At 41.7% G+C, this 61,323-nt stretch overlaps 1 protein-coding gene, 1 non-coding gene and 1 pseudogene across 2 annotated transcripts; all 3 read right to left on the bottom strand.

Moving 5' to 3' along the window:
- Positions 1–2,726: 2,726 nt before the first annotated feature.
- LOC136515774 (tubulin-folding cofactor E-like) lies at positions 2,727–34,265 on the bottom strand (annotated as a pseudogene).
- On the bottom strand, positions 15,320–17,715 carry LOC136518235 (kinesin-like protein KIN-7F). The gene is made up of 9 exons (XM_066511877.1): positions 17,613–17,715; positions 16,939–16,961; positions 16,681–16,794; positions 16,484–16,565; positions 16,322–16,389; positions 16,147–16,212; positions 15,939–16,063; positions 15,512–15,819; positions 15,320–15,381 (listed from the first exon to the last, which is right to left on the bottom strand). The coding sequence occupies exons 1-9, from the start codon at positions 17,713–17,715 to the stop codon at positions 15,320–15,322; spliced, it is 951 nt and encodes a 316-aa protein (XP_066367974.1).
- A 7,113-nt stretch (positions 34,266–41,378) lies between the features above and the next one.
- Positions 41,379–41,487, bottom strand: LOC136519170 (small nucleolar RNA R71). Its single transcript, XR_010774731.1, has one exon. It is a non-coding gene; the product is annotated as a small nucleolar RNA R71 (small nucleolar RNA).
- Between the last annotated feature and the right edge of the window lie 19,836 nt (positions 41,488–61,323).

Consider the following 61,323-nt stretch of genomic DNA (forward strand, 5'->3'; position numbering starts at 1 on the left):
CATCCAGAAGACAATCTCCCATCTTATTTCTTAACTTTGTTTTCACAAAAACCATTGCAGAAAATACCCTTTCAACACTTGCCGTTGCCACAGGCAGAAGCAATATCAATTTGAGGAGCTCATAAACCATATCGTACACTTTATACCTCTTTGTTTCAACAAGCTTAACTAAGAGATCAACAATATTGTCTAGACCTTTGAAGCTATCTATCATGTACTCACCGCGTGTCCGCGTCTGTGTGACTCTGCCGTCAGGGTGTCCGGCGGCGCCGACGCCGTGACCGCGTCTCTGGCTCCGCTCGTCCGTCGCCTGCTATCGAGATTAGATTAGGGGAAGTTATGCGTCTCTGGCTCCGCCCGTCCGTGACATGATGCATTCCAACCTCAAGTGGAATCTGTTCTATTCTTCTAGCGCCTACCGTAGCAGCCAGCAGCCCAGCACGGTTTGCATGGATGCGTGGGCCACGTGGGGTGCCTCTGCCTCAAGTGGGCTTTCGTGGTCGAGTGATGCATTCCAGCCTTCTAGGTAAGTTTTTTTTCTTTTTTCTTTTACATAAATACAAATGCAAATACGTATATATAATAGTATATTCATCGGTGCCGCAGGGTATGCCAGTGCATACCTAGCATACCCTGTGCCTCCGCCACTGGATGTAGGCCCACAGCATCCAGACCCTGTCGTCATCCACCAACTCGCCGAGGCACACCGCGCGCGCACTCGCCGTGGGAGCGCGAACAACTCGGCGGCGGTGCCTGCGAGGAAACACGAAGGAAGATGCGGCACCCGTCAGATAAATTGTATTTGGCTTGATTAATAATTTGGTTTAGGTGATATAAATAATTGATTTTTCTACTTTTTACCTAAATGATGACAGAGGTGGGTAATTTTCTAGAAAATGAATTAGATCTAATGGTCCAAATCGTGAGAGCCTATCAATTTGATGGCAAGATGTTTCTAATTAATATGAGAATTTCTAGTATTTATCTTTTTTCCAGCGCGTCTGGTGGTAATAGTAAGATAAGATAGCATTATCATTTATATCTCCAAATAACTTAACTATGAAAATATATTATATAAGTAATCTAATGATATTTATTTTGTGTCATAAAATATTTGTACTTTCTTATATAAACACAGTCGAAGTTTAAACAGTTTGACTTCTCAAAAGCGAAAATTTATATATCTTTTTGTGGACGGAGGAGTAAGCAACAGTTATTCAGAAGACATCATTGGAACACGGAGACCGGACTTATTAGGATTACCTCGTTGTCGATAAATACATTGGTTAGAACAACGTCAGGGGTTTCCTATAATTAACTTGTTAAATTAATAAGTTCAGTGACTTAATAAAATAGGTAGCAACTTTAATTTTTTTCCTCTCTAATAGTTTTCTATATTAATTTTCTGAACGATTTTGTATGTGGAACCTTAAATTATAATTTACTCATGCATCCAAGTTACTCTGATTTTCCATGAAAAACACCGGGTGAGGAGCAGATACAGATAAATACATTGGTTAGAACAACTTCAGGTGTTTCCTATAATTAACTTGTTAAATTAATAAGTTTAGCGAGATAATAAATAAGTAGCAACTTTAATTTGTTTTCCTCTCAATAGTCCACTATATTAATTTTCTGAACGATTTTGCATCTAAAACCTTAAATTATAATTTACTCATGCATCCAAGTTACTTTGATTTTCTGAGAAAAACACCGGGTGGGGAGCGGATATGGAGTTCCTCTATTTAGCAACTTTTTTTAATTTTTGAGAAGCTCTTTTACCAAACAGTTGAAGGTAATTTTTTTACTTTTTGCCAAAAAAAAATAAAGAGTTTTTCTACAAAACTCCTTGAGATGCCCGCATTAAAACAGCAGTCGGGCCTTGCAAAGCTAAAGATTTGAAACTAAATGGCATGTTCCACTTTCATAACAAGGAAACCTTATAGATTGAGCATCTCAAAAAGCATAGGCTTACTCAATCCGCTTCAGTAGCAGTTTTCTTCGTGACTCTCATTAGGATCGATCCATTGATGATAGAGAGATGGCTAATGCCCAGTAAGCGCGTCTCCAGCAAGAGGCTACGTGAGTTTTTTTCGTAGGTTGTACTGAGAACATGAAAAGAGAGTAGCACACACAGGACACAGCTCGGGTGCTGTGCTCATGTACGTGTGCTAAGGCGCTGTTCGTTTAGCTGAAAAGCAAGCTAAAAAGTACTATTCACTGATTTGATGCGACAAGAAAACACTGTACCCTAGCTGATAGATAAAGAACTAATATATGAGCCCATAATAATTTTTGAACTGTCAATATATAGATTGTCAGAGAGAGATGATCTTTTAGCTGTCAAGGAGATGACACGTGGAGAGAATGAAGCTAGCATATTACTCTAACTGTTGGAAGCGCCCTAATGGAGCTAGCCAATTCTATTGTGGTGCATATGCTTTTGCATGGACTTCCTGGCCAAACCTTCAAATCTTTTTTTATATAAACTTTTTTTTATGCAGTTGCCTACATTGACGAAAACAAAAGAAAATTTAACTTGTCAAACACAAATAACCGTCTTCACAATGTTGTTACCATGCTGATCCATTTTGCAGCCCAAACCCACAACAATATTCATCAAATGCACATTTCCGCAGAAAGCAATATACAGGACAACGAAGAGCATCGTCAGCTCTCTTCTCTCTATTCAGAGACTAATAACAGCTGAAGTGTAGTTTGCGCCATATAGTTGCCTGACTTCTCTGAAGACGACTGGCTAACTCTCTTCGTCCACAACAATGGTCGCGCCCGAGCCAATTCCAAGCTCCATGAGAGAGGCCGTGTTCTCCTCAAGAAGTTGTGGTAGAGGGCATCCCTGTTCCAGTAAATACAATAATCAACATAGCCCTTGTTTAGTTCCAGGAATTTGGATTTTGAGGCTACTGTAGCACGTACGTTTTTATTTGGCAAATAGTGTTCAAACATGGACTAATTAGGCTCAAAACGTTCGTCTCGCAATTTCCCACCAAACTGTGCAATTAGTTTTTCTTTTCGTCTACATTTAATGCTCCATGCATGGGCTGCAAACATTCGATGTGACAGGTACTGTAGCAACTTTTTGAAAGTTGAGGTGGAACTAAACAAGGGCATACACGACTTTATGCATGAAAGGTACAGCTCCAGATCTTTTCGATAGGTATACGAGACAATAATCGTACACGATACAGTTACAATTCATAACCTCTTCTTCGACAAACAGTCTCACTTTTATGTCCTTCAGTTTAAGGAAGCTTTCGCACAAAGATTTTAACTTCCCGATCTGTACACATAGGAGTCTGAACATTATTTCATCTAGATACATGGAAGAACAAGCAAGGGTCATTGAATTACTAGGATCGCAACTTTTACTAGTTAGCAGTCAAATTAACATATCAATTGTTGCTAAGAAATAGCTCGAATAAAAATCAGGAAATCATGTCCCACGGTCATTGCACTGCAATATACAACTAAAACCTCCCATGTAGTACCAACAACCCGATAAATAACGATAGCTACGTAGTACCAACAAGTACTCACAGTTGCTGTAGCAGGCAGTTTCTTTGTCAGTGGTTGCTTTTCACCCATTGATGGCCCCACACATTTCAATGTAACACCTGCATGCAACGTAAAAAAATCCAGTTCTTTCAGCTGATCCATCAACTGTGTAAATCTTGTCAAGATTAAAGTTCAAGATCAGTACTTATAAGGCCTTGTTTAGTTGGTGAAATTTTTTGGAAAACGGTATTGTAGCACTTCATTGTTATTTGGCATTTAGTGTCTAATCATAGTCTAATTAGGCTTAAAAAATTCGTCTCGTGAATTTCGTCTAAACTGTGTAATTAATTTTATTTTTTATTTATATTTAATGCTTCATACATGCGTCCAAAGATTCGATGTGACGGAGAATCTTAAAAAATTTTGGGAACTAAACACTACCTAAGAACCAGAAGCCATCTTTTGTGGCCCCGATGTGCTTGAAGTTGGGTTCTCATCTTCAATACCATGAAAGGACTTCAGTTCAGCAAATCTGCATCAAATTTTTTTCTACCTCTATAAGTATGATTAACAATCTTACCCAGTGGTGTGTGGGGGTGGGGGGGGCTAGGGGGGCAGCAGCCCCCCCTGTGAGAGTGATTTTCCTTTGTATTTACTGTAGAAAAAACGTGATTTCACCGTTAATCTTCGACATTTGTTCTAAATCTCTATTGATTAGCCCCCCGAGGTGCTCATCTTGGCTCCGCTAATGATCTTACCACTAGTGATGCAACTATCAAGTACATGTCAGAAGTGAATAAAACTGATAGATGAAAGCTAGCCATAAAACCCTTAATTATTCTGCATTGCATATCCCATATATAGGCCCCGTTCGCTGGTCTGAACTTTGGCTGAAACTGGCTGAAAAACACTGTTCCGGCTGAATTGTTGTGAGAGAAAAACACTGTTCCGGCTGAAAAAACAAGCTGAACAAGCCAAATTTAAGACAAGCGAACGGGGCCTCTATTCATGCCAGCTGCAGCTCTCGTGGTTAGAGATAATCACTGAATTATCATGATACACAGCATCATTGATGTTGATTCCATTGAATTTTGAATGGATGTGTTATGTCGTGGCTAATGATGGCCTCCGGTGCAATAACTGAATTTGATCATTTAAGCAACAGATTAGTGGTAAAGCTTCTGCCCTGTGACCATGAGGTCACGGGTTCAAGTCCTGGAAACAGCCTCTTGCAGAAATGCAGGGAAAGGCTGTGTACAAAAGACCCAAGTGGTCGGACCCTTCTCCTGACCCTGCGCAAGCGGGAGCTACATGCACTGGGGCTGCCCTTTTAAGCAACAGATTAGTGGTGGCAAAAACACACCAAACACTGAAGCCAAACCAAACATATATCCTCAGTTTTCAGTTCAGCTGTAGTTTCTTGTAACATAAATGATGAAGAAAGCTAGGCCGATGCCACCTCGACATGAAGGCCAAGGCCCATTTGTTGCCCTCCGTGGTCTGATGGTGGCAACAAATGGCACCTATCTCTTGTAGCCGCCTCATTCATTCTTCTCTCGTTCTCCCTCTAGCAGAAATGCAAGTGGTGCCATGGATATTCACCGATGCAGTGAACACAAAAATCGATTCCCACATTCCAGAAGGTTTCTCCCTCCTTCTGTTCTTCTGTATTACTCTACCCCCCTCTCGCTTGTGTGCTGCTTAGTCTGATTCTGTCCCTCTCATATCTAATAGTCAGGCATCGGAGGTGTGGCAGGGGTCAGCTAGCTTAAGATCCACTGATCCACTGGAGACAGAGTTCAGGGTGTATGATTTGCCGGTGCTTCTGCTCTTCAGGAGCTTATCCTGAGGTCGCTTGCTCCAAGCCCTTAGTGGCCTAGTATGACAAGTTGATTATGGTCGGGTTTTTATTTTCTTTTTGCAGTGGCGTAGCGTGAGTGGGGTGTGTTGGGAAGTTTTTTTTCTAGCCATCCCGTTTTTGTGAGTTTTTCCTTTGTTAATGAAATGACATACAGCTCTCCTGCGTTGTTCAAGAAAGAAAAAATCAGTGGAAACCAAGAAGTCTCACTGAACTATTGTGCTTTTGTAAATTTCAGAAACCGAAATTTCTTTGCTTTGTTTTTCGAATGTCAGGGGCCAAAATTTCCAAAAACCAAAATAACAAAACCAAAAAAAACTGAATGCCCACCTGGTCACCCCTAAAAAGAGTTATTCCCTCCATCCAGCATTCACAGGCGTACTGGTGTCTGGAAAAGTTTCCAGCATTCACAGGTGCAGTAGCTGTTGCATGCTTCGTTTCCCGTCGCGTGCACTCACTCTTTCCACATGCAGTTACGGCGACTCATTTACGAGCCAGCACCGCGCGGACTAGTACTTGCTAGTTTGTTTCCAACTGCAAAGCTTTGCCCCACCCCGTTCCCTGGTCTGAAACTTGGCTGAAACTGACTGAAAAACACTGTTCCAGCTGAATTGTTATGAGAGAAAAACACTGTTTCGGCTGAAAAAAGAAGTCGAACAAGCCATTTTTAAGACAAGCGAACGGGATTATTACCACACATGCAATTGGATGGTGCGGCATGCAGGCCAGCAGCCAGTTTGCAAACCGAAGCATTTTTACGGCTGCGAGGAAAAGGATTAATGCGAGTTAATGATCTTGTTCTTGGTGAAAACTGTTTAAGCGCCTGTGAATACTGGATGGAGGGGGTATATTACAAAATCATGGATTGTTTCTTCTCTGGATCATATTGTGTCAGCATATACAATTTAAAAACATAAGAATGTGATAAATGCCACAAACTTACCTAGGGTGCAGCCGTTTGATCTCTTCTGGGTCATTTGATTCTATTTTTCCCATTACAAGGCGGACATATCTACAATGACAGTGCTTGTATCAGAATTGCAGTGTGACTTCAAGAAAGGCAATTGAAGGGTCTTTTTTTATTTTATTTTTTTAAAAAAACGAAAGACTGTAGTAGCATTTCCTCAGAGAACCAAAAGAAAACTCTGCAGTTCAGATAGAGGAAAAAAACATTTTAAAACTTCCATTAATACTGATCTGATATCCTGACTGACCATACCACAAAGAAACCTCATATGATCATAGTTGCAACAATTTACAGATACAAAGGATCAACTCACAGTATTTCAGATTCCCTCCGTTCACGTGGGCTTATCTAGACATGGCAAGAAGGATTAAGGATGCCATACATCTGTACAGCGTATTGTACATTCTAAAAAAACATCCAGTGAGTTGGCATAAACGTCACTGCCATTTAGTATTCCAACTTTTCCAACTCGAGCAACAAGCACAAAACGAGGAGCACCACTCTTGGCAGGATCAGCTATAGGATTATCAGAAAGCCTGACATCCTTCAAAAAAATAGAGATCAGTACGGTCATACCAATGTATTATAGATCAGCAACAAGATTCCAAACAACAAGAGTAGTTCACTGAAACCATCTCGCCCTTAAACTTGGGAACAGAAGTGAATCCACTGAAGAAAAGTCATCTATGTCATTAGATCCTGGTGAAGTTAAAAAAATCAATATTAGCACAGTGTATTCAGTTTTTCTCCCATTTGAAAAGCAGGAAGCACGAGTGCAGTACTAAAGTTAAACAGAATCATGCTCAAATCGTGGGTTCTTTATATGGCAAAGACAACAAAATCTACTCCCCCCCAACACACACACAGAGAGAAGGCATATACCTAACAAAAGAACTTGCAAATTTTCAAACGGCACAGCAGCTGCATCATCATCAAGAGGTCCATCTGGCAAAAGATTAGATGGATACTTGACATATGCTTTAACCTGTTTTCGTTCAAATGGAGTTGTTCCAAACTGGAGAAACAAGGGAGAGAGATGATAAATATTCACAGTACCCAAATCAAATGCAGAAGTATCAATCAAATCAAGGGTGGAAACATTACTATTTCCATTTTTACCTTCGTAAGAAAGTTTCACAATTTCATCCCATGAATCAATGTGATTATCTTCTAAATTTAGGAGCCGCAGTGTATTGAAAGCTTGTACAAATTTTCCATCTGGGGTCTAGATAAGAAAGCGAGATACAGTTAGATGTACAAAATATCATAATTTGTAATGTTGATGTACACCTTGCTGAAGCAAGAAAAACATGCGCTTGAAATGTTGGAAAGAATAATCCAAAAACACCTAGATGTGGTCTCTATTGTCATCGGATGCACATGGAACTATGGAAGCTGTGGTATAAGAGGAAACACTAACCATGATCATATTGAACCTGTTTGACATCAGGTGGAGTTCATTGATACATGAAAAGGAAACTTTAATCTTTTCAATCTGTTATAAAGAAGTTAAAATGAGCTTACAGTGTGATTGGCAATGACTAACAACAAAAGCTTCAAAGTGGCAGCAATTGGGTATACCAGTTCCCATGTTACACCACAGTTGTTGAGAACAAGAATTTGGATATTCTCGAGCATTGGAGTTTCTGCAACATCATTCTCCATGGTATTGTTTGTGTTGACACCAAAATTTGGTAAGTTTACCCTGGAAAGGAAGAGGTTGGCCGATCACTACGTAGAAAACGATTTTTAGCAATGGGAAGATTTTTTTTGTAGGGGCGGCTGGTAATGGAGCCGCCCCTACAGTGGCGTGCTCGGGAGCCCAGACACCAGCCGCCCCTACAAATGGAACAGCAGGGGCGGCTGGTGATATGAGCCGCCCCTACAAATGGGTCTGATTTGTAGGGGCCGCTCACTCACCAGCCGCCCCTGGCATTTCTATTTGTAGGGGTGGCTGGTGATTGAGCTGCCCCTACAAATGCCCTCGTATTAAATACCTCCGATTTGTAGGGGCGGCTCAATCACCAGCTGCCCCTATAAATGACCCACATATAGTACAACTGCAGCACCTTCTTTCTCCTCAGGCCACTCACTCCAACCCGTGAAAGAAAGGTGGGGAGGCCTTGGGCACCTCCCAAAAATTGCTCTACTAAGGAGGGAAGGTTTTGGTCTCAAATCCTTTGGTGGAGAGGTTGTAGAAGGTAAGAAAATACTATTCCACACTTTTTTTAAAGTTTTAATGGTTGGTTAGTGAGTAATTAAAATTTTGTTTTTCTCTCTCTTCTATGGTGCTTGAGCTACTTATGAAGCAAATTAGACCCAAGTTTTAAATGTACTAGGGTAAATTAGGGAGGAGAACAAGATCATACCCTTATTTGGTCCATGTTTCTTGATTTTAGTGAACAATTGTTAGTTTTATGCATGTTTCATGTACATGTAGATCTAGATCTAGGGTTTGGTTTTTTTATTAATTTTGTTTTTATAAATTTATGTTTGATAAAATTGGACTAGGGTTTGTATGAAAGATATTGGGTAAAGTATAATTGTTGTTAATTGTTGTCTTTGAAATTGTTTATTATAATCAATAAATATGTATTTTAATTATTTATGGATAAATGGGCCATTAATTAATTTTCCTCTACCATGGTGTGTTTGTATACTTCATGTAATTATATTAGATTTATATTCATATATATCTGAAGTATATACAATTATTCTTAAGTAATTATTAATTTGATTCATTTTTATATATATCTGAATAAGTAGTCCTTTAATATTTGTTTTGTTGTTATTGTAAAAGATGGAGTACAGGAACTCTTGGATGTATGGTTCGTTAAGGTTCAAGGTAGGTTTCTATGAAGAGGTGGATAAATTTATTGAAGCCACAAAGAAGCATACAACGACATTGAAAGAGAATAAGGATACAATTATTTGCCCCTGTAAAGATTGCAAGAACCGTATGGCATGGACAGATGTGACTATCATCAGATCACATTTGATTATGCAATGATTTGTTGAGGACTACACAGTGTGGATTCATCATGGTGAAATGGTTATGGTTAACGACGAGGATGAGGAGGAATACGATGATGAAACCATAGAATCCCTGTCCCAATATTCAGCATAGCTTGATGCACAAATGGATTTCGAGTTTGGCAATGAACAAGGTGGTGATGCTGGTGGTTGGGATGATAACGACGAAGGTGGTGCCAATAATGATGGTGGAGCACGTGTCGGGGATGAAGATGATTTGAAGGACATGATTCGAGCCCTGGACCAGAGATTTTACTAAATAGCCCGAAAGGTCTAGAAAATTTGGAAAGGGTGACAAAAGCATCGAAGGAGACTGTGTATGGTGTTGAAAAGGGTTGTCCGACACATTGGACATTGCTACGTTTTATGCTTGAGCTGCTCATCCTGAAGGCTAAGTACGGCTGGTCAGACTATAGTTTCAATGATCTATTGCATCTCCTATCATGAGTGCTGTCACAACCAAACTCAGTTCCCGCTAACCCATATCAAGCGAAGAAGGTCATAAGTCCATTGACAATGGAGGTTGAAAAAAATCCATGCATGCCCCAACCACTATATACTTTTTCGTGGCGAAACGTTCAAGTCACTGGATAAATGTCTTCGGTGTGGGGCCAGCCGATACAAGAACAATGACCTTTACGATGGGGACAAAGCCTCCACAGGGAAAAAGAGGAATAAGAAGGGTACAAAAAGGTGGTACAAGAATCTCAGCCCCTAGAGGACACTCCATTAGGCAACGATGCAAAGCAGAGAAGAATTCCTGCCTTGGTAATGTGGTACCTACCAGTGACCGACCGCTTGAGATGTATCTTCCTAAACCCTAAAGAAGCCGCACTCATGACATGGTGGGATGATGAGCGCAAGGTGGATGATGATAAGATTACACACCTGGCTGATTGTAGTTAGTGGCAAAGGTTTGATGAGAAGCATAAAGAATTCAGCGATGACCCAAAGAATATACGGTTTGGCTTGAGCAGCGATGGAATGAATCCCTTCAATGAGAGGATGAGCGACCACAGCACTTGGCCAGTGGTCTTACCATGTACAACATCCCAACATGGTTGTGTCAGAAGAGAAAGTACATTCTCCTCACTATTCTTATTTCTGGCCCTAAACAACCAGGCATTGATATAGACGTGTTCCTTGAGCCTTTGATGTAAGAGAGGCTATGGAGGCATGGGGAGCAGATGTACGATGCGTTTCGAAAGGAGGACTTCATATGTAGAGCAATAATATTTGTTACTACCAATGATTACCCCGCGCTGTTTGCTTTGTCTGGATAGATCAAAGAGAAGACAGGATGCTTGGTTTGCTTAGATGGTACTACATGGGTGTACCTGGATGCATCCAAGAAGATAGTTACCTAAGGAACTGACGCTTCTTAAAGACAAGTCACAAGTACCATAGTAAATTGTTCTTTAGATTTTATGACAACGCCCAAGAGATTGAACCCCCTCTGGAGAGACGTCATAACGGAGAACACGTGTACAGAATGGTGAAAAACATACGCATCATCTATGGAAAGAAGAATCTGGATGGGACTAATAGAGATAGAAGCACACCTCCTTTCAAAGGCGTACCTTTCAAGAAACAATCGATCTTCTTTCAGTATCTGCCTTATTAGCCAGACTTGGAGGTCCCCCATGCCATTGATGCTATGCACGTGCAGAAGAATGTCTTTGAGAGTCTCATTGCTACCTTGATGGATACAGGCAAGTCAAAGGATGGTCTGAAAGCACGGAAAGACATGGTGCAGCTAAACGTGATGCCACAACTTCACCCGGTACATGAGGCTAATGGAAAATACACTCTGCCCGTGGTGTGCTTCAACCTAACACCAGACGAGAAGAGAGCTATATGTACTTTCCTGAGGGGGTCAAAGTCCTGACTAGGTTTTCAGCAAATGTGAAGAAGCTAGTGTCAATGAAGGACTTGTCAATAACACACTGCAAGGCTCACGATTGCCATATGATGCTGATAGTGTTTGTACCTATTGCAATCAGGGCTATAAAGCCAGAGTTCTTGAAAATAGCCATCACCCGCATGTGCTACTTCTTTTTGAAGATCTCACAGAAGACGATTGGCAAGCAAGAGCTGAGTGACCTACATGAATTTGTGGTGGAGACATAAAACCAACTAGAGATGTGTTTACCTCCTGCTTTTTTTGATATAATGCCACATCTCATGATTCACATGGTTTATCAGATACAGGCCTTGGGCCCTTGCTACTTGCATGAAATATGGTCCTATGAGCGGTTCATGTCAGTTCTAAGTCGATACGTGCATAATCGAGCATACCCAGAGGGCTCCATGATAGAGGGTTACAGTACTGAAGAAGTCGTCGAGTGCTGTCAAGAGTACCTAAAAGTACATAAAGGGATAGATAAACCCGATTGTCGTCACAAGGATAGGCTGGCTAGGAAGGGCACCAGTGGTAGAAAAATATTCATCGACCATGATTACAAAGAGGTGAGTCGGATGCATTATAGTGTCTTGCAGAGTACACAACTGATGCAACCATACATTGATGAACACTTGGTTATCATTATGATGGAGAGAAATGGCCGTTCGAATGATTGGATCATGAAACAACACAAGCAACGACTAACTACATGGTTGAAGAACCAAAACATATCACCTGAAGAAACCATAGACTCTATTACCATTAGTAGGTTGGTGGAGGGGCCATCGAGACAAGTGACATCTTGGAATGCTTATGACATCAATGGGTATACGTACTATACCCATGCAAAGGATAGTAAATATGTGAACCAAAACAGCGGCATTCGAATAGAGGCTCTCGATGGATTGGGACGAAAGATCCAATACTTTGACATCATTGAAGAGATATGTGAACTTGATTATAAAAGGGATATAACGGTGGCCCTGTTTCGATGTCGCTGGATCAAACAACATCAATTGAACGAGATCGGATTGAGAGTCCTGGACCTCGAGAATCTAGGCTACCAAGATGACCTTTGGGTGCTCGCTTCACGTGTCGCATAAGTTTTCTATATGTCTGACCCACAAAGTAACCTCCCCCGAAAAAGAAGACAAAGCACGTGGTTGCCTCCGAAAAACAACACATTATTAGAGTTGATGGCGTGGACGATGTTGAAGCTTACAATAACTACGGTGAGATGCCGCTATTTACAGACTTTTCTAAGAAGATTAGTGTTGTGGAAAAGAACCTCTCCAAAGACATATTGCCATAGAAACAAAAAGTTGTCAAGGGGAAAGTCGTTACAGCGGGCTAGCTAGTTGTTGAACGTGGAGTGTTTGTGTAAGTGTGTGTTTGTAAGACTTTATTTATGCATACGTGTGAGACTATATATTTATATACGAGTGTAAGACTATATATTTTTATATGTGTGTGAGACTACATTTATGCATGTGTATGAGACTACCCTTTGTAACATCTAGATGACTCTATTTGAACATCCACTCTATTACTACTAAAACTTTATGAAATCACTTAACACTTTATGAAATAAAGAAATGACCAAAATAAAAGTAGGAGATCTTGACGAGTTATACAACTTTTATATTTATCACCTTTACAGCTGAAATCATTTAGTGTTTAAAAATCAGGTTTGAAGTTGTCATTTTCTGAAATTTAAAATTTGAATTGTTCAAAATTAGTGAAAAAGATAGATGACTAGACTAGAGCATGATTTTAGAAAATTTTAGAAAAAAACCCATCACATTTGGAGTTAGTATGAGGGAGAAAAACTAGTTACAAGTTTCAGCCACAGATTAAAAAGAGAAATCACACTTATTCATCATTGATCATCATGAACAGTTATGATTTTTTTTAATCTCTGAATAAAATTTGTAACTAGTCTTTCTCCCTCATACTAACTCCAAATGTGATGATTTTTTCCCTAAAATTTTCTAAAATCTTGCCCTATCAAGTTAGTGTATTGATTTGGTCATTCTTTTCATTTGACAAAGTTTGAGCACTTTAAATTTTCAAATTTTAAAAAAAATAACAAGTTCGAACGAGATTTTCAACTATTAAATAATTTCAGCTGAAAAAGTGATGAATACCAAAGTTGTATAACTCATCAAGATCTACAACTTTTATTTTGATCATTTCTTCATCTGACAAAGTGATAGTAAACATTGTTCACAAATCAACAAGTTTCTCGTATAGTTCATAAAACTATGAGTCATATGTGAATTTATGAACAATATTTACTAATACTTTGTCACATGTAGAAGTCACCAAAATAAAAGTTATAGATAGTGATGAGTTCAACAACTTTTATGTTCACGACTTTTATTGTTGAAATCATTTAAGGTTTCAAAATCTTGTTTGAAGTTGCCATTTATTGAAATTCAAGATTTCAAATGTTCAAATTTGATCAAATGAAAATGTGATCAAAATAAAAGTTGTAGATATTGATGAGTTCTACAACTTTGGTATTCATGAGTTTTTCATCTAAAATCATTTACTCTTTCAAAATATTGTTTCAAGTTGAAATTCTTTGAATTTTAAAATTTGAATCGTTCAAATAAAGTCACATGACAAGATGACCAAATAAAAGTTATACATGTTGATGAGTTATACAACTTTTATGTTTACAATATTTTCATTTTATTTCATTTAATGTCATAAAATTGTAGTCGAAGTTTTAAAATTTAAATTTTTAATTTTTGTTTTTTTGTTTTCTATATTGTTTTGACTACAATTGTTTATATATATATATATATATATATATATATATATATTTCTTCATATATAGAATAATACAAAATATTATATTTGTGCATATACACAATTATTTTTATATTACTTTGTGTTTTTATGATATAAAAATACAGAATTAATAATTTAAAAAATAGAAAATATTTGTAGGGGCGGTTGGATCAGAAACCGCCCCTACAAATGCATTTATAGGGGCGGCTGGATCAGGAACCGTCCCTACAAATGCATTTGTAGGGGCGTCTGGATCAGGAACCGCCTCTATAAATAGATTTTTAGGGGCGGCTGGATCAGAAACCGCCTCTAGAAATCGTCCTGAGTATAAATACACGGGCGCACGGGTGTTAGCCTGTTGGGCGCTCTCTTCTTCCTCCGACGCCGTCAGGCTGCCCCGCCGATGCCAGCTCCCGGACCTGTCCCGACGCCCGTGCCCCCTCCCCGCACCCACGCGCCCCATCTTCGCACCCGCGCCCCCTCCCCGCACCCGCGCGCCTGCTCCCCGCCTTAGGGTTTCTGACCGGCCGGCAGCGCGCTAGGGTTTCCGACCTAGGTGCCGTGGCGCACCCGGCTGGCAGCGCACCCGTGCGCCCCATCTTTGCACCCTCGCGCCCCCTCCCTGCACCTGCGCCCCCTCCACCGGCGTCCGCGCTCCTCCACCAGCGTCCACGCCCCTTCCACCCGCATCCGCGCCCTCTCCACCGGCGTCCGCGCCCCCTCCACCCGCACCCGCGCCCCCCTCCACCGGCGCCGCACTCCTTCCCGTGCTCTCCGGCGTCCGCGCACCTCCACCGGCATCCGCACATCTCCACCGGCATCCGCGCACCTCCACCGGCGTCGATCAGCAAACATCGGCTTTCCCGGTCAGTCTATCTGTCTTATCTCTGACAGTTACCATCAGGAAAGACCATCCGTGATGGTTTTGGGTACTTTCATTGACTACTTTGGCCGTCATGGAAAATTTTGGTTGACCATTGGTTCTAAAATTTATTTTTGTGTTCAATTCTTTGGGTTAAGGTTTTATGTACAGTGATTGCATGAAACTATGCCTGGGTATGCATATTGGGAAGTAATTGACCTCCCATGATTTTCCTGAAGCAATAAGTTGCTGAGTATTAAGCCATTTTCAGCTTGTTAGCATGCTGTAGCTTGTTAGCATGAATGTCCATTTGATTTTAGCTACCTCATTGGGAACTGACAAAACGCATAAATGTCCATTTGATTTTTTTAGTTACCTACCTCATTGAGAACTGGCAATGTGAATGATTTCAGGCCAAATTGACAATCTGCAGTAGTTATCATCTAAACAGCAAAAAGAACATGTCATGTGTTATGGTAAAATATGAGTAGAGAAATTGAAAGCACTGGTCTGCTATATAAGTTTGAACGTTTAGTTAGCCTTGTGACATAAGAATAGACCTATGGCATGCACATTTTTCAGTTTCAGCAAAAAGACCGGAATATGAAGTTGGGCATCTCAGTTCACTCTCCAACCTTGCAAGTTCTTTTTGTAAATGCTTAACTAGTGCTTTATCAGACATAACCACATTAACCTGGGCATTTGTCACCACTTCCTTTGCACAACTTGCAAACATCGAGGTATTTCTTGACTGTTCCATATGGCTTCGGGCTGGGCTCATTGTACAAATAGTAGCTGTCCTTGCATTGCCTCCTAGAGAAGGCTGTAATATGTGTGTGAGCTTTGAATCTCGGTATGGTATGTGTCCATTTCTTACCTTGCTGCAGAAATGAAAATAGGTAAACAATTAAATGCTCTGATGCCCCAAAAAAATAAAGAGTATTTTTATCGTATGAGGAGCATACTAAACTGGAACTGGAACACTGAGTTATGGTTGTACCTTAGTTTCCGAATCATAGTTCCGAGGGTAAGTAGACTTCTATTAATATGACAGCCTTCCTTCAGCCTAGCCCCAGCTGATAATGCCTGAGATGCACGTTCACTTCCAGCCGAATCAACAAAGTTCTGCATAGTACAGTCAAATGTGCTTATACTTGCTTACCCATTTTATGCCATGAAAGAAATACGAGTAAATAATTATTTCTCACCACACTAGCAACAAGTGTTGTTGACTTGTCCTTACCCAAGAACTCACGAGCAGAACTTTCGATAGTCTGAAAGAATCATTTATCAAATCATAAGTGATGGAATTAGGCAGCGGCTATTTTACATGAATCTACCAAGCCCTTTTCTTTTCTACATGCAACCGAGCAGTAGGCAAACCAGTTTAAGTATTTGGTGTGATCTGGAGTTGTTTTCATATAGGTATGTCTCTCCGGTCCTCCTTTGAGCTGGTACAAGAACACAAAGTACACTGAGATGATAATAATCACCAATTAGGTATTAAAGAAAGGAGTTCCTTAAACAAACTACTAAAGTACACACCTTCACACACAGAAATAAGTTCTTTCAGGTGGTCCGAATCCCTCAAGATCACCTCTGTAAGGTTTTCTACATATGTTCCCTTCTGTAGAAATAAACAGCATCAAAACCATAATCAGTGCATGGGGACAGTAGGATACCTTTTCTTCTCTCTTTCTTTTCTCTAAAAAATTAAAAATATAGCTATTTGTTGCTCTGACCTCTGCATCATCCCAAAGTCTAAGTGATGTGCTTTCTGCACTAAGAAGATCCCTTACAACTTCGTTATATATTTCAATTGCTGAAAATTTCAATACAAATGCTCTCTCCTCATGCTGCAAGAAAGAAATGGTCACGTGTATCAGCTGGCAAGTAGAAATGGTGCCATTTTGAAGACTTGTTTACCCAAATTGTGAAGAGAATAAGTCAGACCATAGCTAGCCTTATTGGTTTTGTTACTGCAGTTAATCGAGCTTTACATTTCTAATAACAAGGCTCTGCTCTGTGATCAGAAAAAGAAACAGATAATTAAGTAGTTCTAATTCTATTTTTATCTGGTTATTTGAATGCATACAAGTACCTAGTGTTAGTGTTTGTAGCTGTGCTTGGATGCCTTTCTTCCCCGGTGGTTGTAGCTGCTGCTGTTTGATATTTGTGTGCAACGACAACTTGCTGTCCTACTACTGCTCTACTACTCCATAGTCTCTACTCTCTACTACTATTCTCTCTTACTATGTGGTTGGTGGCTACTAATCTTCTCTGTACTGTACTTGCTGCCTGCTCCTAGTACTTGGTGGCTGCTGGCCAACTGCTCCTACTACTACTTGCTACTCCTACTACTCCTCTCTCTACTTACTACTATTGCTACTTATTATCTTCTGTCTTCTATCAACTCTTACTACTAGTGGCTGCTGGTTGGTCTCCTACAACTCCTATTACTACTACTTACTACTCCTACTACTACTTTACTACTATACTGTCCTCCTGCTCTTCTCCTACTACTCTACCACTCCTCTTCTACTACTACTCTCCTCTACTCCACTCTACTCCTCTCCTCTCCTAAGCAGCTGTTGCTTTTTTTTTGCTACTTCTACTACTTCCCTACTACTACTGTTTACTACTTCTACTTCTGTCTTCTATCAACTACTTATACTTCTGTCAACTAATTCTACTACTTCCCTACTACTACTGTCTACTACTTCTGATTGTCCGATCTGCCTATCAGGTTCAGAAGATATTAAGCATATGATGTTCATGTGTAATCGAGCAAAGTCAGTATGACAGCTGTTGCTTTTTTTGGGAAGCAGCACCTGTTTTTTTTTGCCAAATCTCCCCTTTCCTCTATTTTTGCCACCTTTTCTATCCTCTATGTTTGAGAAGCAGCAGCTACTTTTTTACACCTTTTCCTCTCTATGTTTGTTAAGCAGTTGTTGCTTTTTTGCCAAATCTCCCCTCTCCTCTCCTCTCCTTTGTTTTGCCGATGATGAAATTATCCAAGTCCATATATTATATGGAATATGAGCTGATGATCAAGAACTTGTGAGGAACTTGGCATCATTAGCAGCCGCCCCTACATTACGGGGCCGTTTGGATTACAAGATTTCCATAGGAAATTTAAAGGAAACCAAAACAAAGGAAAGGAAACGAGTATTGTTGTTTGGAACACAGGAAAGCACCCCTTCCTTTCCTATGGAATCCTGTAGCCTCTTCACAATTTCACAGGAATGGAAACATCCACCCCATGCGCTAGTTTTCTCCGCTTCGCGGAAGTCCGAGGCACGCTGCCGCTAATACAGTTGGAGAACGAGTGATTAGCCAGGACAAAATGCAATGCGAGCTTGTTCCTATTCCTATGTTTTTTATTCCTTTATTCCAAACAGGCTCTAGATATAGTAATTAGTACCCATATTTGTCTAACATGTTACAATTCCTATGTTATAAATTCCTGTGTTCCAAACAGTCTAAATTTTATGTTCCTGTGTTTTGAAATCCCGTAGTTTTTCACTTTTCATCATACCTTATTCCTGCGTTTTTTCTTATTCCTACGTTTTGGATTCCTTCGTTCCAAACAGGCCCTACCTTCTTCTCTCTTCTCTGTTATGATGCCTTGATGCTCCAAGTTCATGATCAAATAATGATTGACATGTTTCTGAGGCCTCTACTACTGCTACTATTCGTTTTTTTATATATTGTTGTTTTATAGGACTACTTTAGTTTATAGACCTTTTTTATTTCTTATACCTTCTCGCGTACCTAAAGCACACTTTCTTGCATCTATTAGAACAAAGCACGAAATAATGTCGCGGACACCAGACAGTGTAGCTCGATGCCCCGAGCATGATGAGCAGCCAACCTATGAGGAGCAAGCACTAGAGGACCAGCTAACTCAGGAGCAGTTCGATAACGAGTTAGAAAAGGATCTAGAAGTGATGCTTACTCAGGAGCAGTGTGACAAGGAGGAAGGGGGAGAAGAAGGAAGAGCAGGAGAGGTTGCTGAAGGCGAAGAAGAAAAGGATGATGGTGATGATGACTCAAAAGAGGGATATGAAAGTCTCAAGGATCATTTCCTATGTGAAGCCAGAAGGAGGCCAACGGAGGAAGATTTGGACAAGGATTTTGACCCGAACGAGGAGGTAGGGAAAAAGCCTTAGCTTGTAAATTTTGCTAAAGCTTTGGCTATGTTACCTCAGCTAACACTTTGACATGTCATATATGCAGGTCCCTCCTGAAACTTGGAAAAGACGATATCGACGTCCGCGACATCTCGCTGTACAAGACAAAGTAGAGGAAAGGAGAGCAGAGGCAATAGCCACAAAGATGGATCACGATGCCTCTGCTCCACAACCTTAAGACACAACCACGACTACCAAGCCTAAAAGGAAACGAGAGGATAGAAAAGGAAATCTATATCCAGACAAGACATGCTATCTGATAACGGAGGTTGGGCTAGCAGGAGAGATCCTTGAGCCAAAGGAATTAAGAGGATGATTCTGTAATGCTATCGGGGCCCTAGTAAGAGATAAATTGAACCCAGCAATCCCTAACTAGAAAGAGGTACTAGAGAATAAAAAGAATGAACTATGGGATAGGCAGCTGAAGCTTAATTTTAGATTTCTGAAGGGTAAGCATGAACTGATAAAAAATGCTTTCAGGATGATGGGAGAGTCATTCCGATGTTGGAGGTCGGAGCTCAATACAAAGTATATCCAAAAGGGGTTAACTCCCTTCAACGAGTTCGGCAAAATAACTTCTAGTCAATGGGAGGAGCTCGTGGCTCAGAAGACTTCACCGGAGGCATTGGAGCTCAGTGCCCATAACACCGAGTTGGCGAAGAGGAGCAAACACCACCATCATCTAGGCCCTGGTGGCTACTATGCTAAGGAAGAGCAGTTTAGAAAAATGGACGAAGAGACCGTAGCTGCTGGGAATATCGATGTGACGAATTTGAAGGTACGCTCAAGGAATTAGATATATGCGAGGAGTACAGAATCATCCAGCGGTAATCTTAAGTTTGATAAACCAGAGACCCAAGAGGTAGTATCAAGGATACTAAAATATGCTGAAGATAAGGAGTAGGGCTCATTCAATCCTTCCAGAGAGACGGACGAGCTTAGCCTTGGCTTGGAAAACATGGAGCACACAGGCCGCACCAGGGGGCTAGGGAAAAGGATGACCTGGAAGTAAGGATTCGAAGAGGACAGGCACATGTACAAGAAACATGGCAGAGACTGGGAGACTAGTCTTGAGCTCCAAGTAAAGGCTCTAGTTGCGAAGGCGCTAGAGGAGCAAGGACTATCTATGGAGCCACGGATATTAGTGACATCGCCGGGAGAACTGGCATTAGTTGGCAGCCCTCCGAAAGTTTCTAGCAGCCAAGGTTCCACTACAGCCACAACCCCCGTCGATCGCTTACGGGAACCAACTAGTTGCACCTTGGTGTTTCTCAGCGGCTGGCAGAACATTATGATGGAGGTGGCAACGAGTGTGGCACATCCTCCCCGTGGCTTACACCACAATAATAGATACCGTCAGATACACTAGGGTCGAGGTGCATACAGTAAAGCCCAAGTTCATTGCAGTGGAGGATAGACTACGCAACTCCCTAGGGGCTGGTGTTACTTGGAGACGTTATGGGGCAGTTCATCCTCTGGCACAAACGGGACATTATATTGACTGCTTCTTTGCTGCCTCCCCCTCTCCCAAATTTGGAATGAGTTGTTGAGGTCAGGGAGATATTTTCACCGTCTCGTGACCACCACATTCCTGAGATGTCACATTCTTCCCCGCCTCCTAGCGAGCATGTGCTTGATGAGATTGCCACAACCTTCTCCAGCTCGTACCGAGCAAGTGCATGATGAGATGCCACAGTCTTCTCAACAACCACAGCCAATACATGAAAAATGAGTGCCTGCTAAAGAAGGTGATGCATAAGAAGATGAGGACATGCCTGAATGGGAACTTCGAAAGAAGCATCCAATCACCATAAGGCCAGTTTATGTTCCGATGAAAGACGTCTTGTCGGTGTCCAAGTGGTTTTCCCATGACTAGTTCAAGCCTAAGAACCAAGTTAAAAATGTCCCATCACGGGGTTCTGAGGAGGCCATCACTAGTAAACTCCACCAAATTGCAAAGCAGTATCCAAATGTTGATGCCATCAAATGGTCAAAGGATTGCCCAAAAACATATGAAAGAGGCCAGACCTTCCTACCAAACCGGGACATCCAGCGCCTACCACTTGGAATGAAAAGGTTCCATGATTGGTACTTGCGTGTTCTCCCAACGAGCATAGATCTCATACAAGCATGCTTCCCCACCAGTACATTTGGAAGCCCAGCCGGGAAAATTGTCTTTGACTTCAATGACATGCACACATGCTTTCACCTGGGAGAAATGGAGATGAATCTAATTCGCACGTGGTGCCTATAAGTCCTTGTCCTTCCGATATGATATGAATGTAATCTTTGAATTTTGTTGTAATTAACCCACGTCGTGATTTGTAGAATGCAAGTGCACATTGTCAAACAAATGCCAAGTGTGAAAGCCAGGTATCTAGACCCTCAAGCTATACCCCAAACAAATTTTAATTACCCTAAACGGTGGACACTAGATGCCAAAGAGCTAGCTGCTGCAAAGACTCTTCAGGAGAAAGAGCGCATCCGTACGGTGAAACTAAGGAAAGAGTCCCTTAAGGTTGTGGCATAATTGCCCTGGCTTTCAAAACTCTCCAACAACACTCTACTATATGGCTACCAGACAACTTCGAGTAAGTTCAACTCTATACTTAAAGCTTTGTTCGATACATTTTATTCGATGCAAAAGAGCTTATCTAGTTCTATGATTAAATCCATGCAGCAACCACTGGATTTGTATAGCCGTCGATGTCAGGAGGAGCATGGCATGGGTCTTTGATTCAATAGATAGGGACCCGGTGACATACAAAGACTTCATATCGATTCTCAAGACGTATACATATCGATAATCCTCATTAGCTTATATGTTTGTATACGTACTTGTAACGTTCACTTTTGGATTCTAACAAGTTATATTTGCTAAAATAATTCAAACAGGGCATTTAGGTTCTATGTCACTAATCATCATGGAAGGCATGATCCAACAAGGAAGGAAAAGCTAGCTATAAAAACACTATGTGCGGTAAGTGTAACTTACTTCTTCAGTACTCCGTTACATGGCTGTCAAAAGCATTACTTAACATTTTCATATGCAAAACACACAGTGCCCTAAGCAGAAGCCTAGGAGTGTACATTGTGGATACTATATATGTTCTATGATGAGTAACACCGGTGCCTAAGTTTGAACCTCTTCACCCGTAGTATAAAAACTTTGTACATGGTATGAAATACTAAACCGAAACTTGTTCTCTTGTAGTGGAGAGAAGAGAAAGGAATGAAAAGAGACCCATACAAGGATGACCAACTCTTAGAGCTTGTCGGCGACCTTTGCAACTTTATATTGGACCAGATTGTACACGTCAAAGGCGCCTACCATGACCGAGAGTCTGAGTTAGGTACAAATCCTTAGTACCAATACCTTTGCGAGACTGAAAGGCTAGCTCTAGACGTTGATAACAATGTGTATGAAATTTATATATTTAATGATGGATTGTATATATTCTTGTGAATTGGACTTATAATTGTAGTTTATATAATACTCTTGTGCTTGTAGTCGTGGTCGCGGGGCGTTCGGCAACACGAACGCGGTTCGGAACGTTGGTCGCGGGGCGTTCGGCAACGCGAACGCTGGTCGTGGGGCGTTCGGTAACGCGAACACGGTTCGGAACGTTGGTCACGGGGCGTTTGGCAACATAAACGCGGTTCGTAACGTTGGTCGCGGGACGTTCGGCAACACGATTTTGAATTGTAAATTTGATTTTTTTTTGGGAAAATGTACTGTAGGGGCGGTTCTAGATTGAACTCCCCTACAAATCGATTTGTATGGACGGCCTGGGAACCGCCCCTACAAATACATGATTTGTAGAGACGGTTCGGTAGGGCCGACTGACCAAACCGCCCCTACAAAGGGTTACGAGCCACCCTTAAAAATCAATTATGTAGTAGTGCATGGCAAAGTTTCCTAAATAGAAGATATTTCATGGCCGAGATAGTTGACCCATTGCAGAGCTTTGGCACCGACACGGGATCAATTCAGAAATCAGATACGATGAAATTGAGTTGCCAATGCTCAAGAAGGAAATTAATTATTATATGTTTTTGGATGTTGTCACGTAACGTGCACAAAGCAAAGTTCAGATAATAGTTAATACATATTTGCATGCATGCAAGACGCAACGTCTGTAAGCAAACTAATTTGGACTCTACGAAGTACATGCCGTGCTTACCAGGAGGCAAAGATGGAGAGACACGAACGTGAGACCTTGGCCTGTACTGTACGGATGACAACAAAGACAAAAAGGATTGTTTAGTTGAGGCCAATTGCTATACGAGCTGAGAGGCAAATCGGCTTCCATTTGCCAATGGAGTCTTCGTCTGGCACGTGCACAAGATGATAGTTAATTAAAGAAAGGAGCCGACGTTAGGAATTGGAGATTGGTAATAATGTAACGATTTGGCCTGATCGCATATTTGTATGGTCACGTTTTACGGGGTGTGCATGGGAGACTCAGACTCGGTTTAGTCGACGGGGATATATTATTCTATAGAATTAGATTATATTTCTATTTTTATAGAGTCATACTTGTACACGTCAAAGACAGGCTAACTCGTGTATGTGTATATATACGAGTTCATGATCTATTGTAAAACACACAATCAATCCAATATATAAGTCATTTATTTTTTTTGGCTCCGGCCACTCCTTAGGAGTAGGAGTAGAGTAGATCTCGGCGAGTTCTTCAGCAAGTACGGCTGCATCGATCCGATCGACCTCCACTGCTTGTTGTAAGTACCATCATGGCTTATACATCTGTTCGTACGGCTGCATCGATCCGGTCGACCTCCACTACGACTCTGGTATAAGTTAGTTATTGATTCTTGCCTATTTCAAGTATGGCTGCATCGATCCAGTCGACCCCCACTGCATGAACTAGATTAAGGTCAAGTTATCGGCTCTATCTAAGGGTGTCGTTCCTTCAGATAGATTTATTAAGTTACCGATATTGCTTATTGCTTCCATTATTTATTTAATTATAGCAATATCACTTCGTCCGACTGGAATTGATCTAGATCGGCCTTATATCGTTTTTAACCCATCGTTTGATAATCTAAAACTGATCTAATCTGTACTGTAAACGATAAGTTATGTTTTATCGGCTGTTTTACATCAATCTTGATCGTGCATAGCGTGCGGTTAAGGCGTGTTTGATCTTGAGTAGATCTATTAGTTAGCGAAAACTATTCCATGGCCCGTTATCATGGCCTATGTGATTCTGTCTCACACCCCACTGTTAGCACCGTAGAGTAGGGATTGTTATTTGGTAGATCTGATCTTGAGAGGGCATGACCTTAACTATGCGCTATGTCTGAATCGGCTGTTTTAGCCGATATCAAGCACTTTCACGAACAGTTCGCATCACGAGATCGTTGAAGTAGTGATAGGTTAAAAGATGTGTTAGCCCCATGATCTTATTATTGTATTACGGCCTACATGATTCTGCCTCATGCCCCACTGATATTAGTAATAAGTTAGGGTCGTCGAGTCTATTGTTATTTCTACGGCCTGTATGATTTTGCCTCATGTCCTACTGGTCATAGCGATAGATGAGATCTAATATGTTCATTAGATTTATTTTTATTAAATGATTGAATGATGATGAACTGTTTCTTTTATAAAGGAGTTCGGTTACTTGTAGTCATTGGCTTAGCATAAACTAATTACTGTTGATATCTTTTTACCAATAATCAGTATTTGTTTAAACAACGACATTCATAATGATAATCGATTCTTCTTACATAACCCCATGAGCTTTAACCGATTTATTCTTATGAATATGATGGAATCAGCTATTTAGTCGATCTCCTTCCATATCGGCTTTTAGAGCCGTACATTCGGGACTGTCTAGCAACACCGATATGTTCCGCTCTTAATTACTAATAAGCTTTCTCTTATTGTCGATTGCAGGGTCAAATTGACTGGCACGTCTCGGGAGGAGTGCACAGGATCGACCACCCTTGCGCTGAAGCTCGGCGGATCTCTAGCTCCATCGAGCGGACCCTTTACGTGTGTCCTCGGCATGGGATAAAATTATGTGTCGACACACGTTTTTGGTACGCTCAGTGGGACCCACAATCGTCATGGCAACTTACAAGAATAGTGACATTCTTATGGCGCCGTATACGACCGAGATGGACATGAAAGGGAGAAGTTATTCAATGGAGCATATAATATTCTATCAACAGTTGGATCAGGCTCTAGTTCACATTAGAAGAAAGTTGCAAGAACGGCTAAGGCAGTTGTTACATCGTTCAGTATAAGTCAAAAGGCCTGAATCAGCTAATATACTTGCCGATTTGATAACGAGAGAAGAGAACAACTATCAGGATTCGTGTTCCTCCCTGCCCCAAGCCGATGACACATCTGTGCCCAGACCGATGGAGACTTTTTGTGGTGATCGGCCTTCAAAGCAAAACCCACCAAAGGAAGCTAATACGTCTCGATCAGCTGCCCCATGCCTCCACCTGTTCGTATCCTAGTCCAGAACGACAGAGACCCAAATGTTGTATGTTGGCCATGGCACGACTATACGAGCAGAGGCGGTGTCGCGGCAATCGACAACTTGGTGCGGCGGCCGGCAAAAGCACATTGCAGTCTCGCAGCGATCTACAACTCGGTACAGTGCTAGCAAACAGTTGCGGTGATTCAGGACGTTGGACGGCCCTACAAGTTTACACGTGGCCGAGTACAATTGTACAACATTCTACGGTGGCACCATGAGAGAAGAAGAGCAAATATGTAATGAAAAGCGATGGCGGGAGTAGTAGTGCTGGAGCTGATTGAAGGAGCCGATATAGTTGGGAGCAAAACAACCGATCAAGCAAAGAAGAACAAGTCCTACTCGGTGCAGATGCAAGGCCGACAAACCAAAAAGCAGGAGCCCTCACCTCCATCGGCTCAAAGACAGTCTTGACGAGTCAACTGCTCCAGCAAAAGACTGCTGCTGCCAATTTGATCTTGAACATAAAGTAAACGACGGAAAAAGACCATCATTGGCCCTTAGATTTTGAAGCATGAAGTTGTTAGTTTGCAAGTCTTGAATGGTCGCCCTGCGTGTTGGTGCTGTCACAGACTGGCAGAAATATTTTATCCTATATATTAGCAGGACTACAGATGTTATCAACCCGCTACTATCCTCATCGGCCCAGGGAACAGTTACTTTACCAGAACCAAGTGCTTGGGTCGATGATGCCGATGGAAGCCGATCGGCAAGGATTTTTAAAAAACCTATGAAGTCCGCAAGATTTACGTCATGGACAGCAATACATGAGGGCGTTGATCAGCAAACATATTAAAATTGGCCGATGGAGATATTTTACTGTCAGATTTATAAGCAGCCAATACGTTCGAAAGGTTGTTTTCATTGACTGGAGTATTGGCGTATACTATCAGCTGTTGAAGAGACGAGTGATGGACTATCGGCTACCATAGGGGCGACTCTCTGTGACACTTATATATTGCTCAGAGGTTTTATAGAGGTGACTGATTGGATCATATGACGGCAGCACATGCCAAGCCCCACCCATGATATGTATTGAAAAGTGCTCGAGCTATATTTAAATAGCATTGATCTGATGGATTGTTGGGACGTCGGCTTTGGATGCAGAAACAGCCGATGGTGAACCTTGTGTGTGCAACGTGCCATTTGTCTGCTACCTACAGACCACGTGTTGCTATTGTGGAAGTCTCGAGGAGAAAATTCAGGATGTGCGGCTGGAGATAAGCTACAAATTTATATACATATTACACGACCATCTAATCTACATCAAGTACAAGGTGGAAGAGATAGCAGCACCAGCAGACGTACATATAGACGACATGCAAGTAAGCATCAGCCGCTAGGAAGAGATCAGATTTATAAATATTATTTGATGGGCTATGCAAAGAAATTAAATGACATGTTAGAAAAAGGGAAAGTTACGTAATTTGGACTCTACAGTAGCCGATAAGAAAAGGAAATCATATACACGGATACGAGATCTGTTCGGATAGCAGCTCTCTTACATCCGACGGCTCCAAGTCCAGATGTATAAGAAGTCGGCTATAGAAGAACTTTGGGAATATTCTAAACTGAGAGCCGAGATCAGGTTCGGGAGTCTAGTGCCAGATTTACAAGTCCGGCGGCTGTACGATGATCACTAACAAGGAAGAGAGATTTCAATAGCCGATGAAGCAATGGATAACACAATCGGCTGATTATTTTAATTAATACTCCCACAGAAGGAGTATATTGGAAGGCCTCCATCCATCAACTCCTCTTGAGTGACCTGTGCAGCTGATGAATGAAAATACCAATGAGTAGTAATAAAAATTATCTGAGCTGACTCAAGTTGGAGGAAGCCGATGTTCATGCTATCGGCTAGTTACATGCAAATGGCTAATAGCTAGAAAGAAGACCTACCCACTAATCGACAGCTACGTCGACTGCGGCGTTTCATACTAGCAGGTTCCCGAGCAAGTAGAGCGCCCAGCGATGCCATGTTAATTCATCAGCCTCCTGCTGCGGTTCGTTCGCCGTGGCACAAACAACAAAGAGATCGTCTGGCGCGCGCTCCACCTGGACATGAACATGAAGATGATCATCGGCAATCAGCTAGCTATCGACAAGGAGACGGTGCGGTGCCTTAATATGTACCTGTCCACTACCCTGCAAGACCGGCGATGGACAGTCTGATCGACAAGCTTCACTAGCACTTTTCAGCGAAGCGAATAGGATCAAGGTGAATGAATCCACCGGATATTTCTGGAGCACAAGTACGAAATCATGAAGCAACTACAGGATTAGAAACGCATCTGCGACGTGATCGACGATGGGGTGAATGATGTGCCAGTAGAAATCGATATCGTGGTGGATGACGCGACGGACGCGGCACGTTGGACATCATACTAACGGAGCCTGGGCTGAGCGTGACCAGGAGCACCGTGTTCACCAACTGCACCGACTAGGGTGAGCAAAGAGCCGATGGACCAATGGAATATTAACCGAGAGCAGACTACAAAGGAACATCTTCAAGAAAGGAGTCGGTTGAAGGAATCGGCTGTTCAAGAAAGGAATCAGCTCGACACAATACTTTTTGCACGTACATATATCTGGAACTTTTGGGTGGATCCGATACAGAGTCAGCCGACAGCACCATCAGTGACAGCCAGCAGCCGATCTTCTATGGACCTATGACGAAGCAGCGCCAAACAGTGTTATGTGTGCATGATCCAGAAAGGTGAATTTGGCAATTAAAGATCAAGGCGGTGAAGGCCGATGAGATATGTCTATCGGCTACACACTATTCAAATGAATTCGGTGCCAGATTAATTATGAAGAAGGCTGATGTGTGGTAATGAGCGAAGAGATTTGTTGCAAGTTTATCATCAGAACCAATATTCTATAGGTCACATATGTGTGCATGTGTTCGAGCTAGTAGCCTGGACGGTGATTATTCTGCCTGTTGTCTTCACATTAGAAAGTTTAGGATCGATGTATGGTTTGGAAAGCAGCAATCATATTGGAGATTGGCAGCTATTAGAATATTCAGGAAGCTTGCACGCCAGTAGAAAAGATGAGAGATACATGGCCGGATTGATATCGGACTAAGACAAGACTTCATGAAGGGAACAGCTGTCTCGTAAATCCTTGCATCGGCTATTTCCTCTTCTACATATATATATGTGTCGGATAGCTAAGCTAATGTGATTCTACAACTAGCAAGTCAGTTGCTGATTCAAGCCCTCTCAACTAGACGACTGTATCGGCTACGCATTCTTTAATTAATTATTGACATTTCAATGACTGATTGGACAACCTCGAAACCAATGAAGGAGATATTCTGCACACTGAGTTCAAGGCCAATTCAAATCCTGGGTTCATTCGGCAGACACTTACTTCAGCGGTAATCAGATTGGTTCGACTGTATACCCAGGCCGTCACCAACGATATTATCACATTGCCATTCACGGAAGCAAGTCAAAGCTAACAGGATTAATCTGTTATTCGGGAGGAGTATCGGCATTCAGATTAAAAGAAGTTGACCGATTAAATATTGAGCCAATGGAGTTATTTAAAGAAAGCCGATTAACTTTAGTATTAATCATGTCTATTATATTATAATAATTGGAAAAATATTGTTCAAGCATAAAGGTTGAAGGCCTGATCGAATATATGATGTTTGAGGTTATTGATGTCTGGCTTCTCCGTTGCTTATTAATCATGTCTAGGTGGAAGAAGCAGCAACACTGCAGTAGCATATAAAGATTCTGTGCACCGGTAAAAGTATCATTATAAAAATGAATCCCATGCGAACGCATTTATTGGCTCAGAATAGAGGAGCGTACACGCAGATACGAGGGAAAGCATGTTATCCAAGTAGTTGATGAATGAGATATGGTATGATGAAAAAAACCTTACTTTTTTCAAAGTACTTGGGAAATTTTCTCACAAAAATTCAAAATCAATAGCTTGTCTCCTCAATGATGTTGAATTTCCTACCAAAGCCATATATTAGTCTCATTAAAAACCTTTTACATAAGCTGCTTGCTCTTTGTTGAGTTTGGTCAAGTCTTGTTGACCCTTGTTGAGAGATTTATCATACTCACAAGATCAAAATCCCGTACATGCCACATATATGTGTTGCTTCTATACTGAAAGTACGCAAAAATAAGTTTTTCATCCACCTCAAAGTGTTCTGCTCCTAAACTGTGAGAAGACAAAAATATGTTTGCTAGATTTTATCAGAATAAATGCTCTTAGTTCTTGATAATATTTCTCTCAAAAGTTGTTGTAAAAAAAGACATGGGTTATGCAAAATATAAAAGATGGACACAAAAGAGGTCCAAAGTAAAAAGGAGAAAATGAAAAGAAATGAGAATAAAGATAACCTATGTTCTCGCAAAAAATATTCCACGAGAGAGAAATATATTTCAGAGAGCATAGTAGAATTAGGTTAGCCACCAAATATTCCACACACATGCACATCTTGATATAAGAGTATCACACTTTTCTCTTTGGATCCGAGATTTGACCTTACAATATATGCAAGGTAAGTAGGCTACGTATTTTTATTCCTACCTGAACTCCACATAGGCTTTTTAGAAGCAGGATAAAGAGAGACAAAGCAATGCTTTGATAAGGAACTAATCACATAGAGTGATCTAAAAGAATCATTTGAAGAGCAAAGGTATGTTTTACTTTGAAAATCTTTCAAAACCCCAAGTTTTCTGAGCAGGAGAAGCGAGGATGATTGGAGTCTAATCCGTTTCATTCCTCAACCACCCAAGATGGTGTGGTAGACACTTCAAAGTTCACATATGAAGTAAGGCTTGGGATAAGGTAATATTGCTGCCAATGAATTTTTTGACTCTCTGGAAGAAGACCATCGGTTAAAGAGTTGTTGGATTATATTGATATATAACATTGATCAGCAGCAACTTCCCCAAGGACAAGAATTCCAATTATCTGATGGTCAATGGCAAGGAAGGGGCGATGTTTTTCATTAATTGGCTCTGGATAGCCGATTATATAATTATGGACTCGGGGGGCGGCTCCTAACCGGCTAAAGCAGAACGAGTGATTGAGATCACAGGAAGATGGAATCCAAGCAAGTCATCAGAAGTATCGGCTCATAGAAACCGATTATATAATGTACAGGAAGATTAATTTTGAAATTATCAAGACCAAGAAAGAGGCCGATGCAGTCCTCAATATTGCAGTTAGATGTCATCGGATCAGGAAGGGAAGACCATCGAGACAAAATAGTTTGAAGCATGAAAATTCACGCTCCGAACTAGCGGGGCTTGTGTTGACACCAAAATTTGGTAAATTTACCCTGGAAATAAAGAGGTTGGCCGATGACAAAGTTTCCTAAATAGAAGATATTTCATGGCCGAGATAGTTAACCCGTTGCAGAGCTTTGGCACCCACACAGGATCAATTCAGAAATCAGATACGATGAAATTGAGTTGCCAAAGCTCAAGAAGGAAATTAATTATTATATTTTTTGGATGTTGTCACGTAATGTGCACAAAGCAAAGTTCTGATAATAGTTAATACATATTTGCATGCATGCAAGACACAACGTCTGTAAGCAAACTAATTTGTACTCTACGAAGTACATGCCATGCTTACCAGGAGGCAAAGATGGAGAGACACACGAACGTGAGACCTTGGTCTGTACTGTAGGGATGACAACAAAGACAAAAATGATTGTTTAGTTGAGGCCAATTGCTATACGAGCTGAGAGGCCAATGAAGTCTACATCTGGCACGTGCACAAGATGATAGTTAATTAAAGAAAGAAGCCGACGTTAGGAATTGGAGATTGGTAATAATGTAACGATTTGGCCTGATCGCATATTTGTATGGTCATGTTTTACAGGGTGTGCATGGGAGACTCAGACTCGGTTTAGTCGACGGGGATATATAGAATTAGATTATATTTCTATTTTTATAGAGTCATACTTGTACACGTCAAAGACAGGCTAACTCGTGTATGTGTATATATACGAGTTCATGGCCTATTGTAAAACACACAATCAATCCAATATACAAGTCATTTATTTTTTCGGCTCCGGCCACCCCTTAGGACTAGGAGTAGAGTAGATCTCGGCGATTTCTTCAGCAAGTACGGCTGCATCGATCCGGTCGACCTCCACTGCTTGTTGTAAGTACCGTCATGGCTTATATCTCTGTTCGTACGTCTGCATCGATCCGGTCGACCTCCACTGCGACTTTGGTATAAGTTAGTTATCGATTCTTGCCTAGTTCAAGTATGGCTGTATCGATCCGATCGACCCCCACTGCATGAACTAGATTAAGGTCAAGTTATCGGCTCTATCTAAGGGTGGCGTTCCTTCGGATAGATTCATTAATTTACTGATATTGTTTATTGCTTCCATTATTTATTTAATTATAGCAATATCACTTCGTCCGATTGGGATTGATCTAGATTGGTCTTATATTCTTTTTAACCCATCGTTTGTTAATCTAAAATTGATCTAATATGTACTTTAAATGATAAGTTATGTTTTATCAGTTGTTTTACATCAATCTTGATCGTGCATAGCGTGCGGTTAAGGCGTGTTTGATCTTGAGTAGATCTATTGGTTAGCGAAAACTGTTCCATGTCCCGTTATTATGGCTTGTGTGACTCTGCCTCACACCCCACTGTTAGCACCGTGGAGTAGGAATTGTTATTTGGTAGATCTGTTCTTGAGAGGGCATGACCTTAACTGTGCGTTATGCCTGAATCGGCTGTTTTAGCCGATATTGAGCGCTTTCACGAACAGTTCGCATCATGAGATCGTTGAAGTAGCGATATGTTGAAAGATGTGTTAGCCCCATGATCTTATTATTGTATTACGGCCTGCATGATTCTGTCTCATGCCCCACTGATATTAGTAATAAGTTAGGATCGTCGAGTCTATTGTTGTTTCTACGGCCTGCATGATTCTGCCTCATGCCCCACTGGTCATAGCGATAGATGAGATCTAATATGTTCATTAGATTTATTTCTATTAAATGGTTGAACGATGATGAATTGTTTCTTTTATAAAGAAGTTTGATTACCTGTAGTCATTGGCTTAGCATGAACTAATTACTGTTGATATCTTTTTGCCAGTGACCAATATTTGTTTAAACAACGACATTCATAATGATAACCGATTCTTCTTACACAACCTTATGAGCTTTAACCGATTTATTCTTATGAATATGCTGGAATCGGCTATTTAGTCGATCTCCTTTCATATCGGCTCTCAGAGCCGCACATTCGGGACTGTCTGGCAACACCGACATGTTCCGCCCTTAATTACTGATAAGCTTTCTCTCCTTGTCAATTGCAGGGTCAAATTGACTGTCATGTCTCGGGAGGAGTGCGCAGGATCGACCACCCTTGCGCTGAAGCTAGGCGGATCTCCAGCTCCATCAAACGGACCCTTCTGGCTTTGCTACGTGTGTCCTCGGCATGAGACAAAATTCTGTGTCGACCGTTTGTCAAATTAAGAACTTCCAGGGATGCCAGTGCTTGACAAAGAGAGGATATAACCTGAGAGGGAACCAAAATGTTTAGAGACACAGTAAACAAACAAACAGTTAAACACAGAAGGACAGGGGATATACTGCAAACATTTGGTAGTACCACCAACAATGTTTCTCTTGTTGCTTTGATGTTATCATGTTATATAAAGCCACACCAATTATAAGTAGATCAATTGAAATAACAAGAATCGTTCTGTGGGAATTCTTACTTGCCACTGTGAGAATAGATTTCCAGTTAAGTCAAGAAGTCTGAGATCTGGAACATGCAAAACAGCTTTAATAAGTCCCTGAAGAAACAAATGGTAGCAGAACCATCAGCTCCAGTTGCTACACACGTTATGGCTTATTTGCAATAAAAAAAAGCAGTAAAATGGACAGGATGGTGATAATTCATAAGACAGTATTTACTTGGAACCAAACTCTTTAGTTCATCCGGTGCTCCGATTGAGCTCACTCCCATGTACGAAACGGATGCACTGGTCAACTCATTGAAGTTGTTGAGCTTCTCCTGAACTTTGTCTGTGCCAACAAATTCAACCGAGACACGCTTCTGGCTTGTCGAGAAGACATACATCTCATCTGAACACAGTGCGGCAAAGCATGTAATCATTACATAGGAAATTCAACAAAGTGCGATAATGTTTGCCCAAATATTTCTACTCCTTTGCTGAAAGGAACTGAGCATTGCCGGATCAAAGGAAATGTGAAGGCAGCAAATTCAGGGAGCCGTCGGTCGGCACGCGCTGCACTAACCCTGTTCCTCCTTGGTGAAGTCCTGAACGTGGTAGCGTAGGCGGAGCGCGTCCGGGAGCGAGATCCCTCCACTGAGCGCGGTGGGGCGCGCGAAGTAGGCCGAGCACTCTCCTGCGGCGACAAAGTATCGGCGGCCAGCGAGCGAGCCGTCGTGCCGGCTGCCAGCGCCATCGTCCCAGTCGACACCGACCCAGTCTCCGACGTGGCCCTCTACGGGGCCCAGGTAGCGCACCGTGCCTACGCGGCCGGGGTTGCCGGCGGCGTGCATGAGCTGGCCCAGGCCGAAGGCAGTGGCTTGGACATGACTGGACCCCCGAAAGGTGGTGGTATAAATGTCCATGCAACCTGACGCACGACGACACGGCACGAAGCCCGCCTTTTTAGCCCGACACGAGCATGGCCCGGCCCGGTAACGTGCTGGCCTAGGCGGAAGGCAGCGGCTTGGACATGACTGGACCCCTGGAAGGTGGTGGTATAAATGTCCATGCAACATGAGGCACGACGACACGGCACGAAGCCCGCCTTTTTAGCCTGACACGAACACGGCCCGGCCCGGGCTGGCGCGGCCCTAGGGAGCAGGCCGTGCCTAGGCCGCTACTCAGGCCCGTGGGCTGGCACGGCCCGGCCCGGCCCGCGTTGGTCAGCCCGGCCTCCCCCCTCCCCGTGGCCCAGCGCGGCCGGCCCACCGTCCCTGCCTCCCCCTTCCTCATATATAAGTCGCACGCCCGCACGCCCAGCACTGCTGCGGCTCTCCCCTGCGCAGCCCCACGCTCCATCGCTCCCACCCCCGAACCCTAACTCCCTTCCCCTCCCCCACGCCGCAAGCCCGCAACCGCACTCGTGGAGTCGCGGCCTCCCCGTCACACACCCCCTCACTCACTTGTTTTCTTCCCACGATGCGCCCTTCACTAGCTTGTAGACACGTCTTCCTCCTGCGACGCGGCGTGGACGACCTCTCCCTCCCTCACGGCCTCCCAACGGCGGCAGTGACGCAGTGTCGAGCGCTATTGCGGCGGCGTTGAGCTCGGTAGCAGCAGCGTCGAGCGGGCGGCCTCCTCCTCCTCCATCCTCCACGGATCCGGCCTCCTCCATCCTCCTCCTGGCTCCTGCCGCCGGATCCGGCGGTCGCCGCCAGCCCGCCACCTCTCGCGACTCGAGCAGCTCACGCCGATGGCCTCCCCTCCCCTGCCTCGCTCTCTCTCTCTCTTTCTCTTGGGCTGTGGTTGCGGGCTTCAGGATGGCCCGGTCCACACTCACACCCCGCTTCTCCCCAGGCGTGATGCGAGAGACGGGCCTCCTGCCCTCCTAGCCACCCGCCGTCGCCATCACCGCCGTTGGAGCACATGGCTGATCTGAGGACCTCGTCCTCCGTCCTCACTCCCTTCCCCTGTTGATGCGGGCCTCGGGCCGACCTGGCCTGTTAAAAAGGTCGTGCTTTCCGGGTCGGCCCGGCACAGAAAGTGGCCCGATGGGCTGTGCTTGGGCCATCGGCTAGGCACGGTGGACTAGGGCGGCACAGCCCGGCAGCCCGTCGTGCTCTACCGGGCCGTGCCTGGCACGGGGCCGTGCTGGGCCAGGACGGGCGGCCCGAATGGTCATCTTTAGGTGGTGGGCAACTGGTGATTGGTGAGAGGCGTGATGAGTGAAAGGGCATGTTTGTTAGACTGGATGTCAGTAGCATGTATGGACCACCCCAGCCAAGCTGGATAAGGCCAGGCCCAACAGGTGCAGCAGCATCTTGTTTGGTGATTTTTTCCAACTTGATCATGTCTATGCGGGACTGTGTTTGCTTGATTTTGCTGTCAGCGTTTCCAACCACCTCCCAACTGTCCGGTTGGGAGGGTGTTTGGTTGTCTGGATAGCTCGCCATGTAGGCCAAAATCATAGTTTTCATACATGACAATAGAGGAGATGTTGCAACATTACAATAAATAGCCATGGCAATGTAGTTTAACAATAGTAATTAGATGACAGTTTACACAAGTTCAGTGACATTACAACATGATAAATCACAGAGTACAAGTACTAAATAATTGATACATGCAATAACAATTACTCTAACAGCACTGCATCTGTTTAGCCTCATCCACATCACAACAACCAAAGCACAAAGGAAGAGTATGATCACATTTTTATAACTCATTGGAGAGGTTGTTTCTCCACATTCAGTGACACTTAAAGAAGAAGGTTTAGAGGAAGGCATTGAGTTGATTGTTGAGTTGAAAGCAGCCATTGCTTTGGCATAAGAGCTGTACTTCTTATGCACAGCTCCACGAACACCTAGTACATACTCACTGCACTTAGCCCAACTAGTGTACACACTAGGTTACTTTCCAACGAAAACAACATACCAAGCACACATGGTTCTGCAGTTAACAACCAGCAAAGCCTTAGTCCAAAATGTTTCAAGTGCAAGCCATCGGTTTGTTCAATGAGGTTGTCTAGTACAGTTGAAGTGGTAGACAAACTCAAGAAACAAACTGTTGGAATGCACATGGTAAAGGTGCAGTAGACATCATAGGCAGCTCTAGAAATGCCTCAGCTGTTCATCTATTGCATCATAGGCAAAAAAAAAGTATGTGGCCTTAGACTATATCATGATTTAATACCTTCTCATAATAGTCACTGGTGGCACTGATGAAGTAGCAAATAGAACAAAATAGAGGAGGGCGTGTTTGTTTGCCTGGAGAAGCCAAATGAAAACCAAGATCATGACAGCCATGGAAGCATGAGAGACGTCCAACCCAAGCCGTCAGAGCATCAGTGAGAGCAGTTACTTGGGTATGGATGTCTCACATGTTTTGATGACAGGCATGAGAACCAAGAAACCAGCACAAAAGAAAGATAGAAACATAAGCAGTGCCACCTCTATAACAAAGTTTGTGTCATCATTGGCCTTAACCAGCAGGAAACCATCACAGTCAAAATAACCAATTTCATGATAGCCATAGAATCGTGAGACACATCCAACCCGAGCCATCAACAAAGAATAGAAAGAGCCGTTGCTTGGGTATGGATGTATCTCATGGTTTAATGACAGCCATGAGAACCACAGTCACCAGATCATAAGGACCACCACATGTATACAAAATTGTGTCTTCATCGGCCTGAAACATCATAATCAGCAAACCAACAAGAAAACCAGCAACAAAACCAGCAAAAAGATTAGGTCCAACTGATTATATTACAAATTACATGGCATGTAGCCACCAAATAGTTCAATAGTTCAAATGGCAGGGGTCCATGGATCATCCCCACATTACTTCCAATTACATGCTAACTATAGTTACCCACCTCCTCAATCATAAAAGAACCACAAACCCAAAAGTAGTGTGTTAGGCCATCAGTGCTGCACAGCTAGAACACAAGAGCAAAAGTCACCAAAAGTTAGTCAAGGAGAGTGGTGGAGGGTGGAGGATTGCATATATAATCCTCGACTGCTTTCCTCCAAGTCCAGGGCAGGTCCTAGAGCATCTACATATAGTAGTGCTTGGCAAGGAAGGTCCTTAGCCAAAGAACCTTATGACTGTCAACCATCTTGACATAGGCAGTGGCCTGGGCTTTGTTGTCCAGCAGGTGGGAGAAGGCAACAATGAGGGCTTCCTCACTAAAGCCAGGCATGTCCATCACAGCATAATACAAGTCAACATCCACATGAGCAGGGCCAGTCTCTGTAAGGGCATTGGCTACATTGTTCACTGCATCTGTCATGTTGGTCATGATGAGGACCTCCTCCTTACTAAAGTAGGGCCTCTTCCTTTTCCTACCACCATCAAAGGTAAGCAGCTCAGTTGCCTTGCTACCTTCCCCTGATCAGTCTTCTCCCTAGCAGCATGGTTGCCATGTAACCCTTCCACTTTTCCTAAGCCACTGTCAGCCTGGTAGGAGTTCACACCTAAGGGCCCATTTGAGCCAACAGCAAACCTACCAGTTGTCATACCATTACTAAAGATGGTTTGCATCTCATCATAGAACCTCAGGGGGGTGTTTAGAAGCTCAGCATCTTTTGGGTGGTCTTGCAGTTATTATTTTCTAGGCTGTTAGTCAAGGCAGTGAACAACACAGAGAAGAAGAGAGGCAGTTTACTCATGAACAAGTACCTTGATATGGCCAATGTAATTCTTAGGATTTAGCATGATTGCTTTCACATCCTCATCCCAAAGGGCTCCACTAAGGTCCTTAAGCTTGCAGATTCTGCCCCACCTCTGCCTCCACTTCCTTAGGTGGTTGTACACCTAGGTGGAGGTCACTTCCTCACCATTGTACTCTCTAAGGAGCTTGGCTACCTGGTTCACCTCGTTCTCCTTAAACCCCTTATCAGCTCTAGCCCCACTCTCAATCAGTTGGCTTATCCTCCTAAGGACAAAGCCTGAGGTGTTGGTTGTCCACCTCATTGCTGCCCTAGCTACTACACTAGCACCATCAGCAGCATCAATAGTAGGAGGAGCATCAGCAGGAAGAGCAACATCATTAGCAGAAAGAGCAGCAGCAGTAGGAGGAACACCAGCATTTGCATCAGCTGGGGCAAAGGCAGACTCACTAGGTAGCATTGCAGATGCAGCCACGAACCTAGCACCAGCACCACCATTTCTAGCCATCTAAGTTCCATACACAGTGCAACAGTCATCATCCAAACAGATAATAGTAAATAGCAGGGAAAATAGATTTGCATAAGCAATACAGGTCTCAGGTGGTGTCCACAAATAAAACATTACACATGTCCTGCAATAAAACACTAGTACCATACAAGGCAACCTTAGTTTATTACAAATCTCTAGCAAGGAAACATGAAATGCACAGCTAAGTCCTAGAAGCCCCCTAGATTCCCACATGGCATCTTAGATCCCATCCCTAACTAAGGCCATGCTAGGCACCTCTTGTGACTGAAGTGCATTGATAGCTGGACCAAAAGAAGAAGAAGAAGCAGGGTTTGCAACCCACTCTACTTTAGTTGGGACCACATGGTCAACCCCAAATCCTAGGATCCAATTGTGTAAAATGCAGTAGGCCTAAACAAGCTTTACTTGAGTCTTGTACTTATGAAAGGGCTTGTTATCTATGATTCGAAAATGATTCTTCAAAGCACCAAAGGCTCTTTCAATGGTCACTCTAAGGGAGCTGTGCCTCAGGTTGTATAACTCCTTGACATTAGTAGGGTTATGTCTAGGACCATATTCAGACAGGTGATACTTGACACCCCTGTAAGGAGACAAGAACCCTGGTCTGTGTTGACGGTAGTTAACAACCATTATAAACCATTAATAAAACATGCATAAGGGCATAATTGAGATCACCAACAAAGGTCTAGGGGTTTAAACTAATAAATTCCATAAGTTTTGGTGAATATGTGATTTCTATAGGGTTTATCTAGAAAACCGTCAAGGTGGACCTATATGTCAGATTTAATTGCGCTTATTCACCGTGAAACGGACACTAGAAGGTTCTAGAGGACACCAGAGGACACCACACTGAGGCAGAGAGCGAGGGGCTACTAGGTGGACCTGCAGGCCGCCTGACCCCTAGGCCCACCTATCGGTCTCTGCGATGTAATGTTAGTTCTTCACCGCCTCCTAGGTTATATCTACGTCATTCCTTAAGTCAGTTTGATCCAAGGGCTCACGTTGGACGCTCCGGGCTATATAATCAGCCCTGCCCCCTGAAGGCATCAAGTCATTTGAGAAGATAGAAACCCTAATCATCCTCAAAGCTCCATCATATTCTAGGGCATAGCTAGTTAGGCTAGGTCTAGAGGGAGGCAAGCAGGCTTCACTTGGATTCTCGATCATGTCAAGAGCGTAGTTTGGTATAATCTTTGTACCCCCTCTCTTTTGTATCTCCATTACTTTTATATGCTTGCTACAATTGTTATGACAATATTAGTATTCATCTTATTCATGTTCTTTGTTATAATGTTCATTGTCTACTTTGATTATATATCTAGTATAGTTGGATTATCATCATATTCATGCATATGTTCGTATAGCGCTCACCCTAAGGATCCATGGGTGGGTGGTCGACATTGTGTAAGTGTGGTGCTTATACGTTGTTTACCTGTAGATACACCCTATATTCTGGGTCATGTGGTAGATTATGGATGTGACACTGTCGTTGAGTCTTTTGTAGTCCACTCTCTGATGTAGGTAGCACGTAGGATATGGTTACGAAGGGGGACAAGCTCTGTTATTAATCTCCCTTAGTAATATCCCTTATGTGTAGATATGAAGATGATCTTAGCAATGACTATTAGGTGTAATTGCATTAATCAATGTATGCTTTGACTTATAATTAAGAATGACTTAGGAATTATTCCTCTAATATTCTATCTGACCATGCTAATGCCATAGAAAGGAGTACTCTGAGTGATTTATCATTATAATTGATCAATACTTATTATATATATATCTTATCCTATGACTTACCCCTGTTATGAGTAGAATATTGGTTATGGTTTATTTCTCCACCAATAGTATAAGTTATCAATACTTGTCCATGCTAGACCTTCCCTGTGGTAAAAATATAAATAACGATACCTGGAATACTCTCGGGTGAAGTGCTACAATAGTATATTATCTGTGCGCTTATAGATCCCTTTTCATTCATATCTATATATTCTTTCTAGTCATATGAAATAATAAAAAACTACTTAGAGTTATTCTAATAGTAATGCTAGGTAGTACCAACAAGTATCTCTAGCATCATCACTAGGGATGGCAACCTAGTAAAGTAATGTTAGGATATATAAGTTTATAATAGGTGGCTACTAAAACAAGTGACAAGTTAATAAATACCAACAAGCATTTCTGGCACTGTTCCCAGGGAAGGTAGCTAGACAAAGGAAGTATCGATAAACTTATACTTATTGATGTGATCAAAATAACCATTGACCTCTGCTCAAACAGGCTTACCCTTGTTTTGTCTACTTGTGTATCTTATGCAGGGTAATGTATGACCGGTTTTGACCTTCTGACAAACTACGTTGACGATCCAGAAGCACTACTTAAGAGGATTAAGGCTAAACTCAAAAAAGTTTTAGCTTTAGAGTCGGAAGACAACCATATAAGGCGAAGCTTAACACCAAAATTTGAAGCCATGGTTGACAAGACTCTTCATGAATTCTCTGCTCCAACCACTGCCAACATCCGTACTAGACCTAATGTCAATGTTGGAGACAATAGATTCGAGCTGAAGCCGGCTCTCATCAACATGGTGCAAGCGAGCCAGTTTTGTGGAAAGGCACATGAAGATGCTAGTGCTCATCTCCAACACTTCCTGGAGATCTACAACACTTTCACCATCAAGGGAGTAACCAAGGATGTCATACTACTTCACCTCTTCCCATTCTCACTTTTGGGGAAGGCGAAACAGTGGTTCTACGCCAACAAAGACAGAAACACTACATGGGAAAACTGCTCCACTACCTTCCTAGCCAAGTTCTTTCCCACAGGCAAGACCAATGCTCTACGTGGGAGCATCTCATGTTTTTAGCAACAGCATGATGAATCTGTCCCTAAGGCATGGGAACGCTTTCAAGACTACATATCAGAATGTCCTCATCATGGGATGGAAAATTGGCTACTCATGCAGACTTTCTACCATGGGTTAACCAATAGTACCCGTGAGACTATGGATGCTGCTGCTGGAGGTGCTTTCTTGTCACTTACACTTCTAGCTGCGACCACTCTTGTGGAGAACATAGCCTCCAACCAAGGCTAGAATGAAGAACGTGTTCAAACCCACAAGAGAGGTGGAGGTATGCATGAACTCAAGGAGGTAGACATGCTATCTGCCAAGATGGACCTACTAATGAAGAAGCTTGAAGACCGAGCTAATGAAAAGCAAGAAGTTATGCACATTCATGATTCATGCATGACGTATGAAGTATGTGGCAACACTGGGCATTTAGGGAACAGTTGTCCTAAAACCCAAGAGGATGTGAACTTTGTCAACAACAACTACTATCGTCCTCAACATAATCAAGGATGGAACCAGCAACAGAGGCCAAACTATCAAGGTAACTACCAAGGTAACCCTCAAGGTAATAATTATAATAACTTCAATCAACTACCCTTGAGAGAATTAATTGCTGGCTAATCTATACTTCTAGAAGGATTATCTAAGAAGGTAGCTACCAATGATAAAATTCTAGAAAATATTAGTAACAGAATGGATAGGTTTGCTTCTACCATTAAGAACTAGCATAGCTTTAATAAAATGATAGAATCACAAATAGCTCAGCTGGCGGCTGTTGTTCCTCCATCCGACAAAGGTAAGATTCTAGGGCTGCCGGAAGATTTAGAAACTGCAAATCTTGTCGATATTCACAATGCAGCTTTCTACTACACGCAACCATCAGAGAGAAGGTGGATAGATTAGACCTTACCCGACAAGAAAGGTGATCTAGGGAGACCTATCATCCCTATCGCCATTGGACCTCACATCTTCCAGGAAATTGTCTGTGACTTCGGAGCAAGTGTCAACATCATGCCTAAGGTAATCTATGATAAAATTAATGGAGATACTTTGTTATACACAAATATGCGTTTGCAGCTTGCAGATTAGTCACTCTGCTACCCCAAGGGAGTTCTTGAAGATGCCATCATCCGAGTGGGACAATCATATGTTCCTATAGATTTTGTGGTTTTAGAAACATGTGGAGATAAAAGGGCACCCATCATCCTAGGCCAACCTTTCTTGAGCACCACAAAAGCCATCATCTAAGCGAATAGTGCCAAGATCTATTTCACGATCAAGGATAAAAAGGAGAAGTTCTCTTTCAAGAACTGTATCTTGCAAATTCACAAAAGGCATTCCTACCCAAAGAGACAACAGTGACCAAGAAGAAGAAGAACCGGAGGAGGAGGAACAAGACCAGTTAGCCATAAGAAGAAACGGTCAACATGATCAACACACTCTGATCTGAGTACGACCACCTCCTCGTTTCACCATTCCTTGCTAAGAAGGATGATCCTGGCGTACCGACGATCGAGTGTACCATTGGAAAAATAATCTTCCACAAGACCTTCTGCGACATTGGATCAGATGTCAATATAATGTCCAAGGTAACATATGAATATTTATTCGGTAATGAACCTTTGTTCCCTACATATATGCAGTTGCAGATGGTGGACCAATCAATCTGATTCCCCGAGGGAATAGCGAGGGACATTATGTTAAGAATACGAGATCACTATGCCCCTACCGATTTCATGGTCCTAGAGATGGGAGGAGGAGAAGATGATACACCCATCATCCTTGGAAGATCATTCCTCAATAGCACCAACATGATCATCTATGTCGGATCTAGACAAGTCCACTTTCAATTCCCTAGAGAAAAGGTATGATGTTATTTTAATAGTTATACTACTTATGAACAGCCAAAGAAGAGCCACTCTGGGAGGAGACGTCGATCATCCCAACGTCAAAGGAATCAACCCTAAGGAATGAATGGGAGGAACTTGAAGAACCTATGAAAGATGAACCTACTCCGCCTAAGTCAAGTCCACAGACCAAGCATGTATAGAAAAAGAAGGTGATGTCATATGTGTCAACATCACAAGAGGTGCAACCATCAAGGTCTCCATCTCTAGGACTGACAGATGCACCCAAGGAATGAAGGACTTCTCTCTAGTCAAGTCCTGTCTGGAGGACTTAAAAATCTGAACCCTCACCGTGAGGTAACAACGGTAGTTATCCATATTTATTTTCTAGCATTGCATAAATTATTTTTCACTTTAGCATATTTACTTTTCTGTATTTGCCTTGCACTAATAAAAGAAAAATAAAAAGTTTCATAACATATAAAATCTTAAAGCCCCATGTGAATAAATCTACGGCGTGTAAATGCCTACGAAAGTATTCACTGTGGTGGCATAAAAATAAAAATACTGAGCATGCATATTTTTCCTTCTGCATTGTAAAAAACAATATTAAATGGACATCTTGCTAAAATTCTGCCAAAAAAAATCTATCTAAACCCACAAGGACAATAAATCTTTGAATGCCTGACTGCTAACCCCTTATTCTAATCTGTGCCATGAGTTTTCATGTTCTTGTTGGAGTATTTTGTAGGATGACACATAAGATCAAGAGCAACTTTACCTGGCTGTCTTCATCCACCCAAAGTGTATCTTCCTGAACTGTTGTTGTACTCGCTACACATGAGGAACCCAACTTCTGGATGAATGAGAAGGACATCAGCTGGCAAACCCGCTCCGAGAAGGATCACTCAACATTCAACAATCGGCCACAACAACATCCAGCTTAGAGGAGGAGCATCCCCTGTGTATCTAGTTAAGTATTTCTTTCCTTTAGTTTTACTATTTTTGAGTTTGCTTTATGCTAGATATAATAAAATAAAAAGATGTATAACAAACTAAAACAAAATAAAAATGTATCTTAGCTAGTTATATATATTAATAAGGTGTGATCTTAAATTTTGAAGACAAAATAAAAAAAAGTATGCGTCTAGTTTTTTGTTTTTAAGAGCAGAATAAATAAAATGGACTCTAAGGATAATCTCTTGCTATGGAAATAATGAATAGTTGCTCTATTGTAATTTCTTTCAAGTACCTAGTTTTCAGTATTGAATTCTTTCGAGTTTTGGATACGACTATTTTGATATAAGAATTTACTCTGAACTTGAAACTCGTGGGTAGCATAAGCTTGATATAAGTCTAGGTAATTGATGGATATGATATGAGAAGGTCTGAGCTACTGATTATCTTGTTCCTTGTGATACTAGAGTTTTGAAGATTTATCTTTTGAAAAAAAACATAAAAATCTACATGATGAGTTCCTTGTAGGACAAAGCTTGAATTCCTATCAGAGACATATATGATATTTAGATTAGGAAAACTTTCACATATATGCTGCTTTCATTGCATTGAGTTTAGTCAAGCTTTGTTGACCCTTATGAAAGGTTTGTCATGTTCTTAAAATCAAGATCACGTACACATCGCCTATATATGCACTACTCCTATATTGGGGGTAAATTTGTTACCTTCATGAACACTTAGACCCTCATCTCTCTCTATGGCATTAGCTAGAACCAAAGCATCATGAGTAGAACCCTTCCACCCAGCCAACACATATGTAAACTTCAGATCAAAATCAACAGCTACCATCACATTTTGTGTATAGCTTTGTTTCCTACCCCTAAATGGCCCCTGCATGTGCCTGGGCACCCTTGCCAACACATGGGTGCCATCAATGGCACAAATACAATCCTAAGATGAAGGATGAATCATAAGTAAGGAAACATGAACCTAATCCCAAGATAATGGAACCAAGGTAGCCAACAATTACCTTGAAAAAGGGGTTCCATCTGTGACTACCCAGGATTTTGACATGTGTTGAACCTGATGGTGGTTTGATCAGCTCATCCCTCTGTTCCCCAAAAGCATTTAAAACTAGATGAAAGTATTTGCTAACTATCTCTATGGATCTTCTAAAGCTCTGATGGACAACTCTAAACCTCTGATTATGCCCAACCACATGGAGGAACATGGCAACTTGTTCCTCAACTGAGGAATTAATTGAGTCCACAACTAAACCCCTCTGCCATACAATGGAATCTCTTAGTTTTATTTTGAAAACTTATAAAAACTCCAGAACAATGGTTGAACAAAGAACTTGAGACATAGTGCTTGACTTGATCCTTCTGTCTTTCAATTACTCAAGACCCAAGTAAAGGCTAAGACGCCCCATGGTTTAAGGTAATATGGGTAAGTTTGAAAGACATATTAGTTTATTCTAATCTGGAGGAGAATTATTGTTTGAGCGCATGTGTATTTTTGAGGCGTGAAAATATTGTAGCAACTCATGATCCATTGCTGAGTTTAGCTTTGCTCAGGGACTGGCAAAGGTTAAGATTAGAGGAGCTTGTTGACGGTCATTAATACCAATTATAAACCATCAACATAACCTATATTTATACTTAATTCCATCACCAAACATAGGAATAGGGGTTTAAACTAATGGATTTCATAAGTTTAGGTACATATTTGTATGCAGGAGGATTTATCCAGAAAATAGCTCCCAGGACCACTGCCATACACTCCAAACAAGCAAACCGATGACAACAAGTGATTCAACCCGCGAAAACTACGAAAGACAACTCTAGGAGGTTCTAGAGGACACCACGTCGAAGCTTGGGCCAAATGGCCACAATAGTGAGCCAGCCGGCCCACTAGGGAGGCCGCCTGGCCTACCACGGAGCCCGCTCGCCCTCCATCGCCTCATACTCCTTTCTATGATCTACACTATTGATTTTAAGGCAGTTTTAGGTCGGTTCATCCAACGATGATCGGGGGAGTTGACGTGGATCGAGGACATGGCGATTCCTTGCCCCTACTCCACCTCGATTCTTTGTCCCCTACTCCACCTCCGCCTATATATAGCAGCCCTACCCCCTCCCTAGAGCCATATGGGAAACCCTAATTCATATCTCTCATTCAGATCAACACACACCAGGAGGATTAGGTCTAGAGCTCTCCAATGTAGTAGATTAGCAGCTTAGGAGTGAGGGTCGAGTTGAGCTCAAGCTCAGGTTTTGGATCTAGTCTTGGAGGCTCAGCAAAGCATTGTATCTTCACGTCTACATCTTGTAAGACTTACCATCAATTCATCATATTCTTATCTACATGGCTATATTTACTTTGAATATATCTTGCTTAGTTGAGGTTATCATTACTTTTGTGTGCGGGTTCATAGAGTGCTTAGCATGCTATAGTTTATCGATTGGGCTAAGTAGCCGAGCCTCGTGTGAGCATGGTGCTTATACAATGCTCTGCCTATGAGTACACCCTGTTCTCTAGTTGTGGTAGCAGTGGGTGGTGACAGTCCCGTCTATCCTTTATAGTCCACGCTGAATTGAACACGTTCTTAAATTGTAGGACCGTAGTCATGTTAGTAGAGTTATTTATTATGGGTGCTCTACTGTCTAAGCGGCATCCCAAAGTGCACAAGAGTAGAGTTAGTCTTAGCTATAGTCAGGTATATATATACTTTGATTGTGTAATAAAAATATCATAGGAATCTATCTCACCCTTTGTTCTCCTGAGTTAACTAGTTTACATTATCTTAATGATCTATCCCGTGAGTGTCATTATGCTTAATTCCTATCATTACCTTTGCCCCTTGCTCTAGCTATGATGGTATGTTGATTGATAGATACTCCTTTGATATTCAATAATCTTTACTCTATTGTTTCCTTGTGGTAAAATATAAATAACGATACCTAGAATACTCCTAGTAAAATACTACAATGGTATTCTGTGCGCTTACGGAATCCTCCATATTCTATCTGCATTAATAAATACCAACAAGCATTTTTAGCGTCATTGCCGGGGAAACAATTGGCATAAAGATTTAGATCATTAACATACCACTATCCTTAGTAGGATTACCCCTATTCTATTGAATTGTGGAATAAGACAGGACAGCAGATGTCGTTTTGACCTCCCGATAAGCTTCCACAAGAAAAGAAGAAACATTGAAGAACCCCAGGGTGCCTGAACATTCAAGATCCATCAATGTTGGAACCCTGCTATCTCATAGGTTTGTATAGATATATATATTCTCTAACCATGTGTAGATTGGAGAAAAAGGTCGATGTCACAAGAATTCAAATCACATCTCAAGTGACGAAAATAGATGCTGCACTACTGACAAATTCCATCATGTGAGTCATGGTAAGTATGATCAAGAAAGGTGAGATAGTCTTGCTTATGGACTTTAAACTTGATGAGTAGTTATCTTTTAATTTTTGCATATCATTGCATGTTTACTTTAAATGATTCATGCATCCACTCCGTTTAGTTTGAATTCTCTCATATCAAATCCACAACATATTTAGTTCCATGCATATATCCATACCCCTTGCATCCTTTTTCTTAAAAAATATCACTCACCATGATCATGCTCCTTCATCTCCATTTAAATATATCTCTATAGTGCTTTCGTGCTACCTTTGTCTACCATAGTAAGTTTTGGTTTGGAAGTACTGGACATACTTCCATTGACTTTTAAATTAAGCGTGGTGCTTAGGTTAAAACACCTTCCTTAATCAAAATTAGACACGGAGTCTAGTTTGGTTATTGAACTAAAAATTGCTTATGTAGACATTGGATATTTTGTTGGACTAACCCCTGTAGAAAACTCTCAAATTCAATCTGGGTAAGTCAAGAGATAAATTAACATCGGAGATAAATCAAGGCATGCGATGAACTCCAACAACTCTGTGCAAAAGATGACACAGCTCATACTTCATGGAAGGAAGAACTATGAGTATCAAAATTCATTCACTTTATCTTTTGCTGCAAGTTACCTTTGCCTTGAACCATGCTTGAATGCAGTGAACAAATAAAAATTTGTTATCAAACATGATAAACAATCTATGCTAAAGTAATTCAAAAAACACCTTTTCATTAGCATAGATGAGAATCACACAAATTATGGATAACAACCCATATTTTAAATTTGTTGTATTCCCTCGGGTATGTGTCCATTAACATTTTGCAGGAAAGAAGCTATGCCTATTTATGGTTTGGTATGAATCTATGAACTCAAGCCGAACCACCACTTCAGCGATGGAACAAAGAAGGAGACGAGTGCCACAAAAAGAATCTACAATAAAAGCACTCACTCACAGGAAGTGGATGAACAAATCAACAGGCCACAAGTAACGTTGAAGGCAACCAAGCAGTGAGCCTTTCTAGGACTCAAGCTAGGAGGCTGATGAGAAGCAGGGTGCAACTCACCTCATATTAGCCAATCTAATGCCTGCTTTCATCACCTTCAAAGACACCATCTCACATGTCGTCAACAAGGACAAGACAATGAGATGCCACTATATCTTGGTGTACATTCGCATGCCAACAGACGTTAGTATTCAATGGAGGTCTGTCAATAGTGTCTCATGAAATCATAGGCACAAGAAGACATCCCTAAGCCATTGGAGATGAAGCTTTTATGCAAATACCAATGAGATTCCTTCTTTGACATCAAGACAGCCGACATATCGTTAACAAAGAAGAAGAACTCTCTGCCACGCCGTTGGACAATCAAGGAGGAACTTGAGTTGCATCTCCAATGAACCCTAATTCATCAACCAAGAATCAACAAAAATCAAGAAAGGTTGATGGAAGAAGAGCATGCAATTGTCTGTATCCTCATCTCTAGGATCAAGGCTTAATACAAGGAAAGGTCCTGCTTAACGGACTATGAGCTCTCGTCAACAGGTAAATTGGATAAGCCTCCTTCAGGTATGTTTGTCACTAACCATTTCAATAAAAAGAAGGAAAACACAATATCCAACCAAGCATTATATAACATAAAATCACATTCACAGGAGAATTCTATCATCCAAACTTGATTCTGCATTCTGCAAAATTCAAGTATGGGGGATGAAATTCTTCAAAACATCTCATGTCATGTTGCTAGTTTGTCTTGGTCATCCGTACCTATATGATGAGCTCAACTTGCTAAATCTCTAACAAGTAAAAATTTAAATAATCATGTTCCTTTGGATCACCATACATATTCTTGTTTCTACTTTAATGAATCTCTTTAGTCTTTCAAGCTTCCTTGTTCTGTTATAAGTATGCTTCGGAATATTATTCAGATATGATTATTGAATCAAAACATACTTGCATAGAATTCAGTTGTATATATGGACTAACCCTTGCAAGAAAATATTCAAATTTAATTGGGAATGTTTGGAGGTCGTTCGTAGAAATAAATCAAGGTTAGAGGTATTCTTCAGAACAATCTCACACATCTTTGCCTTAACCTTGTTGAAAATTTGATGTAGTGGTGAACAAAAAGGCACATTATTTAAAACATGGGATAAAGATTTTATTCTAACTGAAATGCTAAAGCCAACTCTGTTATAGCATAGAAATGACATTTAGCTCTATGACAACTCTATCCGTGCTTTGAATCATTTGTATATTCCTTTGGGTACGTGTTGTCCACTAATCCTTTGCAGAGAAGAAACAATGAGTAGAGCAGAAGGTCCAACACAATGCCAAGATCCACAAAAGAAAAAGAACAAAAAGATGGCATGACAAAAGGTTGAGAAAAGTAGTGCGACATAGAAGACAAGATGCTCATGAACAGCTCAAGCAAGGAAAGCTTCAAGCAGGAAGATGTAACACCCTAAAATTTGCGCTTTTGAAAATAGGTATAAAATGATTTAATTCTGTATTTTTGTGCTCATGAAAATATAGGAAAATAAAATTTCTCATTTAATTAAAATTGATCATAAGGCTTAGCAACATGTTTGTGCATACATGCCTTTGCATTTGATGTATTTGGTTGAGTGGTTTGATTGAAAATTTCAAATGGGTTAAATTGCTTTTACAAATGAAATTAAAAATGGCTTTGAAGTAAAAGAAAAAAAGGAAAAGAGAATTACAAAATAAGAGGTTTTAAAAGTGGTAAAATTTGTTTTTGAGAACTTACCAAAATTTCTTATTATGTTAAAAAGAGTATTTGAAACTCCATTCAAATTTGGTTTGATTCATACTTGAATTGGATTTGAAATAAAAAAGGATTTGGAAAAAAAATGAACAAAGCTCTCCCTCTCTCTCTCAGTTTTTTTCTCCCGCCAGCCCAAGCTGCTTGGTCTCCTCTCTTTCCCTTCTCCGCTTCTGGCCTGTAGGCCTGCTCCCATGCCCATGGCCCATTCCCGCCCACGTGGCCTAGCAAGCAAGCCCAAGCTGCAGCCCGCTCCCGCCTCTAGCTCCGTGTGGCCCAGCAGTGCTGCCCGTGGCCCACCCTGTGCGCCAGCCCAATCCGCGCTGACGCTGGCCACTTTCCATTCTTCCTCTGTCGCTGACGACTGGGCCTACTCGCCAGGGTGTCTTCCTCCTCGTGCGTAGCTGAGCTGGACTCTGCGCCGCCGGCCGTGTCCACCCCGCTCACGCCTCCTACCACTTGCCGTGCCTCCCAAGGTTCCAGGGACATAAATAGTGGATGCCCGTGCCCTCCTCTTCCAATCCCTTGCTCTAGATTCACAGCCACCATCGCCCGAGCGTCGTAGCCACACCGCAACCGAGCGCCACCGCCTGTTGTCCGCTTCACCAAGCCACGAGCCGTCTCCGGTGCTTGGAGGTCCCCACCAGTGCTCTAGGTAAGCTCGCCTCGACCTCCTAGCTCCTCCTGTGTCTTCTCCGTCGAAAATCGGGCCCCGTAAGCTGTTTTGGAGTTCCGCCGCCAAGCTTCATTCGTCGGCCATGGCACCGCTGCCGTCCCTGACAATGCCGGCAACAGTCTCCTCCCTCTTCCACCGCCTATCAAATCCTGGCCGTCTGATTTTGATCCAACGACCGATAACAGAAGATACCCCTTCGCTGTACTAATTGCAAAAGAGCCCCTCAGTTTCTTCCAATTAGAACCCGCAGTCCAAAACAATTTTCCCGACTTTGTTTATTTCTTTTGAAGGCGTATTTTGGTTCGATTAAGTCTAAAATACGTTTTTAGCTATTTACAGATCTGCCACTGATTTTGTTTTAGCCATAAAATCTTTATTTTAACTCCGATTTGATCCGTTCAAGTTGCGTTAGGTTCATAAATAAGTGATCTACATGTTCATGCTACTGTAAAGTAGGTTTCCAACTTTTATAATTCGAGCTTAGATTTAATCTATTATTTTCCTATCGGAAATCTTGTTTAATTCATAACTTCTCCGTTTTAGCTCCGATTTTCGTGATCTTCACGTCTGTGTGTTCGTAGCGAGACGTAGATTCATTTTCCAAACTTTTCATCTTGGTTCTATGATGTTGGTGTACTGTTCTAATCTATAGCCTTGTTTGCTTTGCATGATTGTATGGATACTTGTGTGGTGCTTTATGATTACGTCCAGTTGGTGAGATTTACGTGTTGAATCAAGAAGAAGAAGAAGAAGAACATTGAGGATTAAAGCTTACCGAAGGATCGGTGTTTAAGGCAAGTATAGCATGGGATCTTCCTTGTTGTCCTATACACCTTTAATCATTTAATTCATATTGCATGTCTACCTTGACTGCCACTAAGGATTTCCTAGTACTTTGTACCTTGTACCTTGATACCTATGGGGTATTGCATTGGGTAGTATGATGCTAGTGCTCAACTACAACCATGATCTTGTAACTTGACTAATGGAATATACAATAAACATTAAAAGATGCTTTTTAGCAATATGGAACAAGGGGGCTAGAGCATTAGGCTATTTTTATGGTGCTCTAGATTCCTCTCCCTAAGGACTTATCTGTAAATGATCATCCGGGACTTACAGTACAACTGTGAGGGCTACATGGCTTTGGCTTTAGCTCAGTATGAGGACCTTTTCTAGCTTGTTAGTGGTTACCTTTATTGGCATAAGAATGGCTTGCCGAATCGGGTATAGTGCGGCCTCTATCCCTATGTGTATAGGCTGCGCGTCAATGTGCCATCGGGAAGGGGGGCTCTACATCTGTTTGCCGAGTGAATCTAATGGCCCTAACTTGTTAGACGAACCTTTGAAAGGCTTCATAGTGAACCCTGCCGACCTTCCTTGGTAGTGGGTCAAGAGGTTGGCCGCCTCGAGCGAAAGGGTAAATCACGACTCACAGTGAAAGTGTACAACCTCTGCAGAGTGTAAAACTGGTATATCAGCCGTGCTCACGGTCACGAGCGGCCTTGGAACCCTTATGGAATAGATGATGGAAACTAATGATATAGATGATGAAGATGCTCACTAATGGTTAATTGTTTATGCTATTCATTATTCATGTTTACCTGATCATGTGTTTATGGGCTTGTGAAAAAAAACTTGTTGCCACCCAATGGCTAAAAGATGATTCATTAAAAGCTTATCGCAGTTAAACCAGTGTCAGCCTTTTTGAGCCTCATGAACCCCATGTTATATTTGTTGAGTATGACATGTACTTATGCTTGCTTTATTTTACACATATTTGAAAAAATCCCAGATAGGTACCAGATTGCTAGAGTTTGGAGGAATTAAGCTTGTGATCAACCAGTCAGTTGTCCCTGTGGATTTGGAGTCTTCGCCTGGATATCAGAGTTGTTTTTCCGCTGTTTATACTCTGAGGTTATAATCTTTATACTATTACGCTATGTATTTAAGCATTGTCTTTTGATATTACCTTTATTTGTAGCTATATGTGAGATTTGACTTCCTAGGCTCACATATGGTGTGTATCTGGTTTTATTCTTAAAATTGGGTGCGACAGAAGAGAAGACCACCATAAGTCATCTACCCTCCATCACATGGTGTCATTACACCACACTACTAAAGGTAGGATCTTAAGGTAAGTGGTCATTATTTAAAAAGCTTCCCTTTGATCTTGCTATTTACATAAATGAAGAAACAAATATGTTTGAGTTACAACTTTGCTTGATTTAACCTGATTAACTCAACATGTTTTGTTCCTTAAGTTTGTTCATAGCACCACTTTCTTGATCTTATAGTCTTAACCAAATGAACTAAAATGTTGCATATCTTATCTTTGAAAGATGATAGTCATAACCATGTAAAGTTTGATACATTATAAAGATGGATAATCCTTCCATAGCTTAAGCAACTCCACTCTTTTTGTCATCCTTCTGATCTTATCACTCATGTTATAAGAATAAATAATGCACGTTACATTAACTCTATCATGATTTGATGTGCCGAAGGCTAGAGAAAAAAATAAAGTTTTGGTTCTGTTGATGTTTTCCCACCAACAGAGCCCATGCACTTGATCTCTACCTTGTCTTTATGAGCAGAACACACTTTGAGCAAAGTGTGGGGGAGTTAACCCCCCAAATTCTACAAGTGAAAGTTCTGAACTGGCAATAATGATGTACACAAGATGTTGCCAGTTTCTACTACTGATGGTTGACTTTGAAACACTGAAGGAGGAGGAACAAGTCAAGAAAGGATGAACCTGTCAAACCTAAATCAAACTCAAAACCAAGACGGGTTTGGCAAAATAAGGTGGCACCACCAGTGGAAGCACTACTACTAGAGGCGCCACCACAAGAATCCTCATCTTCAAGAGTGAACCAAGGTACTTGATCAATGAACTTCCACAACTACCAAGGGCAAGATTATGAAGCAACTTCAAGTGGGCATCAGGGAGGATGCATGTCTTTCTCTGACCGAGGGTATCATGACTCTTAGGAGGCCTACCACTGCTTCAACAATAGAATCACAACCATTGAACAGACAATTGATGACATACAAGGTACGTTACATAATCATGCGCAATGGCAGGTAAGCATGGGACACGAGATGGCCAACCTTCAACAGCAACAGCAAAATCAAAATTGGGAGGCTCTATTCCAGCACCTCCACATCCGACCACCTCGTTGAGCTACCATGACAACAACCAGCTTGGGGGAGAAGGCATCCCCCGTGTATCTAGATAAGTATTTCTTTTCCTTTTATTATTCTTAGTTTTCTTTATATATATTAAAAAAAGATGAATAACTAAAAACAAAGTAAAAAGTTATCTTTATAGAAATATATATAGTTATAATGTGTGATCTAAAAAATGAAAACAAAATAAAAAGAGTGTGTCTAGTTTGCTTTAATTTGTTTTTAAGAGTTGAATAAAATAAAAAGGACTCTAAAGATAATCTTTTAAAATGGAAATGATGAATAGTTGCTCTGTTGTAATTCTTTTCAAGTACCTAGTTTTCAGCCTTAAATTCTCACAAGTTTTGGATAAGATTGTTTTGATTTAAGGATTTACTCTGAACTTGAAACTCGTGGGTAGCACATGCTTGATCTAAGTCTAGGTAATTGACGGATATGATATGAGAAGGTCTGAGCTGTTGTTTATCTTGTTCCAAGTGATACTAAAATTCTGGAGATTTATCTTTTGAAAAACACAAAAATACTACAAGATGAGTTCATTTATGACAAAGCTTGAATTCCTACCAGAGCCATACATGTTATTTAGGCTAGGAAAACTTCCATATATATGCTGCTTGTTTTGCATTGAGTTTTGTCAAGCTTTGTTGACCCTTATGAGAGGTTTGTCATGCTCTTAAAATCAAGATCACGTACACACCACACATATCCTGCTGCTCCTACACTGGGAGTATGCAAAAACATGCTTTCCATCTAGATCCACCCAAAAATATTCTACTCCTACGCTGAGAGTAAACACAAAAACATGCTTGCTAGGTTTTCACTCAAAATAAATGCTCCAAGTTCTTGTTGATATCTCTCCAAAAGTTTTGTTGTAGAAAAGAGGCATGGGGCTATGCAAAAGTTATTCATAAAAATAAAAAGAAAAAAAGTTGAAAAAATGGACAAGTGTCCGAGATATCTAAAACAATGGGTACTCAGATGCCCGCCTAAAAAAAGAAGAAAAAAGAGATGAATAAGATAGCCCATGTTCTCTAGCAAATATTTTTTAAGTTTCAAAAGAGAGAAAATTTTTCTAGGAGCAAAGTAGAATTAGGATTAGCCACCATATATATCCACCATATATTCCACACACATGCACATCTTGATTTGATTGTATGACTCAACTCTCTTTGGATCCATTATTTGACTTTACAATATATGCATTGCAAGTATGCTCTAGCTTTCTCCCTACTTATGAACTCCACATTAGCCTTAGTAGTAGGAAGAGAAAAGGCATAATATCTTTATTGCCTTGGTGAGAATCCACAAATACCACATATATTGAGAGACTTGAGAGTGTCATACAATGGAATCTTTGAGTTTTATTTTGAAAACTTATAAAAACTCCATAACAATGGTTGAACAAAGAACTTGAGACATAGTGCTTGACTTGATCCTTCTATCTTTTAATTACTCAAGACCCAAGTGAAGGCTAAGATGCCCTATGGTTGAAGGTAATATGGATAAGTTTGAAAGACAGATTAGTTTATTCTAATCTGGAGGAGAATTCTTGTTTGAACGCATGTGTACTTTTGAGGCGTGAAAACATTATAGCAACTCCTCATCCATTGCTGAGTTTAGCTTTGCTTAGGGACTGGCAAAGGTTAAGCTTAGGGGAGCTTGTTGACGGTCATTAATACCAATTATAAATCATCAACATAACCTGCATTTATACTTAATTCCATCACCAAACATAGGAATAGGGGTTTAAACTAATGGATTCCACAAGTTTTGGTACATATTTGTATGTAGGAGGATTTATCCAGAAAACAGCTCCTGGGACCACTGTCATACACTCCAAACAAGCAAACCGACGACAATAAGTGATTCAACCCGCGAAAACTGTGAAAGACAACTTTAGAAGGTTCCAGAGGACACCGCGGTTTTAGGTCGGTTCATCCAACGATGATCGGTGGAGTTGACGTGGATCGATGACGTGGTGATTCCTTGCCCCCTACTCCACCTCGGCCTATATATAGCAGCCCCTACCCCCCCCTCCCTAGAGCCATCTAGGAAACCCTAATTCATATCTCTCATTCAGGTCAACACACACCAGGAGGATTAGGTCTAGAGCTCTCCAATGTAGTAGATTAGTAGCTCAGGAGTGAGGGTTGAGTTGGGCTCATGTTCAAGTTTCAAATCTAGTCTTGGAGGCTCGGCAAAGCCTTGTATCTTTACTTCTACATCTTGTAAGACTTACTATCAATTCATCATATTCTTATCTATATGGTTATATTTACTTTGAATATATCTTGCTTAGTTGAGGTTATCGTTACTTTTGTGCGCTTAGCCTGCTATAGTTTATCGATTGGGCTAAGTAACCGAGCCTCGTGTAAGCATGGTGCTTATACGATGCTCTACCTATGAGTACACCCTATTCTCTAGTTGTGTGGTAGCAGCGGGTGTTGACAGTCCTGTCTATCCTTTATAGTCCACGCCGAATTGAACATGTTCTTAAATTGTAGGACCATAGTCGCATCAGTAGAGTTATTTATTATGGGTGCTCTACTGTCTAAGCGGCATCCCAAAGTGCACAAGAGTAGAGTTAACCTTAGCTATAGTCGGGTATATATATACTTTGATCCTGTAATAAGAATATCATAGGAATCTACCTCACCCTTTGTTCTCCTGAGTTAACTAGTTTACAATATCTTAATGATCTATCCCCTGAGTGTCATTATGCTTAATTCCTATCATTACCTTTACCCCTTGCTCTAGATATGATGGTATGTTGATTGATAGATACTCCTTTGATATTCAATAATCTTTACTCTATTGTTTCCCTATGATAAAATATAAATAACGATACCTGAAATACTCCCAGTAAAATGCTACAATGGTATTCTGTGCGCTTGCAGAATCCTTCATATTCTATTTGCGTTAATAAATACCAACACTCATCCTCTTCTCTAGCCCTTTTTAGTTTAGAAGAAACAAGGGCAACCATCACAACTACCATGGAGGTAGCCTGGGATGCCATGGCAGATCTCTGCTGCTGCAAATCCATCTACATGCATGAATGAAAGATTGATTTTAGGTTAAGGCATGCCTTGCTGGCCTCTAAGTGCACATCATTGCAGACATAAATAAAACTGGTGGACACCTAGGGCTTCATGGCCACAGCTGCAATGTGCATAGCATAGCCTCCCAAAGGCTCCACCTCAACATCATCGACCACAAATAAACCAGCAATAGACGCATCCCTATCTCAAACCATGTCTATCAGTTAACCCTAGCTCATAAGTATCATCATAGTGGAATAAGAACATGGAACTATCATTAATTGGGACCAATAACTCACAGATTGACCAAAAATAAACCAGTAACAGTCGGATCCCAATCTCAGACCATGCTAAATAGTAAACCCTAGCTCATATATAGCATCACAGCGAAACAAAAATATGGAAACATCATGGATTGGGCCTAAAACTCATAGATCTACCATGAGCCAAGCATAAGTCCCATAGAAACAACGCTATGAGCACTTTGACTGCCAAAATCGGGTTAAGTGTAAATACTTCACAACGCTATGAGCACTTTGACCGCCGAAATCGGGCCAAGTGTAAGCAACATTTCAATATTTCACCTTGCTTTGGGGACGGAGAGGAGGAAGAAGCCGGTGGCTTGGGGAGGAGGAAGCAGATCCAAAGAGGAAGTAGGCGATGGCTTGGGGAAGACAAAGCAACATCCACCACAGGCCTCGGTCTAGGCAAACAAACACAGCCACCCATAGCACCACCCACTCTTCTCGAGGAAGAAGAAGACGAGGACCACCACCACCCGTGCGTCGGTGAGATGGAGGAGGAGCAGCCAACGCGAGCCATGCAAGGCCCGTCTATGACCCCGCCGCCACCACGCACCGCCGGACGAGGGAGGATGAGGCACCGAGGAGAGTGGAGAGTAGGAGGGAGTGAGGAGTGGAGGAGAGGAGGAGGTAGTGAGCGGCGCCCGCTGTTCTAAGGAAGGGGAAACTCTAGCAGGGAGGCAGGGGGTGGGGGGAAATGTCTGCGTCATGAGCGAGATGAGAGGCCAAGCCTACCATCGGCCGAAATGGTCCTGCCTTGCGCTGAAATGAGCTGGGCTCAGGAGAAATAGAGGGGGCAGGCATTTCCCCGGGGCCTGGCTCTGGGCTACTCTAAGCAGCGTGCTGGCTAGGCCCAAATCCCCTCCAAGCAAACAAACAAGCCACGCTACACCTGTTGGGCCCGCATCTAGGGGCTGTCCAGGCAAACAAGCACGCCCAAAGCCTTGGCTTGCTACTTTACTTTTTAGGGCCATTTGGATTTCTTCATTTTGGAGGAATTAAAATTTACATAATGGATTAGGCTATTTGGCTTGGAATTTGGCATTTCATAACATTCTCAAGCTCACAAATAAGCCTATCTCAAATTTATAGGGTGGGAGATGGAAATGGATTCTATAGATCATTATGCTATAATTCTATTCTCCAACTTATAGCACACTCTTCAACTCACTTCCCTACAATAGAAATGTAACATATAAGTATGTCCCTTGTATGCCTAACAATAAAGATACAAATATATTCCATATACAACTATATTAGCTTAATTAATCTATGCCTAAATTGTAATTATTAGAATGAATTCAATTCCAAGGATCTAAACGGACCCTACAAATTGTAATTATATTTTGAATTTGATTATAAGAAGCCTCATATTGTAAACGGACAGAAATTGCAAGTTTAAGAGGAATCACATGCTCTTACAAATAGGAAAAAAACAAAGCCAACTAGACCTAATTTGTATCTAGTTTTGGTCTCATAGAAGTTTTGCATCTAAGCGCGGAAGTTCCACGTCTGAGTGCGGAAGTTTCGCCCTTTAACTGTGCTATTGGAATATGAGTGAAGAGGTATATTTACCAACCTGTGGACAAACTCTCTCTCTCATTCATTAAAGGCCACAACCTCCCATTGATTGCTTGGTGATTTCCCTTTGTGAGGTCATGTTCAGGAGTGGATTTGAGAGCCCTATAGCAAGAACATCATCTTGAGAGCCTTGGTTCTCCCTCTAGTTTGCACTTTGTGTTTGTTACTCTTAGAGTTTGGGCTCCTAAACGGTTAGAGGTTGCTCGGAAGCTCCCAATTAATTGTGGTTGAGCACTAGGAAGTATGTATTGTCTGTCTCAAACTTGTTTAAACTCTCAAGCTCAATCTTTGAGGTTCGCTTGAGAAGAGGTGGGGAGTTGGAGGAGACTCTAAGCCATTGTGGCTCCCTCAACAATGAGGACATAGTCAGCCTTTGTGGCTATTGGCGGTCCTTAACAACCATATTCGATCGCCAATTTATATCCAAAACAGGAGAAATAAACAAACTTTTAATACATATGCAATTACTTTTAACATAGTTCCACTTGTATTGGAAGAAACATGTTTTGTAGGTCACACATCTGAATACAAGTGGTAAACAAAGCAAAATGCACAATCCAGAAAGTGTAATGCAGATCCTACATCAAAGAACCAAGCAAAGGCCCCCTCCAACTAAGAATCTGGGCCGAGCACCAATGTGGGAGGGGCCCAGGCCCACCTAGGAACCAACCACATGATGGCGATCGTGAGGTGGCCCCATCAAGGGTACACCCAAACCCTAGTGCCTGGCTCCTGGGCCCAGCTTCCTTTGGCGGTTGCATAGCGGCATGCAATGTCGGTCCATGGTGGTTTCCTATTTTATTAGCGCCGAAACTAACCACTTAGTAGTATAAACAGGGGGTAGTGCTTACCTTCAAGACACACACACCATTTTAAGCTACACACCTCAGTACCACCTCTTGTATTTTTACTTTTAGTAGTATTTTGTGAGCTAGCAAAGCTATCAAGGAGGGTTTGGCTCCTTGGAAGAAGAGAGATATCTTGGTATGAATACTATGAAGAGTTCTTCCATAGCCTTGTTCTCATTCTATCAATATAGTTATGCATATGAACTAGACTATAGTTCTCATGTTATAATCTTGACATATGAACTAGCATATAGTTTGTGTGTTATGATCTTAACATGTGCAACTTTATACTTAACCATTCATTTGACTTATATGAGTAGAAGTAGAGCTAGGAGTGAGGTGGCGGTTCGTTGTTCCTTTAGGTTTTCCCATATTCTTGCTTGTCGATCCGTAGGGTCGAAGTCCTGGGGGATATGGGTAGTTTCCTTGTACACATGCATAGTGCTTGGGTGCACGGGAACCTTCGGATATGACGGTGCCCTCCGGTTGAGGGGTAGGCAGCAGGTGATGACAGCCCTGTCCATCCCTTGTAATCCCCCATGTTCGGGTATCATGTAGGAGTTCGTAAAGTCTCTATGGCTTGCTGGCAGACCAGTGCTCGGGGATCTCCTCGTCCATCTTACACTTAGTTCTAACTCTAACCATGTAATTTGTATGATTATCAACTGTTCTTTGCATGGCTATATTAGAACTTGTCTGCTCCGCTTAGGAATATTCTTTTATTCTTTGTTTTCCTTTTATCATTGAGGTTGGCTCGATTGTGTGTCCACTATCCTTGAAATACTATTTTACCCCTATCATATACTACTAGTTTACTACACAAGTATGTAATGTTGTTCATATCCATGCTAGACTCTTATACCTTTCCCTCCTTTGGGAAAATATAAATAATGATACCCTGAATACTTTCGGGTGAAATGATACAACACTTCTATAATCATTAAGAACTATCATCAAAGGTATTTCTTGGCCGCACCGCAAGGAAACACAAATCTTAGTGATGTCGCTAAGAAATGCCAACAAGCCTTTCTGGCGTCGTTGCTGGGGATGGAGTCTATCTCCATACTTGGTGATTGCGCTAAGAAATGTCAACAAGCATTTCTGGTGCCGTTGCTGGGGATGGAGTCACCCCAGAGGCGCTCCTAAGGAAGAACATGTCTCGTACTGCTTCTTCCTCCGCTACTCCGTAGGCAAGTGAACTAGTCACCCCTGTACCTTCCGCTACTACCGCTATGGCCAAGACACTCCGTGACTACTGCACCCCCGCTGTCAACATGAG

The sequence above is a fragment of the Miscanthus floridulus genome, chromosome 17 (genome assembly GCF_019320115.1).
Source record: "Miscanthus floridulus cultivar M001 chromosome 17, ASM1932011v1, whole genome shotgun sequence".
NCBI lineage: Eukaryota > Viridiplantae > Streptophyta > Magnoliopsida > Poales > Poaceae > Miscanthus > Miscanthus floridulus.

Excerpts from the sequence above, each read along its gene's own strand:
- LOC136518235 (XM_066511877.1), bottom strand. The coding sequence starts at position 17,715 with ATGAACATCATATGCTTAATATCTTCTGAACCTGATAGGCAGATCGGA. Across the intron at positions 16,962-17,612 it reads AGTAGAATTAGTTGACAGAA|AGCAGAGCCTTGTTATTAGA; the intron begins GTATAAGTAGTT and ends TTCTGATCACAG. Across the intron at positions 16,390-16,483 it reads ACTTATTTCTGTGTGTGAAG|CTCAAAGGAGGACCGGAGAG; the intron begins GTGTGTACTTTA and ends TTCTTGTACCAG.